The sequence below is a fragment of the Oratosquilla oratoria genome, chromosome 35 (genome assembly GCF_046742065.1).
Source record: "Oratosquilla oratoria isolate Oo_2021 chromosome 35, ASM4674206v1, whole genome shotgun sequence".
Classification (NCBI taxonomy): Eukaryota; Metazoa; Arthropoda; class Malacostraca; order Stomatopoda; family Squillidae; genus Oratosquilla; species Oratosquilla oratoria.
In genome coordinates this window covers 28,639,421-28,711,509 of record NC_134811.1, presented here as the reverse complement: position 1 = coordinate 28,711,509, position 72,089 = coordinate 28,639,421, and the positions used below count along the sequence as shown (strand labels likewise).

Below are 72,089 nucleotides of genomic sequence, written 5' to 3'. Positions count from 1 at the left end.
GAAGTCTGGTTTACAGAGAGCTCTTCATAAGGCCCCTGTCACGCACGCGCGATTTAGGTGCGTTCACTAAGTAGCAACGACTTACGTTACAATCCTTTATGTTTCGTATCTACAAATGTCAAATCACCTTTGCGTCGTATATTGAGAACCTGAAAGACGAGCAAAGAGAAGTCAACCCTATACGAATATTAGACACATTCTTCAATTGTCCTTAGGGAAGTCTAGAATACTGTAAGCGAAGTAGTCTTTCAGCTCTTCAAATTCACAGCATTTGACGAGAATCCTGAATGTGCGACGGGAACTTTCGAGTCACCGATTCCCGGAAGGTCGTGGTCTCCGTGGTGAGGTCTGTCGTGGCTGAAGAAGAAGAAGAAGAACCTCGACGCAGTTAGGAGTGTCGACTTCAACTAAGGTAGACTCGATTCCACATCCCCGTCTCATCTCAATCAGGTCTGCATAACCACATACACTGACCGCAGGTCAATTAAACACGATTGGAGACGAACCCATAATAAGAAGGTACAGAGCCTGTGCCCGAGGGCGCTGTGTAGCTGCGGTCGAAGCCGTCATCTTTGCCCTGTGCGCTTCTCGGACTGTTGGGCAGGTAACTAACAGTTACTGCTGGGAATCGGTGAGGAGTCCGGGATTGGAATCCACAGCTAAGCGAATGCAAGACCAGCATTACGACAGCATAGAGGTCTTATGACGAGCTGCCATGGTGTCCGTGAGGTCTGAATTTGACCCAGAGGCACAATACCTTGGCAGGTTACTGTAGACCTCGGCGAAGTGGGCGTTAGAGCGTCCGTCGTTAGCCGTCACTCGTCGCAGTGAGGACGGGCGTGAGGCGTGAAAGGACGTCAAAACGGAGCAAGGTGACTGTTGAGCTTCTGTCCGCTTGCTTGCTTCCCTGGCGAATGGCATTCCAGGGAGTTACGTAGCCCTAAAAAGTCGTCGGAACTGGAATACAGGCCATCATGAGGCCTTTTGTTCCATGGAGACCTCACTCCCGTGAGGTTCCTCTGGTCAGGCCCCGAGGATCATTTCATCCTCTCCCATGGCCTAGGTCCTTGGGCCACTCAACTCTCCTTCTTCTTATTTCTTCGGGGTCTTCCTTCTTTGATTCGTAGAGATCACCTCAGGGCAAGGGCGGAGGTGAACTCCGACCTCCTGAGAGAGTGGGCTGCCACCGCTCTTCACCGCTTCCGCCACTGACCAGTCCCTCTTGGGTCCTTGAGAGGCTACTGGCCAGTATGTTGCGACGGAAGCCGATATCGACAACTAGGGCAGGCCCAGTTGGTCACTCTCTAAGGTTTGCATGACCCCGTCCAAAGTTCCCTTGTTTCGCCCTCCCGTCTTCAGACGATCTTGCCGTTGCTCGGAAAAAGATTCCCTCGAAGAACAATGGAGCGAGGATGGGAACTCGGGTCGCCTGGCCAGGTTCCTTCCACCGTCCAGTGTGCCGTGTCCCTCGTCGAGCCCACTTCGCCTCGGGCGCGGTGGGCAACGGGTATCTTCCGGATAAAGGACGCGTGCATCCCGGATGAAGGCGAATCTCAGGAGTGCCACGGTTGGCTCTCCGACGAGATCCTTCCTTCGTCTCTGAAAGACCCTCAGGTATGGAAATGCGTGTATACATACATACATACATGCATATGTACATACATACGTATATATGTATATATATATGTATATATATATATATATATATATATATATATATATATATATATACGTATATACCTACATATACGTATGTACATAAATATACATGTATATACATATATCTATATATGCATGTATATAGATATATACATATATACATATACATATATATATAGATATATATATATATAGATACGTATATACCTCCCCCTACGGATGTACATAAATATACATGTATATACATATATCTATATATGCATGTATATAGATATATACATATATACATATACATATATATATATATATGTATATATATATATACATGCACACACACACACACACACACACACACACACACACACACACACACACACACACACACACACACACACACACACACACACACACACACACACACACACACACACACACACACACACACATATGTATATATGTATATATATATATATATATATATATATATATATATATTTATATATATATATATATATACCAGTATATACATGTACATATACATATACATATCTATATACACATACATATACATGTGTATATATATATGTATATATATACATATATATATATATATATACTTGTGTATGTATATACATATACATGTATATATATATATATGTATGAATATATACATGTGTATGTATATACATATACATGTATATATATATATATATATATATACATACATACACATGTATATATATATATATATATATATATATACATACATACACATGTATATATATACATATATGTATGCACATGTATACATATATATTTTCTATCAATTAATAAAACACACTCGGCGTTAATTATCTTCTTTTTTATACTTTCTGTCTTTCTCGCTATTTTCTTCTCCGTGAGAAAGAGGGAAAATACTATATTACCAAATGAATCCATGTTAGATATGAATAAAAAACAAACACATACTCGTATATTACGATGTTTCGCCTAGACTTTAAGCATCTTCTGGTAAAGTCGAGTGCACCATCGTGTTCGGAAGTTGTTCATATAGGAGAACACATGTTTTATTCTATATAATTGCTGTAAATATCGATTATAAGTGAAGATGTGTATAGATCCATAATTTCTTTTCCTTTACTTCAACTCCGCATAATTACTTTGTTTCTCACCCTATAGAGTTTTGAATTTTTTTTTTAGTTATAGAATGATTGCTCTTTCTAATAATTGGAATAAAAAAAATCCTATCTAATGAATAAAGTGGAGAAATAGAATATTTTCTGAAAGAGATGAGGGATTTGCGTGTTGCTATAGTCAGCGCAACGAGAAGTGACCGCTAAGGCGGGGTTAGGAGATTTCCCGGTGTTGCCACATCTCCACAGATAACACGGCCCGCACGGCTCACACTGAATGCAGTGTGAGGGGGGCGGGGCCAGAGAATAAATGTAGGGCAACGTCGCTCTCCCTTGCTCATATGCCATGTCTGACTCGAGGAAACGAAACCTTTGTATAGAAAACATTGCTTTGATTTTTACCTCAGTGGTGGTGTGTGACAAAAAATTGGAATATAATTATATGTGGCAACATTATAAAAATATAAAATAAAATTATAGAATAAAATAAAATTATAAAATAATTATATGTGGCAACACAGGGGGACTCCCAGTGCTCCGCCCTAACGGCCATTTCTCAATGCAACGAGTATAGTGCCTGTGTGGAGCAGGAGTCTGCAGGACTACCAACTGTACCGAGCTGCACGGCAGAAATCGAGTGTGATTTCTTATTGGAGTGGAGTATATATTACATGAAACAGTGTAAAATTTCACTATCTTACCTTTAATTTCTCTATCAATTTCTTTCATCGGAAAGCTGTTATTTACTATATAATTATTGATGGAGAAGGTGTCAGTTTGAACATATATTGAAAACTCTTGATATGTATGCGCGTACCACATTGGATTTGTATTTAGATGAGCATTCGCTTAATCCATTCAAACATCTTCCAGAGTTACTTGGTTTTCTGCACACTCGTAGTGAATGCAACTTCTGAAGCATCTACCCAAACATCTAAAATAGGGATCTTGTTACCGAGACTTCTTTAGGTTTTCGAGCTGTTCCTCTCCTTCACCGTCTACGAAAATGTCATCATGTATCTAATATCATATTTGATCTCGGGTCTATGGCATCAAGGACCGAGTTCTCAATGTGGCACATTCATGCCTGGGGAAACGAAGCACCTAAGGGGTTGCCCATAACTACACCATCGATTTGAAAATACATTCTGCCCGAGGGGCACCTGAAGGGTGCTTCTTTTGTGCAGACCCGTAGCAGTCTATGTACATAGATATATGTTTTGAACCTTAACTTCTAGACCAGGGGCGTTGGGAAAGAGGGGGAGGTCTGTTGAGGAATGAAAGGAGCAGACAGAGGATAGGGTGAACGGAGAATGGTTGTCTATGGATGATGCTGTTACGCATGGAAGGGAGTGAGTGGGGAATGGGGGCTTAAGTAGGGGTTATGTGTGAGTATTTGACGAAGCTCGAAGATATATCTCTCCATCTTCACACTTTCTGCATGAGGGAACGGGGAGGGAGAGTCACCGATTAAATGAAGCGACCTTGCTGTAGATGTGCTGTGTCTTGCTGCATTGCCTTTGATCCAAGGCAATGAGGGAGATGCAGGTCGAAGCCGTATCTATGTATCAGTAACCAAATCCTTAAATATGACGGAACACTCTGCAATCTTTATTCTGATTGACGTCAGACGATTCCCTCAACCTTGAAAAAGTCCTTCACGCCTTAAAGAGCTCACTAATTCTTAACAACTCTTTTCATTTGAAGAACATTTAGGGATCCGATTTTAGCGAACATTAAGCTATTCCTTCCAGCTCAGAGGACCCTCAGATCCGGAAAGGTAAGTATGTGAAGTTGCCATTTGAAGATTTTTTTTTTCCCCGTCCGGATCTCAACCTTGCAGGCGGTCTGGAACCGTCCATACACGAGAGCAGAAGACGGTGATTCCACAGTATGCCACTGCACTGACAATATCCGGAGGGAATTCAGGTCACCTCAGGTCCGAGGGGGGCAGCTGTTGGAGGCCATTACCCAGAGCGAATGCCCTTCCTAACCTCTGCACCGTGGCAGGATTCGAAAACATGCCCAAAATCCTCACGCGCGTTACCACTAAGCCATGGAGGGCTCCCCTGATGTACACAGGCCATGATAGTGTGATACAAGGATACCATCCACGTCGATCTTTGAGTAGAAACGACTTCGGTTACAATCTTGCGTTTTTCTAATCTCTCTCTTTCTCTCTCTCTCTCTCTCTCTCTCTCTCTATATATATATATATATATATATATATATATAAATATATGTGTGTGTGTGTGTGTGTGTGTGTATGTATATATATATATATATATATATTATATATATATATATATATATATATATATCCTTTCGCTGGTATCATCTCCGATATTCACCTTTGTTGGTATCATCTTCGATATTCAGCGTAGCTGTCATCTCCCTTCGATGCCTAGCGTGCACACGCACACATAGGTTACAATCTCGTACTCCGACGTCGTCGCCGATCGCCCAAGGGAAAAGTCATTGCCCAAGTGACCCAGCTCATCAACTTTTCCGGGTGACGTCCTTTCAGCGAAGAATAGACTCCGGCATCTCAGGTCAAACCACTTGAGCGAACAAAAGGATCTCCCGGCGCCTCTCGTCTCGTCGGCATTAGACGCGACCAACTTTCCAAATATATTTATAACTAATATAGCAATAGTCTACTATTATCGTGTTTAGCAACCTCTGTACATATGTAAATAAAAATGTTTCTGGCAACCCTCCGAGGTTTGATTGGAGCTTACCGTGTATTTTGTAAGAGAACCACTTAACCAATGTAGAGTTAACCTACAACCTACATATCTATCTATCTATCCTTATATATATATATGTATATATATATATATATATATACATATATATATGTATATGTATATATATATATATACATACACACACACACACACACACACACACACACACACACACATATATATATATATATGTACATACATACATACATATACCAAGGCTTTTTCCCCCTTACAAGGGAGGTAGCCAAAAAGGAAAACGCATAAAATCATTCCCACCCATTCCATCCCTGAATACACTCCACATCCCTCCACCCTCCCTCGCCTCTTAGCACCTCCTGGATGACGGGTCATCCCTGCACCCTGTCCACTGCCCTGGGTCAGAAGCAGTGTCGCACGACACAGCACATCCACAGCAAGGCCGCTTCATTAAATCGGCGACCCCCCCTCTCCGTCCCCCCATTGCATAAAAGGAGAAGACGGGGAGAAATCCCTTCGGGCTGCGTCAAATTTTGCTCACACATACTACTTCACCCCCCATCCCCCCGCCCATTCCACCTCATGCATCACATCATCCATATATATGTATATATACATATATATGCAAAAAGATCACAAAATCACGTGATCCAATAAATTGCTGATAACCACAAAGGAAACCAGAAAAAGAAACTAAAATTCCCGAGCACTTTCATGATACTTCACATCTTCAGGGAATTTTTCTTTTGTATTCCCCTGAAGATGTGAAATATAACGAAAGCGCTTGGAAATTCTAGTTTCTTTTTCCGGTTTCTTTTATGGTCATCAGCAATATATATATATATATATATATATATATATATATATATATATATATATATATATATACATTTCTAAACAGAAATGTAGTAGCACATTTGTAAATGACACACAGGAACCCACAATCGGAGAAAATAAACTTTGAATAAAGAAGAATCCTATATTTCGGCTATCAACTGTAGCCCTCTTCAGGAAAGTACATAGAGTAGAGTACAGAGTGGACTTATAAGCTACAGAGAGGAAGAGATGTGGACAGATGACCTCACTCAGGCGCGGGGCAAACTGGGGTGGCGGAGGAGGGAGGGGGTGAGGAGGGGGGGTTGTAATGTCCGTATCAGCTTGTTAACTGTCGCGCGTGAAATAATGTCAGGTGTCCACTGCCTTTTAGAAATATTAATATTAAGGCATTCCTCAATTAATGCTGATTCAACTATTATCCTCCTGAAACCGCAGTGGGACTTGAACACTATTCTGGCCTTACCCCAATCGAAAGAATGATTCTTATTTTTGACATGAAGAAATACAGCCGAGTTTTCTTGCCCATACCTAATTGACCTTTTATGTTCTGCCAATCTAGTGTTCAAGTCTCTCCCGGTTTGACCCAAGTAAACCAAATCACAATCTTTGCAGGGCAAACAATAAACACCAGGTGACTCAACTTGGTGTTTATTGTTTGCCCTGCAAAGATTGTGATTTGGTTTACTTGGGTCAAACCGTTAGAGACTTGAACACTAGATTGGCAGAACATAAAAGGTCAATTAGGTATGGGCAAGAAAACTCGGCTGTATTTCTTCATGTCAAAAATAAGAATCATTCTTTCGATTGGGGTAAGGCCAGAATAGTGTTCAAGTCCCATTAATTGAGGAATGCCCTAATATTAATATTTCTAAAGGGCAGTGGACACCTGACATTATTTCACGAGCGACAGTTAACAAGCTGGTACGGACATTACCACCCCCCCCCCCTCCTCAGCCACCCCAGTTTGCCCCGCGCCTGAGTGAGGTCATCTGTCCACATCTCTTCCTCTCTGTAGCTTATAAGTCCACTCTGTACTCTACTCTATGTACTTTCCTGAAGAGGGCTACAGTTGATAGCCGAAATATAGGATTCTTCTTTATTCAAAGTTCATTTTCTCCGACTGTGGGTTCCTGTGTGATATATATATATATAATATATATATATATACAGTATATATAATATATATATATATATATACATATATATATATATATATATTAGGATGTATCATCAGTAAACAAATTTTAACAAATCAACATGCACATTTCAGGTTTTGTATGCTTAAGTACACATATTTAAAAGTTGGATTTTATTTTAGAAATATTTGGAACATCCTTTGTTTTGTCTTTTCGAGACAGAAATATATACACAAGAGCTGTTGGTTTATTAATTGCTTCTGAATACATTAGAGTTGATTTTAAACTGAAGGATAATGGCAAACAAGTGAGGAGTTCAATTTTTATTATCTATCTGATATATAGTATTTGTCAACTGATACATTAAAATCATGCTTTGTCTTAAATGATGGCATGAAGTCACGAATTTTTAATACCTGCTTCTTTTCCATAAACTTCGCCAGAAGCTTCAGTCACCATTTGCACACACCGCTCCACACTTTGACAGTGGCATGGAATGTCAATAGAGAGTGGCTCGTCGACAACATTTTGCAGGTCCGCATTAGATACATGCATTGTAAGTTGTGGCTCAAACCTGCAATCCTCTTCAGGGGGAAGTAGATTTGTTAGGTTCTTAGCAGTTTTATCTATTTTTGGTGGCCTGAAAGCATGTATCTCTTCCTCATGCACGGAAACTTCTCTGATCTTCTTGATTCTGTCGAAAGCTAATTTCCTGTTCTTCTGATCAACGTCTGCCAGCATTGCCAAAAGGACCTTTTTAAGATGGACCCCGTAGGAATTCCTTTGGATTGTTTCCCATGCTATGGCTTCACTGGCAGGTTGAAGTATTTGCGGAAAATCAATCTGTTCCACATGTTTAGATCTGTGCATTTCGGAGAGAATTTGATGTGAAACCAGATGGACCCATAATAACACACGACAAACTCTGTGAGGACCGAAACAGGTTTTTCTGTTGCCACATAAAGTCGACATACTCGTATTCTGTAATTTGCCAAAGAATCGGAAAAGATGATTTCCTGTTGGGTTGATGGTGATTTCTACTCAGTCTGTTGCCACATTTCACTGGCGCCGCCGGCAAAGAAAGTGCATTTTGTATTGGCTGAATGTTTTTCTTAGGGCTCTTACAAATGGAAATGATATCGCAGAGAATGTCATCAGAATAGGTTCCCTTCACAATGCTGGAAGGTAGGTTTCTGTACAGAGCAGCCTCAGTTTTCTGAGGCTGCTATCATCCAATGCGCTCGTGTGAAAGAGGACAAAGAATAAAATTCGCCCGATACAAATCTGCTTTTGGACTGACTCTTTGATGTAGGAACGCAAGCTTGTTTGTAAAAGAGAACGTAAACAGGAAGAAGCAGAGCAACCAATTTTCAGTTGCTAATTTGAATAATATCCCTATTATCTTATTAGAATATTATTAGAATATATTACTGTATTTTTCGTGTATTTTGTTCTATACTATTCAATCTTTTTATTAATACAGTTAACACAGTAAACCTTAGACATACTTGGCTTACTGATTCGCATTGCCTCGCTGTCTATCAGTACTGTACCAAGATTCCATCCCATTTTCTGTATTCCATCATGTTGCACTGAGTAACTCAACAAAAGAGTCCTTTTCCGCTGCCGTTAAACTGATTAGAAAATAAAATTTATTTATTCGCTATTTTTGCCAAATTGCCAAATCCAAAGTTTCGCACCCACTAATAGGTTATCTCAGACAGTATGTCCGAAATTGAATGGAACTTTTTTCATTATTCATTGAAATTAATTAAATTCTATTCGCTATTACTACACAGCAAATTCTAATTTCTTTTTCAACTCGGTCATCTCCGTTTATCAATCAATCAGTCAGTCATTAGCTGACTGATCGATCGGCATTTGGTTATGCGAAGCAAAATCCGACGTATGAGTTTTGCAAAATGAAAATGATCGTACGCTCAGTACTGAGTAATCACAAGCCTCTAGGTGTTTGATGCAGCGTGGTCATTTAGACATGTATTTCTCACATTGTGATATATATATATATATATATATATATATATATATATATATATATATATATATATATATATATATATATAATATATATATATATATATATATATATATATATATATATATATATAATTTCTGGGGGGGTATTTGAGAGGATGTGAAAGAGGTAAGAGAGGGAATCGGTCAGATGGTGAAGGCATCTTTAATCACTCACCCCCCCCCCCCCAAAAAAAAGAGGTCTCGTCAGGGTGCTTCCAGGAAACCTGAACTCCCAAATGGGTGAAGGTCAGCGTGTGTAGGTCAAGGACAATGACCTGAGTCAGTAGAGCAGAGCTGGGTAGATGATGCCAACGCTGCAGGCCCAAGGGCACACAGAGAAAGAGACAAATAGAGAGAGAGGGGAGGGGGGAGAAAAAACACGGAGATAAGAAGTGTCAATAAAATTTAATAATAAATAAATAAATTGCTAAAACAAATAAACAAATTACTGAAAATTGGGGAAAAAAATCAATAGACATCCTCGAGGTTATAAGTGTCTTTAGGAAATTTGGAAAGAATCTAAGGAAATCACTGGAAGAAACAGTGGCACCTCAAAAAATAACCTTCAGGAGACGCATCTCGAAGATATGTCTTTAAGAAATTTTTTAAAAAAGAGGCGAAGATCAATGGAAGAAAACGTGATAAAATACATCATCAGCGGAGGAACTTTTCGGCGGCCAGTAGCGAGATCGGAGTCTGGTTCTCAAAGAGCTCGTTTTTTTTTTCTTTCTTTCTTTCTTTACCTCATAAAGCCCATGTCACACATCCGCGGCTTGAGTTCGTTCGAGTAGAAACGACTTAGTTGTAATCTTTTTATTTCGAATCTTCAAATGTCAAATCACCTTTGCGTCATATATTGAGAAGCTCAATGACGAACAAAGAGAAGTCAACCCTATACGAATATTAGACACTTTCTTCAATTGTCCTTAGGGAAGTCTAGAATATTGTAAGCTAAGTAGTCTTCCAGCTCTTCAAATTCACAGCATTTGACGAATATCCAGAATGTGTGACGGGGACTTTCGAGTCACCGATTCCCGGGAGGTCGTGGTCTCCGTGACGAGGTCAGTAGTGGCTGAAGAAGAACCTCGACGCAGTTAGGAGTGTCGACTTCAACTAAAATAGACTCGATTCCAAATCGCCGTCTCATCTTAATCAAGTCTGCATAACCACATACACTGACCGTAGGTCAATTAAACACGAATTAAAGACGAGGCCATGATAAGAAGGTATAGAGCCTGTGCCAGAGGGCGCTGTGTAGCTCCGGCCGAAGCCGTCATCTTTTCCCTGTGCGCCTCTTGGACTGTTGGGAGGGTAACTAATAGTCACTGCTGGGAATCGGTGAGGAGTGCGGGATTCGAACCCACAGCTAAGCGAATGCGAGACCAGCATTACGTCAGCACAGACGTCTGATGACGAGCTGTCCGTGAGGTCTGGATTCGACCCAGAGGCCCAATACCCTGGCGGGTTCCTGTAGGCCTCGGCGAAGTGGGCGTTGGAGCCCCCGTGGTTAATCATCACTTGTCGCAGTGCAGCCGACTGTGAGGTGCGAAATGACGTCACCATGCGGAGCTTGCTTCTCTGGTGAATGGTATTTCGAGGAGTTACATAACCTCAGAAAATCGTCGGAACTGGAATACAGCCCATTATGATGCCTTCTGGTCCATGGAGACCTCACTCCCGTGAGGTTCACCTGGTCAGCCGCCGAGGATTCTTCCTCCTCTACCTTGGCCCAGGTCGTTGGGCGACTCAACTCTCCTTTTTCTTCTTCTTCGGGGTCTTCCTTCTTTGGTTCGTTGAGATCGCCTCAGGGCAAGGGCGGAGGTGAACTCCGACCACCTGAGAGAGTGGGCTGCCACCGCTCTTCACCGCTTCCGCCACTGACCAGTCCCTCTTGGGTCCTTGAGAGGCTACTGGCCAGTATGTTTCGACGGAAGTCGATGTCGACAGCTAGGGCAGGCCCGGTTCGTTACTCTCTCAGGCTTGCCTGACCCCGTCCAAAGTTCCCTTGTTCCGCCCTCCCGTCTTCGTACGATCTCGCCGTTCCTTGGAAGAAGATTCCCGCAAAGAACAAGGGAGCGAAATCGTCCTCTGACGTAGGTAACAGAGAGGAGGATGGGAACTCCGGTCGCCTGGCCAGGTGCCTTCCGCCGTCCAATGTGTCGTGTCCCTCGTCGAGCCCACTTCGCCTCGGGCGCGGTCGGCAGGGGGCGTCCTTTGGATGAAGGACGCGTGCATCCCGGATGAAGGCGAATCTCGGGAGTGCCACGGTCGGCTCTCCGACGAGATCCTTCCTTCGTCCCTGGTGGACTCTCAGGTATGTAAATGCGTGTCGGATGTAAAGACGACGCATCTCCTCTCGTCTCTAATATATTACGTGTACACATACTGCATGTATGTATATATATACATACAAATGCATACACATATACATGTATATACACATACATGTACATACACATGTATATAAATGTAAATATATATATATATATATATGTATATATATATATATATATATATATATATATATATATATATGTGTGTGTATATATGGTGCAATAAACACTAAAGACGTGTGTTCTACAGATGCAAAGTGACCACAATGAAAAGAAACAACTGGAACAGAACGCTTTCGTGTATTACATCTTCAGTGCAGAAAGACAAATAGAGTACAAATATAATATATAGTTGGGAAAAGGGAACGTGGACACAAGGGATCCATGTTTCAAAGGTGGGAGAAGGTAGAGGACTGATATTTGGTCACTACCTTCTCCCACCGACATGTATGTGCTTACCACACTGGTTTTGTATTTAGATGAGCATTAGCTTAATTCATTCATACATCTTTCAGAGTTACTTGGTTTTCTGCACACTCGTAGTGAATGCATCTTCTGAAGCATCTACCCAAACATCTAAAAAGGGGATCTTGTTGCCAATACTTCTTTAGGTTTTCAAGCTGTTCCTCTCCTTCAATGTCTACTAAAATGTCATCTACATATCTAAAGTACATATTTGGTCTCAGATGTATGGCATCAAGGACTGAGTTCTCAATGTGGCACATTTATGCCTGGGCAAATCAAACACCTAAGGGACTGTCCATAACTACACCATCGATTTGAAAATACATTCTACCTGAGGGAAATCTGAAGGGTGCTTCTTTTGTGCAGACTCGTACATTTTTTTTAAGGGTGGGACATGGTATTTTCCAAGGGGGGCAAACCATCATTGTTAAAAACATTACTGAGGATAATCTGAATAGTTTCACCCACGGGAAGATTTGAAAATAAACTTTCCGCATCAAGGGAAGCTAAAACACCTTAAGGGCTTGTATTCCTGACAATATCTACAATTTCACACATAGATAAGAGGGCTTGGGGAGCAGGAATGTATATAGGGATGAGATCGATGAATAGTTTCAGTAGCTGTTAAGTGAGGATAGGTACCTGTGATATGATGGGTCTTAATTTGTGTCCAGGTTTGCAAGTTTTGACATTTCCATAAATATATCCTGGTTCAGTGTCCTTGTAGTTGATGGAATTTTTTGACACCATCAATTACTGCATTTGCATTATCAATTCAGGCAGTTACTTTTTTTTGTCTACAGGATTCCTTCTGATTCATAAGAATCTGGACAATTCCTATAATTGATTTTTTACCTTGTCTATATAATCTGAACAGTTGAGTATAATGAATAAATTAAATTTATCTTCCCTCCATACACATCACTATTTCTTTATTCTCACAGAGTTCTTAGCCATTTTGCATAACTTGGCTGTGAGAAGGGAACCATAGCTAAAATCTCTGTGCTTGGTACTTTTGGCCTGGAGCTGTTCCTTCACATCTAGGTTCATGCCAATTTTACCCTCCTTTTCCAGTTCACATAAGTTTCTGTCGAGTAACTCTAGTTCAGTGGTTTTCTCAGCTTTCTTGCTGCACTTTAACTCCAAATTAAAGAATTCCATTCCTTATGGCTATCTGAAAGAGGTAACCTGATAGGTTGACGAAACCATCCGTGCTTTTTGGAAGCATGATCTTGCTTCTGCATAGCCTGCTTAGTTTCTTCTGCACACGAGTTTCTGTGGCATTCGTGTGTATAGAGAGGTTATGTTGTAAGGCCTTCTCAATCTTGTCACATGGATCAAAAGAGATGTTACAGTTACGGATTTCTTCCATGGCTTTGTCTAATTCCGTCATCAAATTCGTGAGATGTTGTTGCCTTTGCACCATTTGCTCATACAACAGGTTATGTCTGAAGTCAAACTTAAACTATTTATGCTGCACTGCTTTGGTCAGAAGCAATACAACAAAACCGTATTTCAACAGCAAAGCCAGCCACTTTACTAACACAGCAACCCTTTGAGCCATGAAATATCCATATATAACCATTCTCCACTCACACCTATCCTCTGCCTTCTCCCTTTCCTGCTCAACAGACATTCCCCTCTTGTTCAAAGATCCTTTCTCCCCACCCATCTATTTCATTCTTGGTTGTCCCCAGGTTCTCTCCATCCACCTCTTATTTCCACATTTTTTACTAATCTTTCTTTACTCATCCTTTTTGTGTGCCCAAACCATCCCAATGATCTTTCAACAGTTGTATCTGCTAGCTCCTTTTCCACCTCTGCTCTCCTCCTTATTTCTCAATATCCAATTTGTAACCCCCACCATACTTCTTCGACACTTCATCTTGCACATTTAACCAGTTTAGTATGATGATGCCTACATAGGCGTTATGAGGCCTGAGTGGGTAAACGAGGATGCCGGTGTCAGAGTTTTTTTTTTTTTTTTTTTTTTTGTAATTACACATGAGTTAACCCTGGATTCTGTGAACTGATTTGATCATGTTTTCTGTGTTTATTATTACTCAGAGTAATAGAGAACGAGTAATACAGTGGTGACTTTATATCTTATAATGTGAGTAGTGCAGTGTGATGAATTGTAAATTTATGTATGGCAGCTGATGCTGTGTGTGAGAATCTGACTTATACTGAAGTGATTAAACTTCTCCTTTCTGTCACATTCCAAGTTTCCGTCCCATGCAGTGTCATTGCCAAAATCACCCCTTCATGTAATCTCTTTACATCCATCACCAGATGCCTACTTCTTATGACAATTTTCAATCCCCCAAGACATTTACTTGCTTCCCTCACTGTACACTATACCTCCTCCCCCAACTCTTCCATTTCCTGCCACATGCGGCCCCAAATCCTTGAAACTATCAACTTCCTCCAGCCTCTCTTCCAATTTACTGCCACCCTCTGGTTACTTTTACCTTCAACTTCTTTCTCACACCTTCCCTAACTCTGTCACTAACTGCCCTTGTCCCTCCTGCTTCTGCCACAAACACAACATTGTCTGTAAACAACAGGCTCACCTTCCACTTCCCTTTACTATTTCTAACCATCTCCAATCCTCTGCCCATCACCTTTGCATTTACTTCCTGTACCACCCCCACCCTCATACACAGTGAAAAGCTATGGCGACATGACAGCCATGACACAGCCCCCACCTCAACCTCAAACCACTCTCTCCATTTCCATTCCTAACAGAAGCTCTACTCTTGTACAAACTCTTGTGATTGCCCTTAACAGCTTTCCCCCATCCCTTATATCTGCTACACTATCCACAGTGCCTTCCCGTCTCCCCTGTCATCAGCCTTCTCCAAATCCATAAAGGCCAAAAAAACCATCCTTGCATTTTGCCAAAGACTTCTTGCAAATCTGCCTTACCACAAAAATCTGATCCACACGTAACCCTATACCTTTCCTAATACACATACCAAAATGCCCTTTTCCTCCTTTAGTGAGGGTGGCCAAATTTAAAGGATATGCTTACCCCCCTACTAAAAAAAAAAAAAAAAAAAAAAAAAAAAAAAAAAAAAAAAAAAACACCTCCCTTTCCAACCACTCTCCAATTGTCTATTTTCTGCCCTCTCCCTACCTTGACACATTCCTCTTTCATTCAATGGCCCCATCAATCCACTTTATTTTTAGTTTGAGTTGATTCAATCACTTTTGCTTTCCACACCTTTTCTTGATGGACTTTCTTTACTTGCTCTTTCCATATGCCCAAACTCTGCTCCACCCTATCTGCCAGCTCTTTGCATCCCCATTTGCCTCATCTCCCCATTTCTCACAATCCATCCTCAACATGCCATGAAGTTTCTATACTGTGCCCTGGGCAAAATCACTCCATAGTAAACTTTTTTTTTCAGTCATCCTCAGATACCTGTTTCTCATTACCCTTTTCATTGTCTCCCCCCAGGGCCCTCACATGTGGGTGGGGATGTATGCCTGGACTTGCTGCCCACAAGGCTGAAAAAAGAGGTCAAGAAAACCCTGAATATTTTACTGTAATCGACAATGTTTGCATTAGAATGAACAAAATATGAAATAATTTCCATTATCACAACCACACTGTAGTCTGAGGAATGTGGTGATGAATTGGGTGGGAGTATCTATGCCTTTGACTTTTGGCTACCTCCCTTGTAAGGGGGAAAAAGCTCTTGGTATATATCACACGGAGCAAATGCATCTTTTAATATGTATACAGGTATCCTATAATTACATAAACAAATAAGGGTCATAGGTAGTAAGGGGTGGTGGGCGTGGGAAGTGGTGATGTGTGTGTGTGTGTCAAAGGGGGATGTTACTGAGAATTTTGCCCTGAGGCAGCACTTAGACATGTAAGCACCGTCTCCCTCCCCCACCCAATCCCATTTACTTGGTTCCCATACTCTATGACTAATTTTTTTTTATTCCATACTACACCACATATACATATACCAATGGCTTTTTCCCCTTTACAAGGGAAGTAGCTAAAAAACAAAAGCATAAAATCCACTCTCACCCATTCCAGCACCACATACGGTAATCCACTACTATTTACCCCCCTCCCTCCCTCTTATTTTGGCTCCTTCTGGATGACAGGTCATCACTGCATTTAGCCCACTGCCCTGGGTCAGAAGCAATTTAGTAAGAAACAGCACATCCACAGTAAGGCCACTTCATTTAATCTGCGACCCTCTCTCCATCCCCACATGTAGAAAAAGAGATGGGGAGAAATCCCTTCAGGGTACTCCCTCCCCCCATCCCCCACCCACTCCCTTCCATGCATCTCAACATCATCCATACACAACCATTCTCCACTCACCTGTATCTTTTGCCTTCTCCCATCCTTGCTCAACAATGCCCCTTTTACCCCATCCATCCATCTCATCCTTGGTTGCCCCCTCATCTTCACTCCCTCCACCTCTGGCTTCCACACCTCTTTTAACAGGCTTTCTTCACTCGTTCTTTCCATCTGTCCAAACCATCTCAATACTTTTTCATCAACCCTATTTCCCAACTCCCTTTCCACCCCCGCTCTCCTCCTGACCTCCTTGTTTCTCACTCTATCCAGTCTAGTAACCCTTACCATACTTCTCAGGTATTTCATTTCAAACACATTCAAACTCCTCCTCTCTTATGTTCCATGTTTCTGACCCATACAATGCTGTTGGCACAATCACTCCTTCATACAATCTCCTCTTAGCATCCATTCCCAAATGTCTATTTCTCATTACACTTTTTAATCCTTCAAGGCATTTACTTGCTTCTCTCAATCTACATTCTACCTCTGCCTCCACTCCTCCCTTTCCCTTGTAAAGTGGAACTATACAGACACTCCTCCAGTCCTCTGACATTCTACCTTCTTTTAGACAAATATTAAACAACCTCACCAGCCAGACCACCATCACTTTATCTCCCTTTTTTAGACACTCTACATGACACCCATCCAACCCAGGTGCCTTACCTGCTCTCATCATTTTAATAACTGTTTTCACCTCATCTTTATTTTTCCATACTACACCACGGTGGATAAAAAACAAGACAGGACTAATATAGAAATATATTTTTAAACCATGTCCTTTTACCATTTCTGTGGAAATTACAAAACTGTACTTGCTTAACAAAAAAAAAAAACATAAAATGTCAGTATATGTGGTCCTTCTTTGTGTTGTATTACACAACGTAACATTTTTTTTTTCAAAAGTTTTGTTTATTGTATTTTTTTTAGAGTTTATTAATCCATTTTTCCTGCTGATTTCAAATATGCAATTATTTTTTCTGTATCATCGACCGTTATAGAAATACATATAATTTCAATGTCACCATGTATATTTTGGAATTGTTATGTGGTCTGCTACTAAATGTTTATCTAATTTTCTCTTTCAGATCAATGACTGAACTATTTACCTGTTAAGATGGCTACTAGAGGATGTGAAAATTCTCCTGATACATTTTGCTATGTGTGTGGTTATTATATTGGGAAAAAACAAGTACTACATAAGATCGTGAGAGGTGCTAAAGTGTGGATAGCGTACAGACTCTATTTCGGAATGCCCATGGGTGACCAGGACAAGCCATGGGCACCTCATGTGATATGTGGAAGCTGCCGATCTACTCTAGAAGGATGGCTGAGAGGTACAGGAAGGGCAATGCCTTTTGCCATTCCTAGAATATGGAGAGAGCCGAAGAACCATCACGACGACTGCTACTTTTGTATGATTGATGTGACGAAGTACAGGAAAGTGAAAGGAAGACAAGCTCTGCAGTATCCAGACATACCATCATCTAGAGCACCTGTCCCACATGATGATAGCTTACCAGTACCACAACCACCAGAAAATGCAAGTTTATTTTTATCATACTCTCTTTACTTTTAATTAACTTCAATATTAAGTACTTAATATACATTCACTTTCCTAAAGATATATGGAATACTAATTCTATTCGTCTTTGTTGAAGTTGCTATATTTAGTTATTTCTTTCTTTCCAGATGGAAGATGCAATGGAAATTTCATCTGAAGGGTCAGCAGGTAGCAGCAGCCATGAAATGGGAGACGAAGATTTCGCACCAAGAACGACTTCGGAGCCTCACTTTCCAAGTCAGAGTGAGCTAGATGACTTAATCAGAGACTTAGGTCTTACTAAGTCAGGAGCTGAGCTTCTTACATCAAGGATGAAAGAATGGAATCTACTAGGAGAAGACTGCAGGACATCTGTGTACCGGAAACGACATGAAGAATTTAAAATTTACTATGACTTTAGTGATATGTGTTATTGTAAGGATGTTACTGGTTTGTTTACAGCCCTTGGACTCGAACATGATCCTGCAGAATGGCGACTGTTCATAGATAGCTCAACACGAAGTCTCAAAGCAGTATTGCTCCACAATGGAAATAAAAACCCATCTTTGCCTCTTGCACACTCAGTACAGAAGAAAGAAAACTATCATAATGTCAAACAGCTTCTTGAAAAAATAAATTATGCTAAATTCAAATGGGATGTTTGTGGTGATTTCAAAATACTAGCCTTTTTACTTGGCTTACAAGGGGGATACACAAAGTATTCCTGTTTTCTTTGTTTATGGGACAGCAGGGCTGATGATGATCATTATAATAAAGTTCATTGGCCCCCAAGAGTTGAACTGCAGCCAGGAATGTTAAATGTTCTCAGACAGCCTCTAGTAGATTCGAAAAAAGTTTTATTACCCCCACTTCATATCAAGCTAGGGTTAATTAAACAGTTTGTGAAGGCTTTGGATTTTGGAGGCGAAACTTTCCAAGAAATTTGTCTCATGTTTCCCAAGCTATCTGAGGCTAAGCTCAAGGGTGGTATATTTGTTGGACCCCAGGTAAACAAAATGTTGAAGTCAGAGAAACTGGAAAGAGCGATGACGAAAGTTGAAAGAGAAGCTTGGTGTTCATTTCGTGATGTAGTTCGTGGATTCCTAGGAAATCACAAGGACCCTAATTATAAACAAATAGTGGCAAAGCTTATTGAGAACTTCAGGAAACTTAGTTGTCGTATGTCCTTGAAGATACATTTCTTGCATTCTCACCTAGATTTCTTCCCCGAAAACTTGGGGGCTGTCAGTGAGGAGCATGGCGAGAGATTTCATCAGGATATCGCAACTATGGAAAGAAGATATCAAGGACGATGGAATACTGCTATGATGGGAGATTACATATGGTCACTAGTCAGAAAAGACGAAAGCATGCATTCTAGAAAATCTCGATCGTCAAAGCACTTCTAATCATGAGAAGAGTCATCAAAACACTTGCAGTGCAAACTTGTGTTGTTTATTTTGTTCTTACTAATATTGTAGCTCTTAAATACACTTCATATTATGAAAAAAATACTAGATGTTGTATAATTATCCTTAGAATGCTAAAGTAGATTGAATCAATTAACTACTGTAGAGAAAGGTTGCGTATATAACAATAAAATATAAAATCAAGAATAGATAAAGAAATATCGATGTTACGTCAAAACTAATTTGATATTTGGATTCAGTGACACGAAATACATATATAAACATGAAAAAAATACAAATAAACAAAACATGTGTTACATTGTGTTATTAATGAAATCCAAAATGAATATTTGTTGAAAGTAATGTAATGCAAGCACCAAAGGTAATTGTTTGGTTAGATGTAATAGAAGCCCTAAACCAACAACTTTTTCCCTGAAAATCAATACACTTATGTTAAAACAAATGAAAATTCATTCACAAAATATGGAACATGAATTCATACAATGTATACCTGCATTACAGAATATTTATTACAGGTCTTCTGCACAACACCAAGAGATATGGAATGATTGACAGAATATCTATCTACTTATACATACTGGAGACCTTCATTCTATTTTTTTCTAATTCATTGTTCTAGCTTGTCAAAGTATGTTTGGTTGTTCTTAGCAGCTATTCAGTAGTCATCTGTGTAGATGAGCATTCTGGTGTTATGCTCTGAATCAGGTATAGGTGGGTCACCTGTGAAAAGGCTGAATAATATTGGTGAAAGTATGGCTCCTCATGGGATTCCATTGCACAATCTTTGATCCCAGAAATTTGGTTGCTTTGGGTTATTCTGCACTGTATACCAGCTACAGTTTGTTAGCAATTTCTTGTTAAGAATGAGTCTCCATGAACATTTTTGGATTAGACAGAGCTATATCATCTGTAAACTTACAAAATATTGGATACAATTCTTTTCGTTAACATACATTGTGCAATACAGATTAAAAACTAACACCAGCATCCATTATCTATTTTTTCAATAATATTTCTTAATACATTAATTCATTTTATTATCTGTAAATATACATGAAATTGGATACACTGCTTTCTTAAAATTGACTCAAAAGTACATTATTATTTCAAGGAGGATGCATATTTTTGCCTGTAAAAGAAGTTTTTAATTCAAATAACAATTTAGAGAAACTAAGTCAACTTCTTACAGTTAAAAATTATTGATACAAGTGCCTGTATACAATGTTTATATATTGCAATCAATATAATGCAAGAACTATAATAATGCTCATACACATACCTTTTCCTCCTTATAAGGGGGAGGTCAAGTTTACATTATATACATACATACCTTAAGGCCTTTCCCCTTTTTATGGGTAGATGAAGCTGGGGGGCAGCAATCAAACTACCCACCAATTACATACAAATAGCCCCACCCCCCTTGTATGGGGCATAGGCAGGACAAGTCTTAAGCAGTCAATATTCTAGGAACTTCGGTGACCTTCCTGTGCACCAATCAAGTACATGTGATCAATCACACACACTCACCACTTCATCACATAGCAACCCTCCACCCTTTATTCTCCTACCCTTAAATCTCTTGCCCCAATGAACTACTAATACCTGTTTGATGCCCCTCCAACCTCAATACCTTGTGAATAAATAGTCTCTCCTGTCCCCCATCAAACTCCTGAGGTCAAAAGTAATACAGTGGGACAAGAGATAAGAATGTGAGGGAATGACCAATTCTATAGTGGGTGGTAGTACAAACACTATACCAAAAGGCCTCTTCCACCTTACAAGGGAGGTAGCCAACCATGGGGATGACTGAGGATGAGATGGATGGAGTCAAAAGGGCTTTAAGCAAGAGGGGAATGTCTGTTGAGCAAGGAAGGGAGAAGGCAGGGGATAGGGGCAAGTGGAGAATGGTTGTGTATGGATGATATTTTGATGCAGCCCTAAGGGGTTTCTCCCTGTCTTCTTTATTTTCTGCATGAGGGGATGGGGAATGACGCTCACTCACGAAGTTTGTCAAAAACGCGGTGAAAAAGCACATCCCTAGAACAAAGCACCGCAAGGTTGCCACGTTCACCGTTTCTATGCGCACCAACAGAATACGCATTGCACTACAGAACAGATTTACAGACCTATTACAAGCACCCCCAGAGGCACGTGATGCTATCCTACAAGACATACACTGGGTACAGAGGAGCCTAAGGAAGACCCTCTACATCAGGGGTCGGGTAACTTTTTTGGGTGTTACCCCAATAGAATTTGTAGTAAAATGAATTTACCCCCACACTTGGAAGTACTCTGGTGGACAAACCAATTTACTTATAGAATTCATGGGTAGTAATAAATAAACAAAAAATGTATATTGGAAAAATGTTTAATTGTTAATTTCATCTATCATAGGAAATAAAAGTCTGTCTTTTTGGCATGGAAATAGCACATAAGAAAAAAACGTAGGAATCACATTTATAAACAGAAATAAAACACTCTTTTTAGCATTACATGGCACACAGGCAAAACTATTGACCATCATGTATTTCAAATTCGTGGTTGTTCCTCCAGTAACACGCCAGGTCAAAAATCCACCAGGTAGATGACGAGGGGCTAAATAAAGACTGATAAGTCAAGGAGCAAATGCCACCACCAAGACAACAACGCAAAAGCGGTCTCACTGAGGGTTGAAAACAGTTTCAATACTGATTCAATACTGATGAAGCAGTTTCAATACTGATATTTCTCCGTTTCCATAGTTTTAAAGATCGTGGGATCCTCGATGCATTCTTTTCTCCAACTTTCATATCAGTTTCCCTCACTTAGCACATCCACATCCGTAGCACGTTCATTACCCCCCAAAATTTCTAATTTACCCCATTTGGGGTAATTTACCCCTGTTCCCCGACCACTGCTCTACATCGATTCACATCGTGAGGAGGAGCAACTGATGGCTTCGCTCTCCGGCGCCTGTGCGACGGACCCTTCCAAGTTCTGGAGGACCGTCAAACGGCAGCAGGAGGAGTGCTCTGTGCCTCCACCCAAGGTCATCAACCATCTCAACCACTCTGCACACTCCCCCCAACACCAGGCTGACCTTCTAGCGTCAGCATGGAGTGAGGTCTGTAAGCCCCATCCTGTATAAGGACCACATTGCTTTAGCACCTAGCATAGTGTTAACTCTTTCATGAATAGCTGTAGTGACCTCTTTGCCGACGAGACTGTTGATCTCTCTCAGTTAGATGAAGATTATCCTCTTATCTGCCCCATCGTTTTGGTGGAGGTAAAGGGGGTTATCTCGGCTTTAAAATTCATATTCCCTGGCCTTCAGGCAATGCACATCTACTCAAACGTATGCCAGAAAATATAATCTCACACATGACGACACTATACAATAGCTCACTAGCCTCTGGGTACTTCTCACAACCTTTCAAGGTCTCCCATACCATCCTCATTCCCAAACCTCAGAAACCCGTCTCCGCCCCCTTTCATACCGGCCAATCTCCCTTCTGGAGTACTTTGGTAAGATGTTTGAGCACGTCCTCTGCCGCCGCCTGACCGGGTACCTGGAGGCGGAGAATGTGCTGAGAGACTGCCAGTTTGGTTTTCGGCCGGGGCGTGGTGCAGACGACGTTATCTCCATGATCTTTCAATAGATTCAAAGACCGCCAGACGGTCGGCCTGGTAAGGCCATTTTGGTTTGTAAGGATGTGGAGGAGGCATTCAATACTGTCTGGCATGAAGGCCTTAGGTACAAATTGTACCACAATTTCGACTTTGCCCTGCCGACCTTTTGTGCCTAACACTGGAGTACCGCAAGGGTCAGTCCTTGCCCCCACTCTGTACAATCTATATACAAATGACCTGCCAGAGCCGGCTTACCCACGCAACCGAGCTCTCATTCTTTCGTATGCGGACGACATTAATCACATTAGCAGACACAAAACGCTGCAGGGAGCGTTACACGTAATGCAAAACATACTAGACGGGGCACACGCGTGGGAGCAACAGTGGCGCATTAAGACCAGCGCGTCTAAATGCAAAGCTGTATACTTCTGCTGCAAGCAAACCAACAGAACAATCACGAACACTCTTCTTAAAATAAACAACACAGACGTCCCAGTGAAAGACCATGCCTATGTACTGGATAGTGGCCTTACCTGGACCTCACACTTTCGCAGACAGGGGGCGAGGGCTAAGGCTGTGCTGGGAAGACTAAAACGCTTCAAAATTGCAACACTGTCTACCAAACGTCGATTGTATCTAGCCCTATTCAGGCCGATTCTGTGCCAATCCCCAGGACTGAGCCAGCTGACATGTCCCACTAACAACTACGACCATCAGAAGGTTCAGAATGCCGCTGTCAAGTTCATCACGGGTTCGCAATGGAGCGACTTCAGAACCGCTGAGTCCCTACAACCCTCTATACGTAGCATACACACACGAGTATATCGCAGACAAAAAAAAAAAAAAGACTACATGCGCAAACATCTACATAAAATTTTCCTTCATACTGCATCTTCTCATTTCAGTTTACCTACCACTAAAATCATTTCCAATTTCTCTATCTTTCCCTACGACTAAGCCTCCTACTCATTTTCTAACTTTGTTGGATGAGGTTAAGAAGAATAATCATCCCTACGTAACCTCATGGTTACACGTATTGATCCCAGCCTCCAACCCCAAGTCTCCTGCCCACCCCTCCAAAGCCACGACCCCACGAAATAGATATCACTAATCGCCCGGTGGTAATAGCCCTCTTTCATGCACAACTATCTTTTCATTTTCATACAGACATCTCTTCCTCTCCTACAATTACCGATCTCGCGCGAGCGGGTGGTCTGTCCTGTCAGATTCAGATATTCTAATCAGGACAATTCAGTCATTCTGACCTCTGTACTGTAGCGCGTCGCTAGGCCTTCGCGGTCGGTCCCCCACGTGGGGACCATGCCACGCCAGTCCTTAGGCCGACGCACAAGTATTCATTAGAATAAAGCACCTAAACCACACCGAGTGTCAATCTATCCCTACGTCACCTAGTCCAGTAATATACACCTGTATGTTACAGTCCTATGGCGTCGAGTCTCTTACATAATGCTTTATATAATGTTTTCGTATATATAAACAAAAATGTTAGGCCACTCTACCTAAATGGAAAAAGTAAAACTGTATAATTTATTATACATGCTTTCATATACTAAGTATTCTAGAATACATATTTCATACAGCATGATATGTTCACATGCTGTATTCAAATCGTAATCCTAATTCTACAGTTATCAATTCACTAAATTAACTGATGATTTAACCACAGATGTCTATATTCATTTGTAATACTAGCTTTAATTATTTACTCTAAAAAATGCATTTGTCGGGATATATTGATATTCCCGAGTCCCGACACGATTCCCCTGACCATCATTTCAGATTGTTACTGTAGTGTTGTTGCGTTGTTTCAGTGAATAATTTGGAGGCAGTTTCGAAAATCTAAAACTTAGCCAAACATGAACGTTCAAAATCTTTCCATATATTCAGAATTGTGTACCCTCTGGGATGCTCGTTTATCATGGGCGAGGGGGGGGGGCGTCAGTCTACAGTATTCTGTATTCATCCCGATCCGTTACACTGTAGTTGTACAACACATGTGGAGAGGTAAGAGTAGTATGTTACCATTGGCACTAGATTGGGATGATTTACGTATCGATGGCGAGGCTGTGAATTCGCATATGAATATTGTGTAATTATTGTATTGCCTGTAATAGGGATATCAACCTTTGCAATTTTGTTATAACTATTTTAACCTACAATTATTACAGCGTTGTGTTTCATGATGTCAAAATAACGTTGGGTAACGTTACGTTAGATTAGCCATTAGGTCCTGCCGAATGTTGGCTGAACTTTCCCAAACATTCATTAATTAATTATGACTGTTGGACTAGGCGGTGCTGGACAAATACGACTTTATGATTATCATTATGGTCTGCGAATTACCCACTATGATCATGATGTCTGTTATGTAGTCTAGACTCTGGCTAAAATTAATCAGTCTAACATTGTTTTGACGAACCAAGAAAAGTATTCAATCATAATAAAGAGGCATCACTAATATTAGCCCACAATTGGGAGATTGCACCATCCAAAAGTTGCCTTATAATTGGGGGATTGCACCACCAAAGATTGCCTCATAATTGAGACACCAGTCGAAATTGCTTGACAAAGTGGAATCTCACAACATTGGAAATAGCAGTCCTGTGTAAAATCACAGTGGAAATGTCCTTGTTATATGAGACTGGCAAATTTGTTTTATCTCCAGAAATGAGAGATTATTTCCATGGTTTACCAATATCTTCCTAGTATCTTATCAGTACCCCCTTAGTGCTTTTGTTGTTGAGGTAGTCTGCCTAGGATCAGGGCAGTAAGCCTTTGGTGGCTCATGTGGTGCCCCCCCCCCCCATTTGCTTTATTAACAGATCAATTTTGGCTGTAAATCCATTCACTGTATTTGCCCCAACTGCCTTTCTTGGCAGATTGTTCCACTCGTTGACAATTCTATATGAAAAAGTACTTATTTCAAGTCGTGGTCATTGTTTAAAGATTTTCAGTGGATGTCCTCTATTTGTTCCCTGATCCTTGATGATGAGAAAGTCCTCGTCCCTCAAACCCTCCAGTCCCTTCATTATTTTAAATACTTCAATAAGGTCGCCTCTTACTCTCCTTGTTTCTAGTGTCACAAGCCCAGTTTTAAGTCTCCTTTGTAGGGATCATCCTTAATACTGTGTGCCATTCTTTCAATGTTGTCAATATCTTTTTGCATATAAGGTCTCCATGCTTGATGACAGTACTCTAAATGGGGTCTTACCAGGGATTTATACAAATTTACTATGTTGTCTTTGCTCTTATACTCTATTGTTCTTCTGATGTTTCCCATTACCTGGTTGGCCTTTGAAACCACTTCAGCTACATGGGCACTTGAACTGAGCGATGTACTTATTTTCACCCCCAAATCTCTCTCCGGTTCTACATTCATAATTTCTTGCTCCCTTAGTTTGTATGTTTGAGTGATGTTTCTATGGCCAATATGAAGACACTTGCACTTTTCCAATTAAATAACCTTTGCTAGGCCTCTGACCAATTATACATTCTGCTCAAGTCATCCTATAAGCATTTGGCATCTTCCTGCATCATTACTTTATTAAAATGTTTCGTATCATCAGCAAACTTGAGGATGCGAGAAACAATATTATCATCTATGTCATTTTATAAATATAGTGAACAATAGAGGCCACAATACTGATCCCTGGGGTACACCACTTAACCTCCATTCTGATTTGTGTCTCCCTATGGCAGCCCTCTCTTCCCTTTGCTTTAGCCGGTCACTAATCCATTCTTGTATGCTCACTTCAGTCCCATGTCTTAATCTTCCTTAACAGCCTCTGGTGTGGAACCTTATCAAAGGCCTTAGAGAAGCCCAGGTAGATGATGTCCATGGCATAGCCTGAATTTATGTGCACAGCTGTTAGTTAAACAAGAACTACAACTATACTAATGGCATATACTTTAAAAGTTGTGGAATTGGTGATATTGCTGTCACTTTGATGGTAATACAGAAATCACAATCTAACACAACTACCTAGCATAGCCTAATTTTGAAAAACTATATGGTGACATTGTTATTGCAGTGATCATAATACTCAAGTCTTAAAGTATGGCTATCTTTTCATCCATGGGATTTAGGATCTTTAAGCCTATAAATGGCAGGATTTCTCTTGATTGAGTGAAATCTGGTGTTGTTCAGAAAACATGAAGGGGATCCCCACCATCTGTTAATTAATTTAGGTACTGTGACTTTGTATTCTCACACATAAGTGAATTTCCTTTCAAATTAAAATCTCCAATTGGGATTGCATCATCACTTTCATTATTCACCTTCTTGAAGTGAAAGGATTAGACAATTTCTTGATATTCAATTTGTAACAAGACTTCATTGTGGATATTGATTGATTGATCTGTAGTTTATGGTGCCACAACCCTCATCTTGTAGAACCTTTCATGACTTCTCTTGTATCATTCTTTCCAAATTCAATTCAGGTTTTGCTTCAGCTTAAGGCATCACTCAATATCATACTATTCACCATTATATTGTTTTTCAATACAATAATTACTCCACCTCATATTTTGTTTTGCACATCTTCAGAGTTTGCATCAATCATCATGAATTGGTAGCATAGTCTCAAGTTAGGGGAAATCAACACTGACTACTGCTCTCCCATTAAAGGGGTACTATGGGGCAAGTGCAGTCCTGTGATAAAGCACATGCCTGTTTGCACAACAATACTGTTAAGATACATAAAAGGTCCACAAACCATTAGTGGTGGTGTGGTACCAACCCCACAGTGGGATGGGAGACAGTTGGAACATTGGTCCCATAGGAAAGGGCAGGCTTCATGAAGAAGCTTCCTGTCCAGCACCATGTAACCATATAATGGACAGATGCCCTGTATTATTTTATAAGGAAAAGGTAGTAATGTACAGTAATGTATCTGATTGATCCATGTTTTATTTATTTTTCCACAGGAAAAAAATATATAAAGGAGCCTAGGCTACTGAGAGAACAGCATGAGTTTCTATATGTATTGTACCAGCCTTTTGGTGGCAGCAGTTGTGCTATTTGCTTTGTGGAGGAGGAGGAATTCACAAAGGTATGTATAGTTTTTATTCTTTGACATTACTGAGGTTTAGAAATTGTGGGACCATTGACAGGTGCAACCAATGATCCTGCAAGATGAGCATCATACAGAATCAACTGTGCCACCTTTCTTCAAAACCTGTCAACATCCTCACTACTACATGAAGGTCCAGTTTGAAGAGGCTGATGTGGTCTCCAAACTAGGCCCAATATCTCTCCTCTCTATGAACTTTGACCCTTATTTTTTCTACATTGTCACTTAAAGAAAGATGATATTAGGTAACTGCTCCCCTTCTGACACTACAAGTGAAAGAAATGGTTTCACACTAATATAGCTGACAATAGGATAAAGGATTTGGAGAATGGAATCCATACATTGTGGTCTTCACTTTATATTTTTGTTTCATTTATTATTATTACTTTTTTCCAGTGCTACTTCTTGTTTATAATTGAGACAAATTAAAAAGGAATGTGCTGGGAAGATGCTAGCTTACTATGAAGTGCAATTTTTATATTTTAGGAAAAACTGGGAGAAGCTAGAATGGAGCAAAGTGGGAGAGGTCTCTCATTTGTGGCTTTACCCAATCAAGTCATGCAGAGGAGTTCCATTAACAACAGCAGAGGCCTTACATAATGGTTTGAAAGAAAAAGGCTTTTGTGACAGGTATTAAATTCTAATTCTGTGCATACACATTTGGAATGAATTGTGCTTTGTTTGAGATTTAAAAACTTCTGTGTTGTGATTTTTCTCAGTTTGAAATAATGCCCAAAGAACAAAATTTGATCATGGCTGGTAACAGTCTGAAAGTTTGGAAGGGAGGTGAGGAGGAGAGTAGGAGTGGACAAAGATGGTTGATAGAGCTGATGAAAGATTATTGGGATGGTTTGGACTCGTGGAAAGGAGTGATGAAATATTAATAAAAGAGGTGTGGAAGGCAGAGGTGGAGGGAGTGAACTTGAGAGGACAACCAAGGATGAGATGAGATGGATGGGGTGAAAGGGGCATTGAGCAAGAGGGGAATGTCTGTTGAGCAAGGAAGGTAGGAAGCAGGAAAAAGGGATGAATGGAGAATGTGTATGGATGATACCATTATGCAAGGAGGGGAGGGATAGAGGGTAGGGGCTGCTTGTGTGTGAATGATATTTTGTTGCAGCCTGGATGGAGGGGGGTAGGGGTTGCCGATTAAGTGAAGTGGCCTTGCTGTGGATGTACTGTGTCTTACTGCAATGTGTTTGACCCAGGGCAGTTGGTGGATGCAGGGATGACACATCATCCATGAGGAGCTGAGATGGGAGAGTGGGAGTGAAATGAGTGGGAATAGGTATGTGCCTCTGACCCCCACACATTTCAATCCCACCAATTCTACTCTTATCCACTGCCCTTTCCTCCCTCTTATCTTAGCTCCTCATGGATGACTAGTCATCCCTGTATCCTGCCCACTGTCTTGGGTCAGAAGTAATGAAGCAAGACACAGCACATCCACAGCAAGGCTGCTTCACTTAATCAGCAACCCCCATCTCTGTCCTCTTGTGCAGAAAAAAAGACGAGGAGAAATCCCATAGGGTTGCATCAAATATCATTCTTCCCCTCCCCCCTCCATCCCATCCTTACATCATAGTATCATCTATTCACAGCCATTTTTCATTCTTCTGTTTAGATAATATACTTTCTGAAATGTGTATTAACTTTAAATTTCACTGGTAACCTGAGGATTACCCGTGCCAAATAGAAAATCTCAAAATATATTCGATATGTTGTTCTCTTTTGATGTGTGGAAATCCACTAATGCTTTTGTACTTTAAAAATGTCTGAATTTTTGTAGGTCATTAATGATCAGCACAGAAAGTGGCACAATGGTCACTGGGAGACAGATTGGGAAGACTGTAATCATCACTCCAGTGATTGAAGAAAGAGGAGTACTCCAGTTGGAAATGGAGGGAATGGAACCATTGCGGCTAGATCTGCAGCAGGTGGAGGAGGAGAACATAATAAGGAATTCAAAGTAGGTCCTTGTGTACCCAGTCATTCAATTGTCATGATTTTTACAGACTGTAAACTTAGGTCTACAACTGCTTTTAAGACCTTAAACATTTCCTTAGATTCTTCTGGGAAATGTCTTATTGCTGTCGTAACTGGATCAAGAAAGGGAGATTGTATTTTGTTGCCAATAACCAGTACTGAATCTTTAGAGACTGTATCATGCCAAAGAGGTGCAGTTATAGAAGTGGTAAAGGTGACATATAAGGAGGGTAGCAAGAAAAAGTCATCATTCTTTTATTAACAGAGACAAGTCTATATACATACAAAAATGTGTGACTGTTACTGTTTACTTTATGATGCAGTTGAACTTGTTTTGGCCTTGTGTGAAGTTAGCATATCACCTAACCCATGTGTCTCTTTGCCCAAGCTGTAAGAAATGGTTTCAAAATTATATATATATATATATATATATATATATATATATATATATATATATATATATATATATATATATATATATATATATATATACACACACATATATTTACCCCATCTGGGGTATTGGCTGCATGTTATTGTGGCTAAGTAGCATGCAGCTGATACTTTAGGGTCTATATGGGGCACCCCTATGGACCAGAGCCACACATCATTTTGTCTGTGATAGAGGAAATCTCTGTTCATAGAGAAATGATGATACTTTATTATACTGCAACTGTCCCTCCATTATGCTGTCCCCCCACCCCTTGTTACTGTCCTGTACCATTTCTCTGAATATTCATTTCCTTTTTTGCCTAACCCTGTGGTGGGGGAAAAGAATACTGCCACCAAGTCTTCCCACTTGAGTCATATAAGGCGACAAAAAATGGGTCAGGAATTGGAATAGGCATCCTTCTCCCTGTAGCCCCAAAGGGGACATTCCTAAAAAGAGTAAAGGCATAAGAGGGTCTAGGAGTTTTCCAATTAGTACCCCAAGGTTTGGGTCTTTTAATGTGCATGGATGTGGTACAGATGAGAGTAAAAGGAAAGAGATAGACAGTATGTTTGTGAGAAGAAAGATGGATGTGTTGGCATTGAGTGAAACTAAGTTGAGAGGGAGGGGCAAGTGTGAGTTTGGGAGTGTAGTTGGGAGGTTCTCAGGAGTGAAGAGAGGATGAGGGAGAGGAGGGGTGGCTATACCAATAAGTGAAGAGATAGATAAGTGTGTAGTGGAGTGGAAGGTTTCTTCAGGTTCAACTGGGAAGGGAGATACGGTTAGGTTAGGTTAGTGCATATGGGCCTGGTAGTGATAAGAGTGTAGAGGAAAGGGAGGCTTTTTGGATGGATTTAAATGAGTGCATAGGGGGATTAGGGAAAAGTGTCAATGTGTTGCTTAATGCTAGGATAAGAAATGAACCAATAGATGGAGTGTTTGGGAAATGTGGAGTTCCAGGTAAAAATCATAGTGGAGAGTTGATGATGTAGATGTTTCTAGAAAGGGAGTTGATGATAGCAAATACAATGTTTAGGAAGAGAGTCAAGCATAAGTACACATGGGAGAGGGTGGTGGATGGAAGGGTGGTAGATAGTGTGTTAATGGACTATATAGTGGTAACCAGGAGTATAGTAAGAAGAGTTAAGGATGTACATGTTCTAAGGGGAGAGAGTGGAAGAATATCAGATCATTTTTTGGTGGAAGGTAAATTGAGAATGGATGATAGATGGAGAAAGAGGAAAAGGACAGAAGTTATGGAGGTGCTTAGAGTGAACTGCTTAAATGACAAAGAAAAGGAGAAGGAGTACAAGAAGAAGCGGAGAGAGGAGTGGAAAGGAGTGAAGGATAGAGCAGAAGTAGGAGTGGAGGAGGAATGCAGATGGTTCAAGGAGGGAGTCACAAGGTGTGCAAAGATGGTGTGTGGAACAAGGAGGCAAGGGAGGAAATAGAAGGAAAGGTAGTGAGTGGTGGAATGAGAAAGCAAAGAAGGTTGTAGAAGAGAAGAAGCGAATTTTCACAGATTGGTTCCAAAATAGGATGAGAGAATCATATGAGAGGTATGAAGAAAAGAGAGAAGAAGTAAAGCATAAGATAAAGGAGGCAAAGAGGAGAGCAGATGTGATATGGGGTAAGAGTGTGACAGAAAATTTTTAGAGTAATAAAAAAATCTTTTGGAAAGAAATTAAGAGAGGAAGAGGAGGCAAATCAAGTAGAGAAGAAAAGATAAAAGTTGCAGATGGAGAGATGATAATGGAAGAGAAGGCAGTAAGAGGAAGAAGGGAATTGCTAAATGTGAAGGAGGATAGGGAGGGAAAGGTAGTTGCAGTGGGAAGCGCTAAGAAAATGACTGTGATGAGTGAGGAAAATGAAAAAAAAATAAGGAAAGATGAAGTGAAGGCAGTTGTTAAGATGATGAGAGCAGGTAAGGCACCTGGGTTGGATGGATGTCATGCAGAATGTCTGAAAAAAAAAGAAGAGGTACAATGATAGTGTACTGGCTGGTGAGGTTATTTAATGTTTGTTTAAGAAAAGGTAGAGTGCTGGAGGAGTGCCTGTATAGTTCCACTTTACAAGGAAAAACGGGACAAGTGTGAATGTAATAGTTTCAGAGGGATCAGTTTGTTAAGTGTAGTTGGGAAGGCTCATGGGAGGGTTTTGATTGAGAGGATTAGAAGAGGAACAGAGGGAGTAATTGGTGAGTCACAGTGTGGGTTTAGGACAGGTAGGGGTTGCATAGATCAAATATTTGTGGTAAGACAGATATGTGAGAAAGTTGTAGAAAAAGGTAAGTATATATTTTGGGCTTTAATGGTTCTGGAAAAGGCTTATGACAGGGTAGACAGTTAGGCACTGTGGGAAGTATTGCAGATATATGGGATAGGAGGAAAGCTTTTAAGAGCAGTCAAGAGTTTTTATGAGAGTAGTAGAGCTTGTGTCAGGATTAGAAATGGAGAGAGAGTGAGTGGTTTGAGGTAAAGGTGGGACTTTGTCAGGGATGTGTTATGCCACCTTGGCTGTTCAATTTATACATGGATGGGGTGGCGCAAGAGGTGAATTCAAGGGTAGTGGGTCAGGGATTAGAGATGGTTAAAGAAAATGGAGAAAAGTGGGAGATAAGCCAGCTGTTGTTTCCTGATGACACTGCACTTGTATCAGAATCAGAGGAGGGATTGAGTAAGTTCATGACAGAGTTAGGGAAGGTGTGCAAAAGAAGTAAGTTGAAGATAAATGGGGGGTAAAAGTAAGGTGATTAGATGTACAAGGGGAGAAAGTGGCACCAGACTGGAAGTGAGTGTTAAGGGAAAGAGACTGGAAGAAGTGGATAGTTTTAGATAGTTGGGTGCAAATGTGGAGGGAAAGGGAAGAGTAGAGGTGGAGGTAGAATGTAGATCAAGAGAAGTGAGTAAATGCCATGGTGGATTAAAAAGTGTAATGAGAAAAGACATTTGGGAATGGATGCTAAGAGGAGATTGTGTGAAGGAGTGATTGTACTGATAGCACTGTATGGGGCAGAAACATGGAACATAAGAGATGAGGTGCCTGAGAAGTATGATAGGGGTTACTAGGCTGGATAGAGGGAGAAATGAGGAGGTGAGGAGGAGAACGGTGGTGGAAAGGGAGTTGGGAGATAAGGTTGATTTAAGAGTATTGGGATGGTTTGGACACATGGAAAGAATGAGTTAAGAAAGATTATTATAAGAGGTGTGGAAGGCAGAGGTGGAAGGAGTGAACATGAGGGGTTGACCTAGGATGAGATGGATGGATGGGGTAAAAGGGGCATTGGGAAAGAGGGTAAAGTTTGTTGAGGAAGGACGGAAGAGGAGAGAATGGGGGATGGAGAGGGGGGTTGCCAATTTAATGAGACGGCCTTGCTGTGGATGTGCTGTGTCTTGTGACACTGCTTCTGACCCAGGGCAGTAGGCAAGATGCAGGAATGACCCGTCATTCAGGAGGAGCCAAGATAAGAGGGAGGGAAGGGGGTGGATGGGAATGGAGTACATTGGGGATGGAATGGGTGGGAGTGGCTTTTATGCCTTTGTTTTTTGGCCACCTCCCTTGTAAGGGGGAAAAAGCATTTGGTATGTGTATTTACCTAGTTGTATTACATGGAAAGGGAGCTATACTCATAGTGACCCATCTTTGTATCTTTCAGCATCAAGTTTTTTCTTAAATTCTTGAATTGTGTTTGCACACACTGTTGCCTTATCTAAATTATTCCAAGTATCCACCACTCTGTATATAGTGTATATATGTATTTACCTAGTTGTATTTACCTAGTTGTATATTACGGGAAGGGGAGCTATGCTCGTGGGGTCCCGTCTTCATTTCTCATTTTATCTAAACTATTTTTAAATTCATGTATTGTTTTTGCACACACCACTTTCTCATCTAACTTGTTCCAACTGTCTATTACTCTGTGTGGAAAGCTGTTCTTTTTCAAATCTCTTCTATAGCTGTCTTTTTTTATTTTCTTTCCGTGTCCTCTTGTATTTCTGTCATCCCATTTTATCAGATTCTCTCTATCAGTAATTTCTATGCCTTTCATGAATCTGTAAATAGCTATCAAATCTCCTCTCTCTCTTCTTTGCTCTAGTGTCTGTAGTCCAAGTTTTTGTAGTCTCTCTTCATATGATAGTTTTGAGAGTGTTGGTGCCAGTTTTGTAATTGCTCTTTGTATTCTTTCAAGTTTTTTTATACATTTTTTTGTACTTGGTGACCATATTGTTGCTGCATATTCTAATCTTGGTCTTATCAGGGTGATTAGGATTTTCCTCACCATTTCTTCATCCAGGTATGTAAATGCCACTTTGATTGTTCTTATTAAATTATAAGTTTCTCCAAAAATCTTATTTATATGTTTCTCAGGTGATATATTATTCATAACAATGACTCCCAGGTCCTTCTCATTTTCTACTTTTTTTATTCCTTCTTCTCCCAAATTATATGATCCTGTTATTCTGTTTTTGCTTTTTCCAAACTCCATTATACTACACTTTTTTGTATTGAACTCCATCTCCCACTTCCTACTTGTACTTTATTTAGATCTCTCTGTAGTGATTCACAATCTTCTTCAGTTTTCACTCTTTTCAGTAGTTTTGCATCATCTGCAAAGAAGCTCATATAGCTTTCAATTCCTTCATCCATATCATTAATATATATAGCAAACATTATTGGGGCCAGAACTGTTCCCTGCGGGACACCGCTTATTACTTCATTCCATTTTGAGTGCTGATCTCTTATCACTACTCTCATTTTTCTTTCTTGCAAAAAGTCTTCCATCCAATTTAGCAATTTACCTTGTATTCCTCCTTCATATTCTAATTTCTTAAGCAACTTCTTATGTGGTACTTTGTCAAAAGCTTTTTTTAGGTCTAGAAATGCACAATCAGCCCATCCATCTCTTTCTTGTATTATATCTATTAGCCTTGAATAGAAACATATTAAAATGGTGACGCATGATCGTCCTTGTCTGAATCCAAATTGCCTTGGATTTAGTACGTTGTTTTTTTCCAAGTATTTTACCCATCTATTTTTGATAATTCTTTCACAAATTTTTGCTATTGTACTTGTTAGAGAGACTGGTCTATAGTTGGTAGGTTCCTCTTTATTTCCTCCTTTATATATAGGTACTATATTTGCTTTTTTCCAATCTTCTGGAACTTTTCCTTCTTTTAAGGAACTGCTTATTATGCTATGTATTTTGTCTGCCAGTTCATTTCTGCATTCTTTCAGAATCCAGTTTGCTATTTCATCTGGTCCATGTGATTTTCTGACATCAAGATTACTCAATTGTATCAATATTTCATTCTTTGATACTTCTATTTTTTCTATAGGGGGGACTTTCTCTTTCCATTCAATCTCTTCAGGTTGTATGTTCTCCCTTGTAAACACTGATTTAAAATGTTTGTTCATAATTTCCGCCATTTCCATTTCCTCAGTGTATTCAACTCCCCCTTGTCTTAATTTCTCCAAGTCCTGTTTGTTTTTCAGTTTATTGTTTACAAATCTGTAGAATAGTTTTGGTTGATCTTTACATTTTTCTATGACGTCTTTTTCATATTTTCTCTTTTCCTCTCTGCATGTTTGTACATATTCATTTCTATAACTGGTATATATTTTCCATTTTTCAGGTTTTCTGTCTTTTTTCCATCTGGTCCAGGCTTTGTCTCTTTTATCTTTTAACTCTCTACAACTTTTGTTGCACCAGCATTTTACATATTCTTTTTCTTGTTTTTGTCTTGGGACATACTTTTCCACTCCTTTTTTGTAAATTTTTGTCAAAATATTCCATTTCTTTTCCACTGATGTTTCTTCTTTGTATATTTCTTCCCAGTTTTCTTGTTGAAAGAATTCTCTTATTTTATCAAAGTTTGTTTTTTCATACATCATTCTTCCTTTTCTATATTGTTAATTTCTTTTGATATATTTTTCTTCATTAAGTTCCAGTTCAATCAATATGTGGTCACTTTTACCTATTGGTGTTTTATATTCAATCTTGTCCACTATTCTAGGTTCAGATGTAATTAATAAGTCTAGTCTCGATGGTTCTTCTTCATTTCTATACCTAGTGTTCTCCTGTATCCATTGTGTCATTGTGTGGTCAATAATCATCTCAAGTAGAGCGTTTCCCCATGAGTCATCTCCACCCTTTACTGTCATTTCTTCCCAGCAGATTTCTTTGCAATTAAAGTCGCCCATCATAACTATTCTTCCTCCATCTTCCATTATTTTATTTAATGTTATCTTTGTGTCCTCTAACATACTTTTATGTTCACTCTCCTCCCATGAGGCTGTTTTTGGAGGCACATAATTTATCACAAATTTTCTGCTCTTCTTATCTCTGTCTTCCACTTCTATCATAATCATCTCTACTGTATTCTTTCCATATATGACACCTTTCACGTTTATATCCTTCTTAGTCAGGAACATAACTCCACCCCCTTGCTTCTTCTCTCTGTTTCTAATCCAATAATTGTATGCATCATGTCCTACACTGTTGGGTGGTAGTGGGCCTTTTAATTTTGTTTCTACAATTCCCATTATGTCTGGTTCTTTTTCTTTCAAATAATCATTCAGCTCATTCAATCCTGTTATTAATCCATCTATATTTGTGCAAGACACTCTTAGTTTTCTGCCACTTCCATTGTGTTCTCTGTTTCCCTTATGTTTTTCTTTTGTATGTCGAACTTCCTTAGTTTCATGTTCACTACTCTCCAATAGAATCTCTCTTTCTCTGACTCTGTTCTGTTCTCGTTTTTTGCCTTAGCTTCCAGTCTTTTCTGCTTTTCTTCCTCTCTTTCCTCTTTATTCATTTCCCTTTTTATCCATATCTTTTTGTATTGTTCACTTCTTGCTAGTTTCCCTGTTTTGGATAAGATATTCTCTGCCGTTGTTTGTGACTTGAATTTAATCTTAATTGGTCTGGTCTTGTCTGTGCTATACTTTCCGAGTCTAAATTTCTTTTCGATTTGTTTCATAATTCCTGGTTCATCTTCCTGAACTGATTCTAGTAATTGGCTTACTTTTTCATTTTCCTCTTTGATTCTTGTGGTTCTATCTGGGTTATGTTTCTCTTCCATTCCTAATATAATTATACATTTCTTTTTGTCTGCTAAGTCTCTTACTATATTCTCCTTCTGTCTCATCACTTTAATAACTGAGTTTTCAGTTTGTTCATTCATTTGCTGTCTGATTATGTCTGTGAATGCAACCTTGCTATTTTCTTGAATTTTTTTCCAACCCTCCTTGTTCTCCATATTATTCTCCTTTAAGACTTTATTCTCATCTTTTACTTCTTTTAACTGTTGTTTTAATTCTTCAATTTCCTTAGTTAAGTTTTTGTTCGCCCTCTCTAGTTCTTCCAATTTTTCAATTCTTCGTATTATACTGTCAACATTACCGAACCTACGCTCCAAGTCCTCGTTCATCTTATCGACCTTCTCTTCTAGTCTTGTCAGTCGGGGGTGGGGGGGGGGGGGTTGTGTCCCCCCCACCCTCTTTAAATCCCTTGAAAATATTCTCATCACTTTCTACTGTATTGCTCCTATCTATACCTCTAATCTTCACATTCCTATTAGACATGTCGTCATCATCCAGCTCGTCTTGCGGTCGTTTGTCCACCTTTCGGCGGCCCGTCAGGGCCAATTCCTCCACCTCCTCATTACCTTCCATTTCCCCAGTAATCCCTCCCCCTCTCCTCTTTCCTTACTTTCCCACTACCCCACGAGCAATTTCCCCCCACCCTGCAAATACAAAAAGGCACTTCTCTTTGCGTTGGGATCCACAATCTGCACTTTTCTTCAGAACGTTCTTCAAGCCGTCCGTTCGTTGAAAGTGTGTGTGTGTGTGTGTGTGTGTATATAGATATAGATATATATATATATATATATATATATATTATATATATTATATATAATATTAAAGCTGTAATTCTAATGTGCAAGTAGTAGGATATTGAAATTATCATTAACTGAATAGAACTGCAAGAATAAAGGTTCACTACATGTTGGTGAATTTTTATTACAATAGCCCAAGATAAGCAAGTGCTTTCACTGAAATATAATTGGCTAAATAATTGCCTCCCCTATCTCTAGCATGTGATGCAGTTCTTAGTGATCATGTGAAATGCATCAAGTTAGTGTCATTTTTAAGCAGAATTTTTCTAAGAATAGTTGGCACCTTAGTAGCTACACTGTCACAGTAATGTTTTTTGTCATCAACAGAGAGATTCCTTGCTTGGATCATTTAAAGCATGAAGGGAAAACTTGAAAGCATATGGCATACATTAGAGGGTCATTTGATGAATATGAAAATATATGGTATATGGACTGTAGGGAAAGGCATCTTGTATTATAGTCTGGTAAATTTTGATATGGCCATGTGTTGCATATCTTAAAATATTTGAACCAGTGTTGGAATTGTTTTGTTTACTAATGCCATGATTATTTTCTTTTCTTTCAAAGGGTATGGGGTCAGACTGTGGTAGGATTTGATTGTGGTAAAGAGGCATCAAAGTGGATTTCACAAGCACTGAAGGAGGAGGAAAGTGGACTGTTTCTTCTGTACAGTAGCTCTCTGTCAGTCCAGAGGTTTACGAAGCCATCAAGTATCTATCCATTGTTAAAGATTGATGATGTTGTAAGTTAATATATATATATATATATATATATATATATATATATATACTTTTTCATAGCTGCATTTCCAGTCTTATTGTGAACTTACTCCCATCACTTCATTATATGAAAACCCTTCCCCCCCCCCCTCATCATCTAAAATTTACAGAGCAGACAAGAAGAAATCCCATTGGGTTCTGTCATTTCCTTGTTCATTCATGGTCACTCTACACTGGCACCTATCTCTTGCCCTCTTCCTGTGTGACATTCCTTTTGCACCTACCACCTACACCACACAAAAGGTCCACACAAAAGAACACACACTCGTATCACTAAACAAACCCTTGAAAACTGACCACCAAATTCAATACTTCCACAGAAAAAAAAAAACTCACACACCTGATAAGAACCATACTAGCATACCTACATCAGGATGCCATCCAGCATTTAAATAATACTAACACAGAATAGGCCTGGTCACAGATTCAGTTTGTGAAACTTGAGGCAACTCTTTTTATTATGAATCGGTGTTAATGTGATATGCAAAATTGTGAATATTAACATTAAGTTTATTTTTAAGTAAAGACTTATGATACATGTTGCATTTTGCAGGGAAAGTATGCTGACTTGTGTGCTTTCCTGCTGATGACAGATGGATCTCTGGAAGATTTGAATAGCAAGCTCGAGGACCCTGTAACTTTTCAGTGGTTCCGTCCAAATATAGTTTTGAAAGGAGTTCCAGCATTTGAGGAAGATAAGTGGAAATACATCAAAATCAATGATGCCATCTTCAGGAATTGCAAACCATGTGACAGGTAACGACCTATTTGTAATTATCTGTATCCTAAGACCAGTACTGGGCACCTGTATGAAGTAATACCAGATGGGAACAACCTCTGCCTAGTGCCTGTCGCTTAAGCTTTGGACCAGGGACTCTGTGGACCAAACTAATGATGTGTGTTTGTATACTTAATGTGTACATATATACAGTTGAGAGAAGTAGTCTTGACCAGTGGTGTGGATTCTACTATAGGAGTTTAATTTTGGATGCCGAATGTTGTAAATCGTTTGCTACACCATGTATAATTTAGAGGAAGAAGTATTTTCAAGTATAGAAGAAAATATGTAACCCACAGAACAAAATTTAGTTGCATAGTGTAAGCCATGGGATGGTTCAGAACTTTTCGAGTAGACTGTACATGTACAAAAGGGACTTTTCTGATTATAAGTGTATTATAGTAGTAGTAATTTATCACCTGAAGGGATATTCTTCTTGTTTGCCTCATAAATCAGTTGAGGAAGAGGGTTGCTTTGTGATGAAGTGGAGAGTTAACAGGCATAGTTTGTTAGGGCCCTGCTGTAGTAGTGCTGTGCATCATTGCACTGCCCTTGATTTGAGATCTGGTAGTATACAAGGATGACCCTTCATCCATAAGATGCTGAGATGGGAAGGATGTTAAATTGGTTTTAACATTTATGATGTGGGGGTGTGCTTTGACTTGGCCATCCCTACTGTAAGAGGGAGAGTGCCATTGGTGTGTAGTTTGGGTCATAATAAAAGGCCAAGTATCCCCTAGTATAGAAGGGGTTAGGTTTTTTAGTGTGGATAATTAATATGTAATTCTCTGTTTCTACAGAGATTTTCTAAGATCATATTCTTTCACACGCAGGTGTGTGTTTACAACTGTAGACCCAGATATTGGAGAGCGACGTCCACAGAATGAACCCTTGGCTACACTGAAGAAGTAAGTATCTTGTTAGTGGATGTAAAAGTCTTTGCTGATGTTTTAGTTATTTGTTGTGAGTGACCTTTGGCTTCAGCATCTGTAGGAAAGAAGCTTGACATTCACTTTTTTGTTGATTTTCATCATTGGGTCTCTTGTGATGACTCATATCACCCTTGGGGAAGGCTTTGGTTAGGTACAGAGCTGTCTCATGAGTAGAGTACACTGTTGAACTTTGAGTGGGGAAAACTAAGTACAAAAGTAAGTTCATGGCATTACATCCCATCACCAAAGCAGTACATACATACATATACCAAAAACTTTTCCCCCCTTACAAGTGAAGTATCCAAAAGTCAAAGGCATAAACCCACTCCCACCTATTTCATCCCCATGTATCATTCACCACCCTTCCCTCCCTATTTTCTTGGCTCCTGGATGTCTGGTCATCCCTGCATCTCGTCCATTGACCTGGATCATAAGCAATGTAGCAAGACAAAGCACATCCATTGGAAGGCAGCTTCAATCAATTGGCAACCCCCCTCTCCATCCCCTCATACAGAAAAGAGAAGACTGGGAAAATCCCATTAGGCTGCATCAATTTATTTTTCACACATTTTTCAACTCTTGTGGGCGGGGAGTTGGAGGTGTGTGTGCGTGTAAGGTCACAGTATTACCCATAGATCGGTCATACGAGCTCTGAGCTCTCGTCCGGGAGGGAAATAGTTGCCATTCATGAGTCCAGCATGTGATCCAAAGACCAGTGTGAATACATACTTCCTCACCCCCCGTCCCCCACCCACTCCCTTTCATGCATCACAGCATCATCTATCCAACCATTCTCCACTCACCCTTATCTTCTGTCATCTGACATTCCCCTCTTTCCCAATGTCTCTTTTACCCCATCCGTCCATCTCATCCTTAGTCACACCTCATGTTCACTCCTTCCACCTCTGCCTTCCACACCTCTTTTACTAATCTTTCTTCACTCTTTCTTTCCATATTTCCAAACCATCTCAATACTCTTTCATCAACCCTATCTCCCAACTCCCTTTCCACCCCCGTTCTCCTCTCATTTCTCACTATATCCAGCCAAGTAACCTCTATCATACTTCTCAGACACCTTATCTCAAACACATTCAAACTCCTCCTCTCTTATTCTCTTATGTTCCATGATTCTGCCCTATACAGTACTGTTGGCACAACTAATGGACAAAATATGTAACATAATAAGTTGCTCACTTAAAGAAGGAAAAATACCAAAAGACTGGAAAAATGCTAACATTGTACCAATATATAAAGGAGGAAACAAGGAAGAACCAACTAACTATAGACCAGTCTCACTAACAAGCACTATAGCCAAAATTTGTGAGAAAATTATCAAGAATAGATGGGTAAAACACCAGAGAAAATAATATAATAAACCCAAGACAATTTGGGTTCAGACAGGGAAGATCATGTACCACAAACTTAATGTTTTTACTCAAGAAAGCTTGCTGGCTGAGTGGGTTAGGGCGTTGTTACTTGCGGCGAAGGTCGAGGTGAGGGCTGTTCAAATCCTGCCACCAGTGAAGTTGAACCAAGGGCATGGTTCATTAAATTCCACACTACAAAGCCCGAAGAAAATGGAGAAAAGTGGGAGGTGAGCCAGCTGTTGTTTGCGGACGACACTGCGCTTGTGGCAGGATCGGAGGAGGGATTGAGGAAGTTGGTGACAGAGTTTGGGAGAGTGTGTGATAGAAGAAAGCTGAAGATAAATGTGGGTAAAAGTAAGGTGATGAGATGTACAAGGGGTGAAAGTGACAGTAATCTGGAAGTGAGCATTAAGGGAGAGCAACTGGAGGAAGTGGATAGTTTTAGATATTTGGGTGCAAATGTGGCAAGAAAAGGTGGAGTAAAGGTGAAGGTAGAATGTAGATTGAGAGAAGCGAGTAAATGCCTTGGTGGATTAAAAAGTGTAATGAGGAATAGAAATTTGGGAATGGATGCTAAGAGGAGACTGTATGAAGGAGTGATTGTGCCAACAGCACTGTATGGAGCAGAAACATGGAACATAAGAGAGGAAGAGAGAAGGAGCTTGAATGTGTTTGAGATGAAGTGTCTGAGAAGTATGATGGGGGTTACTAGGCTAGATAGAGTGAGAAATGAGGAGGTGAGGAGGAGAACAGGGGTGGAAAGGGAGCTGGGAGATAGGGTTGATGAAAGAGTATTAGGATGGTTTGGACACATGGAATGAATGAGTGAAGAAAGACTAGTAAAGGAGGTATGGAAGGCAGATGTGGAGGGAGTGAACATGAGGGGACATCCTAGGATGAGATGGATGGATGGGGTGAGGGGGGCTTTGGGGAAGAGGGGAATGTCTGTTGAGGAAGGACGGGAGAGGACAGAAGACAGGGGTGAATGGAGAATGGTTGTATATGGAAGATGTTGTGATGCATGAGTTGGAATGGACGGGGGGATGGGGGATGAGGTAGTGTGTGTGAGCAAAATTCTGACACAGCCCGAAGGGATTTCTCCCCGTCCTCTCCTTTATATGGGGGGGTCGCCAATTTGATGAAGCGGCCTTGCTGTGGATGTGCTGTGTCTTGCGACACTGCTTCTGACCCAGGGCAGTGGACAGGGTGCAGGGATGACCCGTAATCTAGGAGGTGCTAAGATGGGAGGGAGGGTGGAGGGTTGTGGAGTGTTTTCGGAGATGGAATGGGTGGGAATGATTTTATACCTTTTCTTTTTTGGCTACCTCCCTAGTAAAGGGGAAAAAGCCTTGGTATATGTATGTATGTACAAAGCCCTTTGTGAGGGGCACTGTCCTAGCCTCCTGATGGGGGGGAGTGTGTGACATTAAACCATATCACCCAAGATTAATAGATATAGTGCAAGAAAGGGATGGATGGGCTGATTGTGCTTTCTTGGACTTATAAAAAGCTTTCGACAAGGTACCACATAAAAGATTATTAAGGAAACTGGAACATATAGGAGGGATACAAGGCATCCTGCTAAAATGGATGGAGGAGTTCCCGAACGGTAAAAAGATGAGAGCAGTACTCGGAGAAAATTTTCAAGTTGGAAGGAGGTGATAAGTGGAGTTCTACAAGGATCTGTATTGGCTCCAATGTTTGCTATCTATGTGAATGACATGGGTTGATGAGGTGGAATGTTACATGAGCTTCTTTGCAGATGACGCTAGATTGTTAAGGAAAGTAAAAACCAAAATGGATTGCAAGTCACTACAGGAAGACCTGAATAAGGTTTGGAAGTGGAGTCAGAAATGGGAAGTGGACTTCAATATTAAGAAGTGTAGCATAATAGAGTTTGGAAAAAGTAAAAATAGAATATCGGGACAATATAAAATTGGAACTAAGGAGGTAAAGAAAGTGTGATCTGAAAAAGATCTGGGAGTAATTATCTCAAACGACTTGTCCTCTGATAAACAAATAAATAAAATTGTCGGAGAATCCTATAACTTGCTAAAGTCAATAAAAGTGGCATTTACATATCTGGACGAAGAAATGATTAAAAAAATATCAGTCACTGATAATGCCTAGACTAGAATATGTGGCAACATTGTGGTCACCCAGTACCAAAAAGAATACAAAGAAAATCAAAAGAATCCAGAGAGCAGCCACAAAAATGGCTCCTGCACTTTCAAACTTGTCATATGAGGAGAGACTAGCTAAATTAGAGTTGCCGACTCTGGAGCAAAGAAGAGAGGCAACCTACTGAGCATCTATAGAATCATGAATACTCGATAGAGAGGACTCGTTAAATTGGGACAAGAGAAACACAAGAGGACATGGAATTAAACTCAAAAAACAGTTATAGAAGAGATCTGAAGAAGAACAGTTTTCCACATAGAGTGGTGGACTCTTGGAACAAACTGTATGAAAAAATAGTGTGTGCAAAACCATTCATGAATTTAAGAGCAAACTAGACACTGCAAAATACAAAGGTGGGACACCATGAGTGCTCCCCTTCCTGTAAAATACAACTTAGTATCTTAGCATCTGTTTCCAAATGTCTATTTCTCATTACACTTTTTAATCCACCAAGGCATTTACTCACTTCTCTCGGTCTACATTCTACCTCCACCTCTACTCTTCCCTTTCCTGCCACATTTGTACTCAAGTATCTAAAACTTTCCACTTCCTCCAGTCTCTCTGCCTTAATCCTCACATCCATGCTTCCACTTTCTTCCCTTGTAAATCTCATCACCTTACTTTTACCCACATTTATCTTCAACTTCCTTGTTTTGCAAACCTTCCCAAACTCCATCACTAACTTCTGTAATCCCTCCTCTGATCCTGTCACAAGTGCAATGTCGTCAGCAAACAACAATTGGCTTATCTCCCACTTTTCTCCATTTTCTTTGACCATCTCCAATCCTTGACCCATTACCCTTCCATTTACCTCTTGCACCACCCCATCCATGTATAAATTGAACAGCCAAGGTGACATAACACATCCCTGATGAAGTCCCACCTTTACCTCAAACCACTCACTCTCTCTCCATTTCTGATTCTAACATAGGCTTTATTACTCTCGTAAAAACTCTTGACTGGTCTTAGCAGCTTTCCTCATATCCTTTATATCTGCAATACCTCATACAGTGCCTTCCTGTCTACCCTGTCACCCTTTTCCAAATCCACGATGGCCCAAAAAACATCTTTTCCTTTTCCTAAAGCTTTCTCACATATCTCTCTTAACATAAAAATCTGATCCACATAACCCCTACCTGTCCTAAACCCACAATGTTGCTCACCAATCTCCCTCTGTTCCTCTCCTAATCCTCTCAATCAAAGCCCTCCTGTAAGCCTTCCCAACTACACTCAACAAACTGATCCCTTTGAAACTACTATACTCACACTTGTCCCCCTTTCCCTTATAAAGTGGAACAGGATAGTACATACTCAAAGGTTTTGCTGTAGATTATACTTACCCTGGATGTGAATAGCATTCTCTGCTAACCTACATGCATGGCATTACCTTTTTTTTTTTTTTTTTTTTTTTTTTTACACTAAGTGGTCAGAGGTAACTTGGGGATTGTTATTGTTGGATATGGTTATGGGCTTGCAGCAAGAGAAACTCTTTGAAATGAAGGAAATAGTTTCAGATATTTTTGGTTTCAGTTGGTGGTACTTGCTTGCTTCAGGAAACTTGAGTAGCTTCTTGTATTGTCAAGGAGACTTATGGGAGCATTGTTGGTTGTTTTTTCAGGCGTTTTTACAATATCGATATTTTTACTTGTGTGTTTGGATTTCATGAAATTAATTTTCAGTAATGTTGGCTTCTACCCTATCTTGATTTTCATTTGCATCGTGCAGACATTGAAAATGCAAATTTTTAACTTGACTTGAAATAATGCTTAATGCATCTGTTTTTACATACAGAAGTTGCTTTCTAATATAGTGTTTTTCATTTATTACAGGTTCAGATGTTCTGAGAGTATTGGAATTGCATCAAAAAGTAAAGTAGATCCAATGTTTGGAGTCAATCTTGGATTGGAATGCCCTGGAAGTATATCTGTTGGTGATGCTGTGTATGCTTCCTATCAAATGTAAGGTGTGTTATTACTGTTAATGAGAAGTTATTTCAATTCCTTTCCTACTCGGGTGTAGATTTTTTTTTTTATTTGGTCTTACATCATTACTTCTGACCCAGGCAATGGGGCATGAATCAGAGAAAACACTTCATCCTCAAGGAGCCGAGATAAGGGAAAACAAATGGATGTGGGATAGGGGAAGGGTGGCTGCATGCCTTGGCTGGCTCTGTCTGTATACCAGGAGCTTCTTCCCCCTTGTAAGGGAGGTAGTGTCTAAGGCACACACCCACTCCCACCCATTTCACTCCCATCCACCACCGTTGCTTCACTCTTGTCTTAGCCCCTTGTGGATGAAGGGTCATCCCTTGTCTACTGCCCACTCCCTGGGTCAAAAGCAATGCAGCAAGATACAGCACATCCACAGTAGGGCCACTTCACTTACTTGGTGACCACCCCCTTCACCATCCCCTCAGACAGAAAATAGAGAAGACAGGGAGAAATCCTTTAGGGCTGCATCAAAATATCCTTATACAACCAATCTCCACTTGCCCCTATCCCCTTTCTTGCTCAGTAGACATTCCCCTCTTGCTTAAATCCTTTTTCACTCCATCCATTTTATCCTTGGTCATCCCCATGATTGGCTACCTCCCTTGTGAGGTGGAAGAGGCCTATCTCTTGTCCCACTGTATTGCTTTTGACCTCAGGAGTTTGATGGGGACCATGAAAGACTATTTATTCACAAGGTATTGAGGTTAGAGGGGCATCAAATGGGTATTAGCAGTTCATTGGTAATAACCCGTTTTTCTATCTTTGAGGATAATATCGCACTGAAAGGATAGTCATTTAGGGAATAAGAGAGATTTATGGGTAGCAGAATGAAGGGTGGGTGGTTGCTATCTTATGAAGTGGCGAATATGTGCAATTGATCACACATACCCCAAACCCCCACGCCCATTTTAAGTCTGTGATCCTAAAAGAATAGTGCTTGACTGGTCTGTAGGAAGGTCACCGAAGTTCCTAAAATATTGACTGTTTGAAAGTTGTACTGCCAATACTCCATATAGGGGGCTGTTTGTATGTAATTGGTGGGTAGTTTGATTGCCGTCCCCCCTTCACCTACCCTTACAAAGGAAAAAGTCCTTACAGTATGTATGTATATAATGTTGACTTGACCTTCCCCCTTATAAGGGGGGAAGGGTATATGTATGTGCATGATTATAGTTATTGTATATATTGATTGTAATATATAGACATTGTATACAGGCACTTGTATCTATAGTTTTTAACTGTAAGAAATTGACATAGTTTCTCTAAACTGTTGTTTGAATTAGAAACTTCTTTTACAGGCTAAAATATGCTACAGACCGCATCCTGCTTGAAGTGATAATGTACTTTTGAGTATATCTAAATAGAACCGTGTATCCAGTTTAATGTATATTTACATACATATATCAAAGGTTTTTTCCCCCTTACAAGGGAGGTAGCCAAAAAGAAAAAGGCATAATAACCATTCCTACTCATTCCATCGAATACACTCCACCCTTTTTCCCCCTCCCCCCTCCATCCTCCCTCTTATCTTGGCACCTCCTGGATGATGGGTCATCCCTGCATCTTGTCCACTGCCCTGGGTCAGAGGCAGTGTCGCAAGACACAGCACAGCAAGGCTGCTTCATTAAATTGGTGACCCCCCTCTCCGATTTACAGATAATTAAATTTAGTGTAATGATAAAAATGATGAAAAAGGAAAATAATGGATGCTGGAGTTTATTAATTTGTATTTTGCACAATATATGTTAATGAAGAGCATTGTATCCAATTTTTTGTAAGTTTACAGATGATATAGTTCTATCTAGTCCAAAATGTTCATGGAGACTCGTTCTTAACAAGAAATGGCTAATAAACTTTAGCTGATATACAGTGCAGAATAATCCAAAACCACAAAATTTTTGGGACCAAAGATTGTACAATGCAATCCCATGAGGAGCCATACATTCACCAGTATTATTCAGCCTTTCCATAGGTGACCCACCCAAACCTGATTCAGAGCATAACACCAGAATGCAGATGACTACTGAATAACTGCTAGGAACAACCAAACATGTTTTGACAAGCTAGAACAATGAATTAGAATAAAATAGAATGAAGGTCTCCAGTATAAGTGGGAAAATGCCTTTTTATTGTATAGATGGATAGATATTCTATCAATCCATTGCCCTTGGTCTTGTGCAGAAGACCTGTAATAGATATTCTATATTGCAGGAAGTAGTGTTCCATATTTTGTGAAGAATTTTTCATTCGTTTTAACATAAGTGTAATGATTTTCAGGGAGAACATCGTTGGTTTAGGGTTTCAAATAAATTAACCAAACAATTACCTTTGGTGTTTGCATTACATTACTTTCAATAAGCTGTTTTGGAAATCATTGATAATGGAACACAAAGGACCACATATACTGACATTATATGGCAATATTTTGTTAAACAAGTACAGTTTTGTAATTTCCATGGGAATAGTAAAGGGACATGGTCTCAAAATATATTTCTATATCAATCCTGTCTTGTTTTTTATCCACCATTGGTGTAGTATGGAGTGAAATATCTTTTATTCTATCATAGGAAGGAAGTAAATGGCAGTGTTCCTTGCATGCCTAAGTGCAGTCCTGGGACAAAATTCTCAGTGTCCCCCACCCCACCCACACACACACTGTCATGGACTAGCCTTTGTATTTGAGTTGATGTATCAACTATCGGCTGTGATTTGAACAGTTCTTTCAATCCAATAGGCAGTGTGATTATTTTGCCTTTCAATGGGTTTCCTATCTTCACTTTAAAAAAAAAAAAAAAAAAAAAGATGATGTGACATCTATAAGCCTATTCCATCCCTATTTGCTTGGTTTCACACAATCCTTCTACTTCTTTATTTGTGTGTGAAGAAGGCTTACAAATTTTCAATCATTACCTATCTAAACTAATGGGAGAACATGAACACACATGTGAGGACACTACTTCATAGCATCATTTTGTTTACATGCCCTCTGATCTCTGAGGGAAGAAGGCCTCAATTTGATACTCCCATTGTCTGCTCAGCAAGGCTCCTGCAACTAGGGCAATTATATAAGGTGCAGACAATTTATATAAAATCTTATTTTCTAATTTAAGATAACCCATTAATTGGTTGAATCCCATATCACTGGTCATCCCATTTAGGATGACGAGCATTATGGCTTTGCTAGAATGTAGCTTGTGGCACCATTATTCGCGTCCCCTTTGTGTTGGTGACACGTCATGAAGCATGACAACACAATTGCCACTTCCCACATCCACCACCCTTTACTACCTATGATCCTATTTTGTGTAATGTAATTATAGGATACCGGTATACATGATAAAAGATGCATTTGTTGTGTGTGCTGTATACTTAAGTGAAAGAGTTTTCATTATATATATATATATATATATATATATATATATATATATATATATATATATATATATATATACACATACACATACACACACACATACATACCAAGGGCTTTTTCCCCCTTACAAGGGATGAAGTCAAAGGCATAAATCAACTCCCACCCATTTCATTCCCACATTCCTTGGACTGCAATGTGGTTGTAATAATGGAAATTATTACAGTAAAGTATTCAGGGCTTCCTTAATTTCTCTCTCTCTCTCTCCCTTTCTCTTTCTCTTTCTCTCTTTTGTGGGCAGCAAGTCCAGGCTGCAATTGCAGCCCTTGGGCATATGTCCCCACCACCATGTGACAGCCTTGGGGAGAGGCAGTGAAAAGGGTCATGAGAAATGGGTGTCCGAGGATGAATGCAAAGAAATTTTTACTATGGAGTGATTTTGCCCAGGGCACAGTATAAAAGATAGACATGAAATCTGGAGGCAACAAAGTAGAGCTTGAATGTGTTTTGAGATGAAGCGTTTCAAAAAGTTTGATGGCATGTTGAGGATGGATTGTGAGAAATGGGGAGGCGAGGCAAATGGGGATGCAAAGAGCTGGTAGATAGGGTGGAACAAAGTGCTGGGAAAGTTTGGGCATGTGGAAAGAAGGTCCACCAAGAAAAGGTGTGGAAAGCAGAAGTGATTGAATCAACTCAAACTAAAAATAAGGTGGATTGATGGGGCCATTGAATGAAAGGAATGTGTCAAGGAAGGGAGAGGGCAGAAAATAGACAAGTGGAGAGTGGTTGGAAAGGGAGATGATTAATTATTTATTTTTTTAGGTGGGGGTGGGTAAGTGTATGCCTTAAATTTGGCCACCCTCATTAAAGGAGGAAAAGGGCATTTTGGTATGCATATTAGGAAAGGTAAAGGGTGTGTGGATCAGATTTTTGTGGTAAGGCAGATTTGCCAGAAGTTTTTGGCAAAAGACAAGGATGGTTTTTTTGGCCTGTATGGATTTGGAAAAGACATATGACAGGGGAGACAGGAAGACACTGTGGATGATGTTGCAGATATATGGGATTGGGGGAAAGCTGTTAAGGTCAATTACAAGAGTAGGGCTTCTGTTAGGATTGGGAATGGAGAGAATGGTTTGAGGTAAAGGTGGGGGCTGTGTCAGGGCTGTCATGTTGCCATGGCTTTTCACTGTGTACGTGGATGGGGTGGTACGGGAAGTAAATGCAAAGGTGATGGGCAGGGGATTTGAGATATTTGTAAATAGTAGAGGGAAGTGGGAGGTGAGCCTGTTGTTTGCTGACAATACTGTGTTTATGGCAGGGTCAAGAGGGATGAAGGCAGTTAGTGAAGGTAAAAGTAACCAAAAGAGGGTGGCAGCAAGTTGGAAGAAAGGCTGGAGGAAGTTGATTGTTTCAAGGATTTGGGGATGCATGTGGCACAAAATGGAAGAGTTGGGGGAGGAGGTATAGTGGATAGTGAGGGAAAAGAGTAAAGGAGAAATTAAAACAAACTAATTTTGTGTACAAATTCTCAGTGTACTTTTAACAAAAATGGCATGCTTTGTACTGAAGAGTATAGGCCACACAACTCAAACTTTGTCACAAAGGCTCACATACCACATGCAAAATGGGGCAGTAAAATCACCCCTCGCTAAAGGACACAAGACAAACATATAGTGGAAGGACCTGGATAATAACACAATAATAATTATTAAGAATGACAATAAAAGAAAATTAAAATGCTTGGAATCCATATTGATTAGGTATCTACCAAAAATGAATATTCTACAAAATATGTGTGGAACCTTGGAGTTATTTGGGGCACACCAAGGAGAAACTAAACAACAACTCCGGGACCACAGCACCTCTCCCAATGTCTGGTATATAAAATCAGTTTTGTATCTTTGAAAATAAACTTTACCAGAGGATGCTTAATGTCTAGGTGAAACATTGTACTTCATTCGGTAATATAGTATTTTCCCTTTCTCTTATGGAGAAGAAAATTGTGAGGAGAGAAAGTATAAAAAATAATTCCAATTATGTTGTATTATTGAATAGAAAATATATATGTACGCCACGATGAAAACAAACTATAAGAGCAGAGCGTTTTTGTGTAATACATTTTCATTACAGAAATACATAGAGAGTGCAAACAAGCATTATATATAGTAGGGAAGAGTGGACATGGACACAAGGGATCCATGTGTCAACAGTGGGATAAGGTAGTGACCAAATATCAGAGTACTCTACCTTCACCCACCATTGACAAATGGATCCCTTGTGTCCACGTCTTCTTTTCCCTGCTATATATTATGTTTGTATTCTCTATTTATTTCTGCAATGAAGATGTAATACATGAAAGTGCTCTACTCCGGTCATTCCTTTTCATTGTGGTTACCTTACATCTGTAGAGCACATGTCTCTAGTGTTTTTATTGCATGAACACACACACAAAAAATTGGAACAAAAGAAGTTACAAAAGTAAATTCAGAAAGAGACCTAGTAGTGATCATTTCAAATGACATGACATCAGACAAACATGTAAACAAAATTGTTGGAGAAACCTACAACTTAATAAAATCAATGAAAGTGTCCTTTGACTACATGGACAAGGAAATGGTGAAGAAAATCCTAGTTCCACTATGGACACCCAGTACAAAAAAATAAATAAATGAATAAATAAACTAGAAAGAATTCAAAGAGCACTAACAAAGATGGCACCAGCACTCAGCATGCTGACATATGAACAAAGATTGGACAAACTAAACTTATCAACTCTGGAGCAAAGAAGAGAAAGAGGTGATTTGATATCCATCTATAGAATTATGAAAGGGATGGAAATCCTTGACAGGGATGATCTACTTAAATGGGACAGAAGAAATACAAGGGGACACAAGAAGAAACTTAAGAAGGACAGTTACAGAAGAGATCTGAAAAAGAACAGCTTTCCACAGAGATTGATAGATACATGGAATAAATTGAAAGAGAAAACAGTGAAGGCTAAAACTATACACAACTTTAAGAAAAAACTGGATGCGGAAAGATAAAACTGCGGGTCCCTACGAGCATAGCTCTTCTCCCTCAAAATACAACTAAGTAAATACACATCAGACTAAAGCCACGTCCACACGGTCGAGCACTGCCCGCCGGGCACGAGGGCTTTGCTCGACAACGGGCAATTTCATCGGGCAAACCATCAAACTGTCTGTTCCCGGCACCATTTGCGGGCAGTGGATGGATGGAGGGCTGACATTGCTGCCAAACGCACGAGGTGAGGTACGAGCAAAGTTAGCAAACCAGCTCAGTACAGACCGCCAATTAATCGCTCGCTCAATCACCCAATGGCAAAAGCCCTCTTTTATACACTACTATCTTTTTATTTCCTTAAGCCACGTCCACACGGTCGAGCAGTGTCCGTCGGGCACGAAGGCTTTGCCCTTGTACGAGCAGTTTCAGCGGGCAAACCATCAAACTGTCCGCTCCCGGCGCCAATAGAGGGCAGTGGATGGAGGTCTTCCGTCACTGCCAAACGCATGAGGTAAGGTGTAGGCAGATCCACTGACTACCACGTTATTAGTACACCATGTCCACACCGAGTGCTAGTGCATATTGGTCACGACAAGACACTATAACTTCGATTGATATATATAAATCACATGAATGTCTGTGGAATGTAAGGTGTTTTGATTACAGAAATAGAGACAAACGTGCTGCTGGTGTAATGCTTTGCCTCATATTTGTCTCTTGCCTCTGAATATAGCTCTCCACTTTTGATACAAGAATATAAAAATTGTTTATGTCCATCCGCACGTAATTGCGGAACAAAGTTTCATTTTCCTCATGCAATTCACGTAGGATTGTCACAGAGCTACCCATTCTTTCACGTCTCTGCAACCACTCCCGGCACCAGACACGTCTCTGTGGTCTCTTGTTTTTCTTTCTAATGTAGGCACCAATTATGATAGAATATAGTGCTATCTTCTTTCGAAGTATGGAGCGCACCATGGTGATCTTACCGTAATGAACCACTCGCTCACAACAACTGCTGGCGTCCGACTGCCCTCCAACCACCACAGACAGCTGTGTGGACATCTTACGCGGGCATAGACTGCAGACTTTGCCCTGCCAGGCACAGCTCGACCGTGTGGACGTGGCTTAGCAGCGAAGATTGGAACTCCGGAAAGAAACACAATTTTCGTGGATTACAGCAATGAGGGAGTACCTGTGTTGTATTAGTAGGGAAGGTGAAGAAAAAGGAGAAGGGGAGACATTATTGAGGAAAATGGAAGGAAATGAGGAAGGGGACAAACGGGGCCCAGGACATCAGAAGGGGTGTCAACAAAAGATGTGCAAAACACACAGACGAGGTAGAACAGGGGAGCAGAGGTATCAAGAGCAGAAATATAGATAATAGCAGCTCAATGGAAAGAGAAGATAACTGCTTATATGGATTTAATGAGGGAGGAGATGACAACCTCCTCTGACTAATAAATCTAGAGGAGAAACTAAAAAAAAATGAACGAAGCATGGGAGGTTAGGTTTAACCAATTAACACTAGTTGCACAAAGAGTTAATAAACTGGAAGAACTAAAGAAAGAGAATCAAAACCTAAAGAAATAGAAGAATTAAAAAGACAGTTAAAAGAAGTAAAGGATGAGAATGAGGAATTAAAGAATAATAATAAAGAGAATACAGAGTCCATAGCAAAAGAGGTACAGGGTTGGAAAAAAGCCCAAGAGAACAACAAAATTGAATTTAGAGATATAGTAAAACAAGATACAAGAACAAATTATGGACATGGTTATTAAAGTGATGAGAGAGAAGAGGAATATAGTAAGAGACTTAGCAGATAAAAAGAAATGTATAATTATATTAGGGATGGAAGAGAAGCATAATCCAAATAGGACCACAAGAGTAAAAGAGGAAAAGGAAAAGGTAAACAAAATATTAAAAGTAGTTCAAGAAGATGAACAAAAAATTGAAGAAATATATAGACTAGGGAAATATAATACAGATAAGACCAGACCAATTAAGATCAAATTTAGGGCACAAATGACAGCAGAGAATATCTTAGCAAAAACAGGGAAACTAGCAGACAGTGATCTGTATAAACATGTATGGATAAAAAGAGAAATTAATAATGAAAGAGATGAGAAAACAAAAAACTAGAAGCTAAAAAAAATGAGAAAAGAACAGTCAAACAAAGAGAAATTCTATTGGAGAGTAGTGGATATGAAAGTGAGGAAATGGTTCATAGCAGAGAAAAATGGAAAGGAAACAAAAAACACGATGGAAGTAGCAGAAAATTAAAAGTGTCTTACACAAATATAGATGGCTTAATAACAGGCTTGAACGAACTGAATGATTACCTGAAGGAAAAAGAACCAGACATAATGGGAATTGTAGAGACAAAACTGAAAGGTCCACTACCACCCAACATGATGCATATAATTATTGGATTAGAAACAGAGAGGTAAAACAAGGGGGTGGAGTTATATTCCTGACTAAGAAGGATATAAATGTGAGGAATGTCACATATAGAAAGAATAGAGTATTTACCTAGTTGTAATATACGGGTGGGGAGCTATGCTCGTGGTGACCCGTCTTTGTATCTCTCCGCATCAAGTTTTATCTTAAAATCTTGTATAGTGTTTGCACATACTGTTTTGTTGTCTAATTTGTTCCATGTATTTATTGCTCTGTGTGGGAAACTGTTCCTTTTCAAGTTTTTTCTATAACTATCTTTTTTCAATTTTTTTTCCGTGTCCTCTCGTTTTACTGTTTTCCCAAACTAACTGGTCGTTCTTGTCTAAAACTTCCATTCCTTTCATTATTCTGTAGATAGTCAGAAAATCTCCTCTTTCTCTTCTTTGTTCCAGAGTTGGTAGGTTCAGTTTGGATAGTCTTTGCTCATATGTTAGTTCAGCGAGTGTCGGTGCTAGTTTGGTTGTCGCTCTTTGTAATCTTTCTAGTTTCTTAATATTCTTTTTGGTACTGGGTGTCCAAAGTGATGCTGTGTACTCAAGTTTTGGTCTTATTAGTGTAGTTAGTATTTTCTTTATCATTTCTTTGTTCATATAAGCAAATGCCACTTTGATTGCTCTCAATAAGCTGTAGGTCTCTCCGAATATTTTATCTATATGCTTATCTGGTTTCATGTCCTTTCCAATCATCACTCCAAGATCTTTTTCATAGTTTGTTTTATTTATTTTTTCTTCCCCAATTCTGTAATCTTTTGATATTCTGTTTTTACTCTTTCCAAATTCCATTATACTACATTTCTTAATATTGAATTTTACTTCCCACTTTTGAGTCCAATTCCATATTGTGTCCAAATCTTGTTGCAATGAGTTGCAGTCCTCTTCCGTTTTTACTTTCTTAAGTAATTTTGCATCATCTGCAAAAAAATTTATATAGCACTCCACACCTTCATTCATGTCATTAATATATACGGCGAACATGATTGGGGCCAGTACTGATCCTTGCGGGACACCGCTTTTTTCTTCTTCCCAGTTGGAGAATTTTTCTCTAATTACAACTCTCATTTTCCTTCCAATCAAGAAGTCTTTCATCCATTCCAATAATTTTCCTCTGATGCCACCTTTTGACTCTATCTTATTTATTAGTTTCATATGAGGTACTTTATTGAATGCCTTTTGCAGGTCCAGAAAAGCACAGTCTGCCCATCCATCTCTTGTATTATGTCTACTAATCTTGAGTAAAAGCAGATTAGATTTGTTGTACAGGATCTCACTTGCCTAAATCCAAATTGATTAGGGTTCAGTATAGATTTTTCTTCCAGGTATTTAACCCATCTGTTTTTGACCACTCTTTCACAAATTTTTGCTATTGTGCTTGTTAGTGAGACTGGTCTGTAGTTAGATGGATCTTCCTTATCACCTCCCTTATAAATTGGTACAATGTTTGCTTTTTTCCAGTCCAATGGTACTTTTCCTTCTTTAAGTGAGGATTTAATTATATTGTATATTTTGTCAGTTAATTCCTCCATGCATTCTTTTAGTATCCAGTTTGCTATTCCGTCTGGGCCATGTGATTTTCTGACATCCAGGGTTTTGATTTGATCACTGATTTCTTTTTGTGTTACGTTTATTTCTTTCATTGCTGGGGATAATTCTCTCTCTCTGCACTGTTAGGCGAGTTTTCTATTGTGAATACTGATCTGAAGTGGTTGTTCATTATTTCAGCCATTTCCAGTTCTTCTGTATATTCCTATTTATCTTGGCGCAGTTTTTCTATTTCTTGTTTGTTTTTCAGTTTTCCATTTACATATTTGTAGGACAGGACAGGGATAGGAAGAGCAGAAAGTTTGTAGTAAATTATGGGCCTCCTAAAACGGCCTCGTGGGAAGAGAAAGAACACAAAAGTATGTTATAAGACACAAGGATAACACTAAATAAGGTAATAGAAGATGGAGGAAGAATAGTTATAAGGGGTGACTTTAATTGTAAAGAAATCTGCTGTGAAGAGATGACAGTGAAGGGTGGAGACGACCTATGGGAAAATGTACTACTTGATATGATTATAGAACATACAATGATGTAATGGATACAAGAGAATACTAGGTATAGAAATGAGGAAGAACCATCGAGACTGGAGCTAATGATCACATCAGAACCCGAAATAACAAGATTGAATATAAGACACCAATAAGTAAAAGTGACCACATATTGGTTGAACTGGAACTAAACGAAAAATACATGAAAAAAATGAACAATATAGAAAGGGAAGATTGATGTATGGAAAAACAAATTTTTATAGAATAAGAGAATTTTTTCAAAAAGCAGACTGGGAAAAGATGCACAAAGAGGAAACACCAGTAGAAGAGAAATGGAATATTTTGACAAATTTATAAAGGAGTGGAAAAGTATGTTCCAAGACAAAAACAAGAAAAAGGATATGTAAAGTGTTGGTACAACAAAAGATGCAGGGAGTTAAAAAACAAAAGGGATAAAGCTTGGATAAAATGGAAAAAAGACAAAATACCTGAAAAAATGGAAAATATATACTAGTTATAGAAATGAATATGTACAAGTGTGCAGAGCAGAAAAGAGAAAATATGAAAAAGATGTCATGGAAAAATGTAAAGATCAACCAAAACTATTTTACAGATTTGTAAACAACAAACTGAAAAACAAACAAGAATTAGAGAAACTACGACAAGGAGGAGTTGAATACACAGAGGAAATAGAAATGGCAGAAATTATGAACAAACAATTTAAATCTGTGTTTATGAGGGAGAACATACAACCTAGAGATATCAAGTGGGAGGAGAAAGTCCCCCCTATGAAAGAGATAGAAGTAACAAGGAATGAAAGAATGAATCACTTGAGTAATCTCGATGTCAGAAAATCGCATGGACCAGATGAAATGGCAAACTGGATTTCGAGAGAATGCAGGAATGAACTAACAGACAAAATACATAGTCTAATAAGTAGTTCATTGAAAGAAGGAAAAGTTCCAGAAGATTTTTTGGAGAAACTTATAAATTAATAAGAACAATCAAAGTGGCATTTACATACCTGGACGAAGAAATGGTAAAGAAAATACTGGTCACTTTGATAAGACTAAGAATAAAAAGAGCAATAACAAAATCAGCACCAACACTCTCAGAACTATCATATGAGGAGAGACTAGCAAAACTTGAGCTACAGACATTAGAGCAAAGAAGAGAGGAGACTTAATAACTATTTATAGAATCATGAAAGGCATAGAAACTATTGATAGAGAGGATCTAATAAAATGGGATAGTAGAGATACAAGAGGACACGGAAAGAAAATCAAGAAGGACAGTTATAGAAGAGACCTAAAAAAGAACAGCTTTCCTCACAGGGTGATAGACATTTGGAACAAATTAGATGAGAAAATGGTATGTGCAAAAACGATACACGAATTTAAAAACAGTCTAGATAAAACAAGATATGAAGACAGGACGCCGTGAGCATAGCTGCCCTTCCCGTAAAATACAACTAGGTAAATACATAGATACATGGAATAAATTGAAAGAGGAAACAGTGAGTGCTAAAACTATACACGACTTTAAGAAAGAACTGGATGCGGAAAGATACAACTGTGGGTCCCTGTGAGCATAGCTTCTCTCCCGCAAAATACAAGGTAAATACAACTAGGTAAATACACACACAGACACACATTTGGAATATGCTGTTTATGGTCACCAAATCTCATTAAAGACATTAACAGATTGGAAAAAGTACAAAGGAGAGCCACAAAACTGATTCTAAATATAAAAAAATCATACGAAAATTGACTAAAACATATAAATCTGTTTTCCCAAAAAAAAGTGTAGACTCAGAGGTGACTTGATACAGGTATTTAAGATTCAAAAGGGGAATGACAACATCTAAAGTGACAAAATTCTTGCACTGAATGAGAATCCGATAAGAAATAATGGTCTCAAACTGTCAGGAAATAGATTTAATTTGGAATTGGGTAGAAACAACTTTGCCAACCATGTAGTTAATGAATGGAATAAACTTCCTTTAGAGGCAGTGCAATGTAATTCAGTTCGAAGCTTTAAGATTCGTTTTGATAAACATGTAAGCAAGATGCTATAATGACTGCCGATTATTTTATATTATTTGATTTTTTGTTATTATTTGTCTTTATTTGCTTGATTTCCATTTATTATTATTTATTTGCTAGTTTATTATTATTTACTATTTACCTGTTTATCATTTAACTATACCTATCATAACCTATGTATTATTTATTTTATTATTATTTATATTATAATATTTTATCTATTTTTTATCATATATAATTTTTTGCATCCGATCTAGTTATGGACCAAAAGGTCTCCTGTCGGTATGCTCCGCCTTTGTAATTCTTTGTAAATATGTATATATGTATAAATATATATATATATTATATATATATGTATACATGTGTTGTACATGTATGTGTATATATATGTATATACATGTATATGTGTAACATTTTTATGTGTATGTATATATACATACATGCAGTATGTGCACATGTAATAGATTGGAGAAGAGAGGAGATGCGGAGTGGAGGGAGATTGAGGATTTTGTGTCGCCTTTACATCCGACACGCACTTACATACCTGAGGGTCCTGCAGGGACGAAGGAAGGATCTCGTCGGAGAGCCGACTGTGGCACTCCCGAGATTCGCCTTCATCCGGGATGCACGCGTCATTCATCCGGAAGACACCCGTTGCCCACCGCGCCAGAGGCGAAGTGGGCTCGTTGAGGGACACGACACGTTGGACGGCGGAAGGCACCTGGCCAGGCAACCATCCTCCTCTCTCTTACCTACGGGAATCTTCTTCCGTGGAACAGCGAGATCGTCCGAAGACGAGAGGGCGGAAGAAGGGAACTTTGGACGGGGTCAGGCAAGCCTGAGAGAATGACGAACCGGGCCTGCCCTAGCTGTCGACATTGGCTTCCGTCGCAACATACTGGCCAGTAACCTCTCAAGGACCCAAGAGGGACTGGCCAGTGGCGGAAGCGGTGAAGAGCGGTGGCAGCCCACTCTCTCAGGAGGTCGGAGTTCACCTCCGCCCTTACCCTGAGCCGATCTCAACGAACCAAAGAAGGAAGACCCCGAAGAAAAAGGAGAGAGTTGAGTCGCCCAACAACCTGGGCCAAGGGAGAGGAGGAAGAACCTTCGGCGCCTGGCCAGAAGAGTCTCACGGGATGTGAGCTAAAGGCCTCATGAACTAAAGGCCTCATGTTGGCCTGTATTCCAATTCCGACAATTTTTGGGGGCTACGTAATTCGCCGGAATGCAATTCACCAGAGAAGCAAGCAACCGGACAGAGGCTCAACAGTCGCCTTGCTCCGCTTGCTGACGTCCTTTCACGTCTCACGCCCGTCCTCACATCGATATGTGATGGCTAACGACGAGTGCTCCAACACCCATTACGCTGAGGTCTACAGGAACCCGCCGGGGTATCGGGCCTCTGGGTCGAATCCAGACCACACGAACACCATGACAGCTCGTCGTCAGACCTCTGTGCTGTCGTAATGCTGGTCTCGCATTCGCCTAGCTGTGGGTTCAAATCCTGCACTCCTCTCCGATTCCCAGCAGTGACTGTTAGTTACCTGCCCAAGAGTCCAAGAAGCGCACAGGGCAAAGATGACGGCTTCGGCCGCAGCTACACAGCGCCCTCTGGCACAGGCTCTATACCTTCTTAATATGGCTTCGTCTTTAATCGTGTTTAATTGCATAACCACATACACTGAATGTGTTTATGCAGACCTGATTGAGATGAGACGGCGATTTGGAATTGAGTCTACCTTAGTTGAAGTCGACACTCCTAACTGCGTCGTGGTTCTTCTTCTTCGGCCACTACTGACCTCGTAACGGAGACCTCGACCTTCCGGGAATTGGTGACTCGAAAGTCTGCGTCACACATTCAGGATTCTCGCCAAAAGTTGTGAATTTGAAGAGCTGGAAGACTACTTCGCCTGGAAATATATTATATTTCCAGGCAAAATATCAGTTGTACAGGATAGACCTTGGGTCGCTGTGAAAGTTACGGGACACAGCGGCTACGTGCAGTATGGTGTTAACCCATTCAACTCCGATGACAAGATGTCTTGTCATTTGGTCAAATAAAACAAAAAATCATAAAACACCAAAATGTTTGATCAAACACCAGAAAAATATGACGTCAGTCCTCGCTTCGCTCGCGAGCGAAGCGAGGACTGGCGTCATATTTTTCTGGTGTTTGATCAAACATTTTGGTGTTTTATGATTTTTTGTTTTATTTGACCAAATGACAAGACATCTTGTCATCGGAGTTGAATGGGTTAAGGAGTGCTGTCCCTGGTGTGGAGCAGGCTCTGACTGGTGAGCACGTACTGTTAAATGTTGTAGGTGGAAAAGAAGTGGTACCTGTCCCCCTAGCCACACTATACTTCGAATCTGGTTTATTGTCTCGACCGGTATTAGTTGCAGTTGGCGAGACACTGCCTGTTAAAGGAGTAGACCTTCTCCTGGGAAACGAAATTGCTGGAAATTTGGTAGTACCTGACCCTATTATTAGTATGACCCCCATTAGATACTGACATGATTGACTGTGTGGAGGGTGACAATGATTATATCTTTCCTGTATGTGCTGTCACTCGTAACCGAGCAAGGTTGTCCGGGGCTAGTGAAGACACCCCGGACAACCTTGACTTGGTGTCTTGTATGATGTAGAAAATATTGGTGCTTCACCAAGTGTTGATACTGACGGTCTGCCCAGTGAAGGGGTAAGCAGTAATAATAACTCTCGGTTTGACTGTATAGATTTAAGCGAACTGCCTATGTCACGGAGTGATTTGAAGTCTTCACAAAAACTTGATGAATCTCTCAAATCATTGTATTTAAGAGCTATAACCTGATGTAAAGACACCTATTTGTGTTGTAAATGCTGTAGGTGTGGTGGAAGATTCTAATGTAAACCCGGAATCTGATAGTATACCAACAAACAAGTTAACCAATTCAGAAGTGCTCTCTAATCCCTATGATAAACTTTGCCATTTGTCCGAAACTCGGCAATCTGATATTTCAGGTTTGTTGCATAACTTCCCCGAAATCCTCAGCAACGTACCGAGACCCACCGCTATGGCTGCGCATCCTATCGAGGTAGTGGAAGGAACAGCACCAGCAAGAGAAACATTATCGTATTTCCCCTAACAAGGTAGAAATAGTGCGCAAAGAGGTACAGTTCCTCCTCGATAATGGTCTTGCTGAGCCCAGCAACAGTAAGTGGGCTTCACCCTGTATATTAGTTCCAAAAGGAAATGGGGAAATGCGCATGTGTGCGGACTATAGGAAGTTAAATGTCCTTACTAGAGCTGATACCTTCCCACTGCCTCGAATTGAAGACATCATGGATGCTATTGGGAATGCTACATTTATAACCAAATTAGATTTACAAAAAGGTTACTATCAGATTCCTCTGACGGAAGAAGCTAAACATGTCTCTAGCTTTGACTCCAGATGGGTTATCTCAATATACTGTGACACCGTTTGGATTAAGGAATGCTCCCGCAACTTTTCAAAGACTGATGTCAACCCTGGTTGCAGGACTTCCTAGTGAATGTGCATACCTTCACGATCTGGTTATCTTTTTAATGTCATGGGAAGATCACGTTTGTGCCTTAAGAGAACTATTCGGTAGATTAAAGAAGGCAGAGTTAACTGTAAATTTAATGAAGAGTGAATTTGGTCATGCACAATTAACATCTTTAGGCCATGATGTGGGTTATAGAACAGTAGTTCCTGTGAGAGCGAAAGTTGAAGCTATAGAATCCCTGCCTGCCCCTACCAATAGAAAAGGTGTTCAACGATTTCTGGGTATGGCAGGGTATTATCGAAGGTTTTGCCAAAATTTTAGCGTAGTTTTCAAACCACTTACTGACTTGGTTAGTCCTAAAGTTAAAGTTAAAAACATATTAATGTCAAAGCCGGTCTTGCGTGGCCCAGATTTCCAGAAACCTTTCGTAATCCAGGTAGATGCAAGCGATGTTGCATCAGGCGCTGTTCTCCTTCTAGAGTATGAAAATATATAGTATCCTATATGCTACATGTCAACAAAACTTAAACCCTAACAAAGACATTACAGTACTATAGAGAAAGAAGCTGCTGCCTTGTTAATGGCATTAGAAAATTTTGATGTTTATGTAGGAAACAGTGGACAGAAAATTAGGGTAAGACGGGGTACAAAGTTACAATTTTAAGGAAATTCAGAATATATCTGCAAAAAAAAAAAATGCTTTATTCATAACAAAATTTGACAAGCATGCCATGAAATATGTTGCTCACCATAAGAGAGGGCAAGTTTTACTGATTATATCTCCATTGTTCTAAGACACTTGATTACAGTTAACATCCATTTTGTAACTTTTTACCCCTGTAGTGGGGTAAGTTGTTACGAGTATCGGGGCAAAATGTTACAAAATGGGGTGTCGATACGAAAGCACAGATTTAATCAGAATTGCAATTGTGGCAGACAAACACAAAATTTCTTGCACCAATGTTTGTGCATTCTTCATGAGCCCAATGTCCGCATGATGAACAGGCAATCCAACCTTCCCCCGGACGACTGTTCCCGTATGCCTCCATGCAATTGGTGCAGGAGTCCTCTAAATCTGACAAAGACTCAGAGGAAGACTGCACGATCTTCGATGTTTTGCCTTTTTGAGGCCCACCCTTCTTGTTGCTGACTTTGCCTTTCCCTTTCCCTTTTGCAGTGGGGGTAGAGGTTTTGTAGAATTTCCTGGGGGTCAGCAAATTCTTGACCGGAGAGTCCGTCAAAATCTCACTCTTCCTCTTTCGGCGGTCGTTTTTGGAGGCTGTGTCTTTCCCCTCGGCATAGGGGATGGTCATAACAGCGTGAGGGTCGAACTGAGAGCACGATGATGCATGCTCTATGCCATCTGACTGGGAGGAGGTACAAGGTGAGGTTGGAGGAACAGCAGGAAGTGTCGGTGGGGGGACAGGACAGGATGAGCTACTGTAAATCTGCATTGGCCTGGCATTGGATGAAGTACTGGTGGGTTTGGTTGATGAAGTTGTGGGGATGGATGAGGACATGGGGTCAGAGGTTGTACTGGCAGGTTGGATGTGGGCAGGGGTTGGGCACGATGATGTGCTGGCAACTGGCTCATCTTGTGTCGGCAGTGGTCGCTCAGTGACAAGTGAACCAGCAAAGTCTCCCTCTGAGAAAATGTCTCTGTTGACAGGCCAGATTCCAGTACATCTGAATGACTCGATGATGGTTTGAATCATGGCTTTTAGCAGGGCAGTTCCCACAATGGCTGGCACATCAAAAATGGTCATTGATCTTGATCTTGCCTGGAAGCGACAAGAACTACATTAAAAATTGACGAACACACAATAAAAACGCCATACATGAAATTACCAAACTATCCGGGGTAAGTTGTTACACTGTAACAATTTGCCCCGGCTCTAGTGTAACAACTTGCCCCGGCACCTCTTCTAAAATCAGTCCCATGTACGACACATGCTTTATTCTACGATGCTAGACAATACACACGTTGTTAGAGAAAGGCTTACTCTTTTCAGTGTAAGCGAGCTGAAAGTCGGCTTTCAGTAGAACGAATTCAGTGAAAATTTTCGACGACGAACATTTTTTTACTCACCGTGTGCTGAAAGGGAATTGCGTCCGTAGTTAAGGTAATCCGTGAATGGTGCACTTTGCGGCGGAAATGGCAACAATAGAATACTGCGCATGAGCAGACATGAACATTAGGATCGGAACAATGACGCAATTCTCTCACTTAGCCCTGTAACAACGCGCCCCGTGTAACTTTGTACCCTGTCTTACCCTACTGTATATAGTGATCATAACCCATTGGTGTTTGTGAACCGTATGAAAAAACAAGAACATGCGATTGACTAGATCAGAGGTTTGATATACATATTTTTTCTAAAAGACCTTGAATATTTTTTAAGTCTAAAATCATTATACACTTGAAACTTATAGTATACACCACACACATAGACTAAAGCAAAGTTAACCGTGTTCAGTGATGTCACTCCCCTAAAAAGGGATCAAATAATTGAAAAAAACAAAACAAAAATCAGTGCAGCCTTTATGTGGGACGATGAATTGTAAGGTGGCCTTCGTGCACTAAAAGGTTCCCCAGCCCTGGACTAGATGGTACCTGGCATTACAGCCTTATACTCTTGAGATAAAGCACATAAGCGGCAGGCATAATGTTATCGCAGACAGCCTATCTCGTCCTTATTGATGCAGTTGTATACATCCTTCAATAATGGTTCTATAAGCTTGGAATGTTGGTTTAGTATATTCCCATGTTACATTCCTGTATGTTTGAAAGCCTTAATTCTTTTGTGATACAAAATAAACTGAGATGTTTACCTTCTCCTTACTAAATAGCTCTGCGATATTGTATGGAGCTAACTGTAAATAACCTTGGAATTGTTACACTGTATTGTACTTCGGTCTTACCACATTTATTTTCTAAAAAAAATTGCATGAATGTAATTCTGTATAAACACTATCGTGTTTAATTTAAAGATGGGGAAATACATATTCCTCTGTTTTACGTATCCCATTGTTAGCTGGTTTTGTTCGAAGTTAGCTTCGAACTGCGCTTCGAACGAGGGGCGACAGAGTTTGTAGTTTAGACTGGAGAGTTGGAGGAGACGGACGTGTCAGAGTTGTCTTGGTAAGGCCGGAATACCCCTTTTGAATTAGTTTTGAACTGTTAAATTCACCATAGGAAATATATACATTTATTTTAAGAATTGTTCCAGCGCCAATTACAAATCTATTTATTTTTTTCAAGAGTTGAATTGGTATGATATAATAGAAAATATTACAATTTTCATTTTCTCTCTAGTATAGTATGGATTATTATGAAAAGTTATAAACGTACGTGATGGATCGTTATGGCAGGTAACTAACAGTCGCTGCTGGGAATCGGAGAGGAGTGCGGGATTCGAACTCGCAGCTAAGCGAATGCGAGAACAGCATTACAAAGACACATAGACTTCCTGGAAGAGACTTGCGCCTGTGACTCCAGATCCACATTTACACTTTGTGGTAGCTTGTGGTGGATCTTTGCTTTATAATCTTATATTAGTTCTTGGTTTTGCCAGAATTGGTCAAGTCTACCCTCATATTGGTTAACTGATTTTGCTGCAGTCAACCATTCAGGCAGCTGGTTCCAATCATTGACAACCGTACACGGGAAAGCATATTTTCTTGCATCCTGCCGTGACATTGTCTTGAATAATTTCAGTGAGTTTCCCCTGCTTATGTTCTCTTCCCTGGAGTGCAGTCTCCATCATATTTTCCTGTCAGTATCTTGTAGGTCTCTATCATGTCTCCCCGTGCTCTTCTATATGCCAGTGTTGGTAGGTTCAACCTCCTTAGTCTTTCTTCATAGCTCAGTCCTTTAAGTTCCGGCACCATCCTTGTAGCCCTTCGCTGCACATTCTCCACCATCTCAATATCTTTTACCAAGTGAGGACTCCAAACTTGGTTAGCATACTCAAGATGTGGTCTCACCAATGCTACAAACAAAGACTTAAATATTGTTGCATCCAATGTAACAAACGTCCTTCTGATTAGTCCCACTATTTTGTTAGCTTTATTTACTTTCTCTGCCAGGTGATCCACACAGCTTAATTTATCATTAATTATTACTCCCACATTCTTCTCAGAAGCAATTTCTTTCAGCTGTTCCTCCATTCGGTAGCCTTGGTCTTCAATATTCGTTATTCCTATTCGCATATACGACAGCACAGAGCTCTGGTGACGAGCCGTCATGGTGTCCGTTAGGTCTGGATTCGACCCAGAGGCCCGATACCCCCGGCGGGTTGGAGCGCCCGTCGTTAGCTATCACTTGTCGCAGTGAGCACGGCCGTGAGGCATAAAATGACGTCAGCAAGCGGAGCAAGGCGACTGTTTAATTTCTGTCCGCTGGCTTGCTTCTCTGGTGATAATAGCATTTCGGGGTGTTACGTACCCCCCCAGAAATCGTTGGAACTGGAATACAGGCCAACATGAAGCCTTTAGTTCATGGAGAGCTCACATCCCGTGAGTCTCTACGGCCAGGCGGCGAGGATCCTTTCGCCTCTCCCATGGCCCAAGTCATTCGGCGACTCGACTCTCCTTCTTCGGGGTTTTCCTTCTTTGGTTCGTTGAGATGGCCTCGGGGCAAGAGCGGAGGTGAACTCCGACCTCCTGAGAGAGTGGGCTGCCACCGCTCTTCATCGCTTCCGCCACTGGCCAGTCCCTCTTGGGTCCTTAAGAGGTACTGGCCAGTATGTTGCGACGGGAAGCCGATGTCGACAGCTAGGGCAGGCCCGGTTCGTCACTCTCTCAGGCTTGCATGACCCCGTCCAAAGTTCCCTTCTTCCGCCCTCCCGTCTTCGGACGATCTCGCCGTTCCTCGGAGGAATATTCCCGTAGGTAAGAGAGAGGAGGATGGGAACTCCGGTCGCCTGGCCAGGTTCCTTCCACCGTCCAGTGTGCCGTGTCCCTCGTCAAGCCCACTTCGCCTCTGGCGCGGTGGGCAACGGGTGTCTTCCGGATGAAGGACGCGTGCATCCCGGATGAAGGCGAATCTCGGGAGTGCCACGGTCGGCTCTCCGACGAGATCCTTCCATCGTCCCTGCAGGACCCTCAGGTATGTAAGTGCGTGTCGGATGTAAAGGCTGCACAAAATCCTCAATCTCCCTTCACTCCACATCTCCTCTTGTCTTTAATCTATTACATGTGCACATACTGCATATATGTATGCATACATACACATACAAATGTATACACATATACATACATGTGTATATACATAAAACACAAACACACACTATATATATATATATATATATATATATATATATATATATATATAATATGTATGTGTGTGTGTGTGTGTTTACCTAGTATTTTATGGGAAGAGGAGCTATGCTCGTGGTGTACCGTCTTCATTATCTCATTTGATCTAGACTGTTTTTAAATTCGTGTATCGTTTTTGCACACACCACATTTTCATCTAACGTGTTCCAAACGTCTATAACCCTGTGTTGAAAGCTGTTCTTTTTCAGGTCTCTTCTATAACTGTCTTGATTTTCTTTCCGTGTCCTCTTGTATCTCTACTATCTCATTTTATTAGATCCTCTCTATCAATAGTTTCTATGTCTTTCATGATTGTTATCAAGTCTCCTCTCTCTCTTCTTTGCTCTAATGTCTGTAGCTCAAGTTTTTCTAGTCTCTCTTCATGTGATAGTTCTGAGAGTGTTGGTGCCAATTTCGTAATTGCTCTTTGTATTCTTTCAAGTTATGTTATAATTTTTTTTTTTGTACTTGGTGACCACGTCGTCGTTACATACTCCAATTTTGGTCTTATCAAAGTGACCAGTATTTTCTTCACCATTTCTTTGTCCAGGTATGTCTGTAGCTCAAGTTTTGCTAGTCTCTCCTATGATAGTTCTGAGAATGTTGGTGACAATTTCATAATTGCTCTTTGTATTTTTTCAAGTTTCGTTATACATTTTTTTGTACTTGGTGACCACGTCGTCGCTGCATATTCCAATCTTGGTCTTATCAAAGTGACTAGTATTTTCTTCGCCATTTCTTCGTCCAGGTATATAAATGCCACTTTGATTGTTCTTGTTAAATTATAAGTTTCTCAAAAAAAAATTTGTTTATATGTTTCTCAGAGGACATATTATTCATAATAATGACTCCCAGGTCCCTCTCATTTTCTACTTTTTTAATTTCTTCCTCTCCCAATTTATGATCCCACTATTCTTTTTTGGCTTCTTCCAAATTCCATTACACTACACTTCTTAATATTGAATTCCATCTCCCACTTCCTGCTCCATTCCCATACTTTATTGAGATCACTCTGCAGCGACTCTCAATCTTCTAGTGTTCACTTTTTTTGAACAATTTTGCATTGTCTGCAAAGAAGCTCGTATAACTTTCAATTCCTTCATATCATTAATATATATAGCAAACATTATTGGGGCCAGAACTGTTCCTTGTGGAACTCCACTAATCACTTCATCGCAATTAGAATGTCTCTTATCACCACTCTCATTTTTCTTTCATGTAAGAAGTCTTCCATCCACTTCAACATTCAAACTCCTTCTCTCTTCCTCTCTTATCTTCCATGTTTCTGCCCCATGCAGTGCTGTTGGCACAATCACTCCTTCATATAGTCTCCTCTTAGTATCCATTCTCAAATGTCTATTCCTCATTACACTTTTTAATCCACCAAGGCATTTACTCACTTCTCTCAATCTACTTTCTACCTCCACCTTCACTCCACCTTTTCCTGCCACATTTGCACCCAAGTATCTAAAACTATCCACTTCCAGTCTCTCTCCCTTAATGCTCAATTCCAATGTGCTGCCACTTTCACCCCTTGTAAATCTCATCACCTTGCTTTTACCCACATTTATCTTCAGCTTTCTTCTTTCACACACTCTCCCAAACTCTGTCACCAACTTCCTCAATCCCTCCTCCGATCCTGCCACAAGTGCAGTGTCATCTGCAAACAACAGCTGGCTCACCTCCCACTTTTCCCCATTTTCTTTAACCATCTCCAATCCCTGACCCACCACCCTTGCATTTACCTCTCGCATTACCCCATCCATGTACAAGTTGAACAGCTAGGGTGACATAATGCATCCCTGACGAAGTTCCACCTTTACCTTGAACCACTCACTCTCTCCATTTCTAATTCTGACACATGCTCTATTACTCTCGTAAAAACTCTTGACAGCTCCTAGAAGCTTTCCTCCTATCCCGTATATCCGCAAAACCTCCCTCAGTGCCTTCCTGTCTACCCTGTCGTAAGCCTTTTCCAGATCCATAAAAGCCAAAAAAACATCCTTATCTTTTTCTATAGCATTCTCATATATGTCTTACCACAAAAATCTCATCTACACAACCTCTACCCATCCTAAATCCACACTGTTTCTCACCAATTACTCCCTCTGTTCCTCTCCTAATCCTCTCAATCAAGATCCTCCCATAAGCCTTCCCAACTACACTTAACAAGCTAATCCCTCTGAAACTACTACACTCACACTTGTCCCCTTTTCCCTTGTAAAGTGGAATTATACAGGCACTCCTTCATTGTGGTATACATACATATTTTCTATTCAATAATACAACATAATTGGAATTAATTATTTTTCATACTTTCTCGCAATTTTCTTCTCAATAAGAGAAAGGGAAAATACTATATTACCGAATGAAGTACAATGTTTCACCTAGACATTAAGCATTTTCTGGGAATTTTTTTTTTTTTTTTCAAAGATACAAAACTGATTTTTTATACCAGACATTGGGAGAGGTGCTGTGGTCTGGGAGTTGCTGCTTAGTTTCTCCTTGGTGTGCTGTGGGATGCCCCCAATAACATCAAGACTCCACACATATTTTGTAGAATATTCATTTCTGGTAGATGATACCTAATCAATATGGATTCCAAGCATTTTAATTTTCTTTTATTGTCATTCATTCTTAACTATTATTATTGTGTTATTATCCAGGTCCTTCCACTATATGTTTGTCTTGTGTACTTTAGTGAGGTGTGATTTTACCCCTATCTTCTGTCCTCTCCCATCCTTCCTCAACAGACATTCCCCTCTTCCCCAAAGCCCCTTTCACCCCATCCATCCATCTCATCCTAGGTCACTCCCTCCACATCTGCCTCTCATACCATCCCAATACTCTTTCATCCACCCCATCTCCCTTACCATCCCCACTATGTATACAGGTATCCTATAATTACATTACACAAAATAGTCATAGGTAGTAAAGGGTGGTGGATGTGGGAAGTGGCGATTGTGTTGTCATGTTCCATGACATGTCATCAACACAGAGGGGATGCGAATATTGGTGCCACAAGCTACGTTCTAGCAAGAGCTATATTGCTCGTCATCCTAAACAAGATGACCATTGATGTGGGATTCAACCAATTAGTGGGTTATCTTAAATTAGAAAACAAGATTTTATATAAATCATCTGCACCTTATATAAATGCCCTAGTTTTTAGGGAAGAGGCCAAACGCAGAGTATGGGTGTCCAGTATAATTTGACATTTTGCCCAGCAGGGCTTCTTCAGAAATAACCCTGCTGGGCGAAACGTCAAAATATACTGGACTCCCATACTCTGCGTTTGGCCTCTTACCTAAAGTGCTGTTGCAGTCATTGCTGCTTTTACTCAAATGCCCTAGTTGCAGGAGCCTTGCTGAGCAGACAACAGAGGAGTACCAAAGTGAGGCCTTCCTCCTTCCTCCTTCTGAGGTCAGAGGGCATGTAAACAAAATGATGCTGCAAAGTAGTATCCTCACTGATGTTGTGTGGTTGTGGTATAGATTAAGACATGGCCATTGGTTCTCTCCGACTCCCTCGCTTGCACTCTGTTCATACCCAACTTCAGTGTAAGCTGAAATCTTAGATTTTTATATCATGTAAATTAGTTTTCCACATCCATTTTTTTCTTTTGTCCAAGTGAAGATTTGAAAGGCAAAATAATCACTGGCTA

General features: G+C 40.1%; 2 protein-coding genes across 5 annotated transcripts; one reads left to right on the top strand and one right to left on the bottom strand.

The window, feature by feature from the left end:
• The first annotated feature begins 25,081 nt into the window (after positions 1-25,081).
• On the top strand, positions 25,082-49,166 carry LOC143018621 (mitochondrial amidoxime reducing component 2-like). Of its 4 annotated transcripts, none has more exons than XM_076174148.1 (9): positions 25,082-25,260; positions 28,183-28,307; positions 28,815-28,958; positions 30,118-30,297; positions 39,210-39,384; positions 39,975-40,177; positions 41,033-41,107; positions 46,509-46,637; positions 47,969-49,166. In XM_076174148.1, the coding sequence occupies exons 2-9, from the start codon at positions 28,225-28,227 to the stop codon at positions 48,018-48,020; spliced, it is 1,041 nt and encodes a 346-aa protein (XP_076030263.1). In that variant the 5' UTR covers positions 25,082-25,260; positions 28,183-28,224; the 3' UTR covers positions 48,021-49,166. The 4 variants fall into 4 exon arrangements, with proteins under 4 accessions (XP_076030263.1, XP_076030264.1, XP_076030262.1 ...); XM_076174149.1 differs by lacking the exon at positions 25,082-25,260 and adding an exon at positions 25,264-25,345; XM_076174147.1 differs by lacking the exon at positions 25,082-25,260 and adding an exon at positions 26,211-27,444.
• A 17,672-nt stretch (positions 49,167-66,838) lies between these two features.
• LOC143018713 (uncharacterized) lies at positions 66,839-67,354 on the bottom strand. Its single transcript, XM_076174299.1, has one exon. It carries the CDS (start codon positions 67,352-67,354, stop codon positions 66,839-66,841), a length of 516 nt encoding a protein of 171 aa, XP_076030414.1.
• Positions 67,355-72,089: the final 4,735 nt, after the last annotated feature.

Coding starts and splice junctions, on each gene's coding strand:
- LOC143018621 (XM_076174148.1), top strand. CDS start 28,225: ATGAGTTTCTATATGTATTGTACCAGCCTTTTGGTGGCAGCAGTTGTG. Junction 30,298..39,209: donor AACATAATAAGGAATTCAAA/GTAGGTCCTTGT, acceptor TTTCTTTCAAAG/GGTATGGGGTCAGACTGTGG. Junction 41,108..46,508: donor CCCTTGGCTACACTGAAGAA/GTAAGTATCTTG, acceptor CATTTATTACAG/GTTCAGATGTTCTGAGAGTA.
- LOC143018713 (XM_076174299.1), bottom strand. CDS start 67,354: ATGACGGCTCGTCACCAGAGCTCTGTGCTGTCGTATATGCGAATAGGA.